The 72,089-nt window shown below is 34.4% G+C and overlaps 3 protein-coding genes across 10 annotated transcripts; 1 reads left to right on the top strand and 2 right to left on the bottom strand.

Annotated features, from left to right (window-relative positions):
- Positions 1–20,254: 20,254 nt before the first annotated feature.
- On the top strand, positions 20,255–22,956 carry LOC132154444 (Krueppel-like factor 2). Its single transcript, XM_059563001.1, has 3 exons — positions 20,255–20,589; positions 21,145–22,003; positions 22,087–22,956. Exons 1-3 carry the CDS (start codon positions 20,521–20,523, stop codon positions 22,260–22,262), a joined length of 1,104 nt encoding a protein of 367 aa, XP_059418984.1. The 5' UTR covers positions 20,255–20,520; the 3' UTR covers positions 22,263–22,956.
- A 3,951-nt stretch (positions 22,957–26,907) lies between these two features.
- On the bottom strand, positions 26,908–61,062 carry eps15l1b (epidermal growth factor receptor pathway substrate 15-like 1b). Of its 8 annotated transcripts, none has more exons than XM_059562993.1 (24): positions 60,955–61,062; positions 59,887–59,928; positions 59,627–59,716; positions 59,480–59,527; positions 58,203–58,304; positions 57,874–57,939; positions 57,633–57,758; positions 55,766–55,825; positions 54,861–55,121; positions 53,428–53,591; positions 53,121–53,277; positions 52,401–52,463; positions 51,386–51,471; positions 51,190–51,262; positions 50,799–50,960; positions 48,933–49,130; positions 46,306–46,455; positions 44,824–44,938; positions 43,103–43,203; positions 42,400–42,460; positions 40,220–40,302; positions 39,124–39,217; positions 31,341–31,477; positions 26,908–27,292 (listed from the first exon to the last, which is right to left on the bottom strand). In XM_059562993.1, the coding sequence occupies exons 1-24, from the start codon at positions 60,979–60,981 to the stop codon at positions 27,146–27,148; spliced, it is 2,613 nt and encodes an 870-aa protein (XP_059418976.1). In that variant the 5' UTR covers positions 60,982–61,062; the 3' UTR covers positions 26,908–27,145. The 8 variants fall into 8 exon arrangements, with proteins under 8 accessions (XP_059418976.1, XP_059418980.1, XP_059418977.1 ...); XM_059562997.1 differs by lacking the exon at positions 31,341–31,477 and adding an exon at positions 29,004–29,020; XM_059562994.1 differs by having other exon boundaries at positions 53,428–53,588.
- A 2,271-nt stretch (positions 61,063–63,333) lies between these two features.
- LOC132154441 (calreticulin-like) lies at positions 63,334–69,539 on the bottom strand. Its single transcript, XM_059562992.1, has 9 exons — positions 69,364–69,539; positions 67,765–67,866; positions 67,458–67,661; positions 67,267–67,361; positions 66,059–66,268; positions 65,865–65,978; positions 65,632–65,775; positions 64,115–64,207; positions 63,334–64,020 (listed from the first exon to the last, which is right to left on the bottom strand). Exons 1-9 carry the CDS (start codon positions 69,458–69,460, stop codon positions 63,814–63,816), a joined length of 1,266 nt encoding a protein of 421 aa, XP_059418975.1. The 5' UTR covers positions 69,461–69,539; the 3' UTR covers positions 63,334–63,813.
- Positions 69,540–72,089: the final 2,550 nt, after the last annotated feature.

The following is a 72,089-nucleotide window of genomic DNA, read 5'->3' as shown; positions in this document are numbered from 1 at the left end:
TGAAAGTAGGTTCAAGTTTGGACAGGAAATAGTTAAGGTATGAAACTCCAGCAAAACCCCCCATTCTTTCCTGTGATGCTATTCTCAGAGTCTAGTGACAATGCAAACGACAACTGACTCCTTCACGTTACCAGTATTACTACAACGAGAATAAACCTGGCAAACGTTCAGTCTGCCATCTGATTCTTGACACACAAACCTTGTTTATTTGATTTGATTGAATTAAGGTATGCAAGAACTTATGCTCTTTACAATAACCGGTCAAAAGTTTGGAAATTTTCAATTTTTTAATGTCTCACCAAGGGTGCATTTATTTTATTAAAAATACAGTAAAAAAAAAAACTGTAATAATGTTTCATATTATTTCAGTCCCAAATAACTGTGTTCCATTTTGATATAATATAAAATGCTATTTATTCCTGTGATGCGCAGCTGTATTTTCAGCATCATTACTCCAGTCTTCAGTGCCACATGATCCTTCGGAAATGAATACTTTTGTGAAAACTTAGATTTTTGTGCATTTATTTGACATGGAATTATTAATGACATTATAAATGTTATCACTGTTGCTTTTGATTAATTTAACGCATCCTTGCTGAAAAAAGTATTATTTTCTTTTTATTTAAGTGGTAGTGTATTAAAGTTTCCACAAAAGTATAAAGCAGCAAAAAAAATGTTTATATATTAATAACAAGAATTATTCCAAACTTTTGCCTGGTAGTATAGGAGAAATACCTGAGAGGGTTTCAGATTTTACAGCTGCTCTGTAACTGGAGGGGGCACATTACTCAGTTTAGGGATCAGACGCTCTTATCCATGGATTGCACAAAGACGGACAAAATCGCACCGTAAGCAGGAAGAAGTTGTCCAGACTTGCACCCTCACTCACTTAAACAACAACAACAAAAGAGCTGCTTAATGTCTGCAAGTGCCTGGTGCTTGAGATACACTCTGACCCAGGGCCGGGGTCACGCTTTAGCAGTCCTCGACAGCTCCACTGATTAGCACACAAGCCTGGAGGTGATGAAAGGTCACCTAGAGAAAGAGGAGGAGATGGACAGTCAAGGTGAAGGAGGACAGAGGCTATGACACAACCTCCTCCAGGCCTTATGTCCTTCTCACACTGACCAATAGCTCGCTTGACCTCTCACCTCAGGTTCACACTGCCTCTTTCACCACAAAATCATCCTATCACAATGACGAGGTACCAACATTCTCGAGTGGAAACATTCTTTTTCCCAAAGGCGTGATGCTGCTAGGCAACCGGCATTACAATGTATAACAAACAAAAACTGTGACTACTACTGAGAAGCAAGAGTGGGAGGGGCCAATCAAAACAGCAGAGTTACATCAGACACACCCCCTCACACTGACTGACATTAGTACTGTAATAACAATAATGTTTAGAATCATAATTTGTGCATTATGCAATGTATTCATATAAAAAAGAAGTTACATCAAGAACAAAAAGCTATGATAGAACAAAAGATAAAATGATCATAGATAGATAGAGAGAGAGAGAGAGAGAGAGAGAGAGAGAGAGAGAGAGAGAGAGAGAGAGAGAGAGAGAGAGAGAGATAGATAGATAGATAGATAGATAGATAGATAGATAGATAGATAGATAGACAGACAGACAGACAGACAGACAGACAGACAGACAGACAGACAGACAGACAGACAGACAGATAGATAGATAGATAGATAGATAGATAGATAGATAGATAGATAGATAGATAGATAGATAGATAGATAGATAGATAGATAGATAGACAGAAGGACTGATGGATGGATGGAACAATAGATGGAATGATAGAAAAAATAAAACAATGGATGGATGATGAAACAATAGACAGAACATTAGAATGATAAATAAATGGATGGATGGATGGATGGATGATAATGACAGAACAATAAAATGGGACGGACAGATGAAACAATAAATAGAATGATTGAACAATAAAACGATGGATCAATTTTAACAATACAAAGAATGCTAGAATGATGAATGGATGGAAGGATGGATGGATGGAACAATAGATAGAATGATAGAACAATAAACAATGGATTGATGGTGGATGGATGGATGAATGATGGAACAATAGACAGAACTATTGAACGATAGATGGATGGATGGATGAAACAACAGATAGAATGATAAAACGATGGATGGTTGGATGATGGAAGGAAGGATGGATGATGTAACGATAGAATGTCAGATGGATGGATGTAACGATAGATAGAATGAAGGATGGATGGAACGATAGAATGACAGATGGATGGATGGATGGATGGATGGATGGATGGACTGACTGAACGATGGATGGTTGGATGATGGAAGGAAGGATGGATGATGGAACGATAGAACGACAGATTGATGGATGGATGGATGGATGGATGGATGGATGGATGGATGGAATGATAGATAGAATGATGGCTGGATGGATGGAATGATAGATAGAGTGATGACTGGATGGATGGAACGATAGATAGAATGATGGCTGGATGAATGGAACGACTGAACGATGGATGGATGGATTGATGATAGAAGGAAGGATGCATGATGGAACAATAGAATGACAGATGGATGGATGGATTGATGGATGGATGGATGGAATGAGAGATAGAATGATGGCTGGATGGATGGAACGATAGATAGAATGATGGCTGGATGGATGGAACGATAGATAGAATGATGGCTGGATGGATTGATGATAGAAGGAAGGATGCATGATGGAACAATAGAATGACAGATGGATGGATGGATGGATGGATGATAGAAGGAAGGATGCATGATGGAACAATAGAATGACAGATGAACGATAGATAGAATGAAGTCTGGATGGATGGAACGACAGAACGATGGATGGATGGATAGGTGGATTGATGGCTGGAACGATAGACAGAATAAGAGAGCAAAAACGATGGATGTACAGAGAGATATTTGAATGAAACTTGAGTGTGAACTCTAATGTGGATCCAGCATAATATTTTCCTCTGTCACCCGTCAGTGCAGGAAACCCAAACCCAGCCGGTCTCAGCAGGATCTTAATCACTGCAGGTCACGCAGTTCAAACCCAGAGCAGCTGCACCGGATCAAACCCTGATCATTCTCTGTACCATCTACGATCAGCTCAGGCTAAACCTACACATGAATGCACTGTGACAGACTTGAGTCCCAAACTATGCACCTACTATTTCAAGGTGCGCTTGAAATGCAATACATCTTAATTACCTGCTTGCCTCAAACTCCTTCAGTTATGTTTAACGGCTATTATAGTCAGACTTTTGTGAGAAAAGACAGCTCTGAAAATACCACGAGGCAATTACAGCATTACCCAAAAGCTCACGAAACATCTCAGAAATGTATGTCAGGACAGGCTTTGAAGTTCTTTTCTTGTTTCTCAAAATAGCTGACCGTCCTTAAATCAATCTATTCCCAAACTGGAAATCTTCATAATCAACCAAATAGAAAACTTACAACCTCCTACCAGCCTTCAGCTGTTGTATGTTTTATATCTTTTTTTGACAGTTGCACACAGAAACCGCCCAACTGCCCTCCTATGCGCTCTCTACACTGCATGAATCATAGTTTCTATCTATAAAAACAATCGCTCAGAATGGCATTATGTTTTAAGGTCCTCTCACTATGTGCACTAGCTTTGAGGGAAAGCCAGCAAGCCTAAAACATTGTAATTTGCTTTACGTTCAGAACACACCTTTCAGACGGTTTTGGCAAATAAAAACAAAAAGAAAAGAAGGCCACTTTTAACTCTAAACTAATCAACTTTTCAATTCTGAATTGCACAATCATTCAAGGGGTTCATTGAACTGACTCTGCTACAGACAGATGACAGAACAGTCGACTGGATGGATGGATTTGCACTTCTGATTTGTACAGACTCATTTGTTCTAGTGAATCAGTTTCTTTCGGAAGGACTCTGTTCATAGTTATATACATTAGTCATTTTAGTTGTACTTTGTGCAACAGTTCAGTGCTGTCAGCATAACAGGGATCATTTGATTAAAACGAGTTTTTGTTCCAAAAATTGACTTTGAGTGATTCAATTGTATCATCAGATTAAAAAAAAAAATTGAGCTTCAATGTAGCTAGTAGAGACTGAAGCCACTTAGTAGCAACGTCCCGAAAGCAGCTTCCCCGAATGTTGTGACCGCATTCGGAAGCACGTTTTTTCTGACCGCGTAAACAGTGATTTAATCAATTCGGGCTCGGTGCTTAAAGTTGCACAGTTGTTAAGGCGTTAGTGTTGAATTATTCAGCACAGGGCGTGTCAGCTGAACCACAACCTGCATGAGCTTCCTGTTGTGTGAACCCAACACCAACGCTTTCTATCGTTACCTGCACTAATTACGAAAGTGAAAAACTACATCAAGAACAGCGAACACAAACCACACGACCACAGCAGCTCAGTACATGACCAATGAAAAGCACAGCTTTGTTAGAAGCGCTCGCATCGGCGCGTGTCAAGAGTCGATATCAAATGCTCACACCTATACGTGCATCTTCAGATCTCCGTTGAATTCAGCGACTTTGTGGCCATCGTTACAGCCAAGCCCAAACGTTGTAATTAGTCAGTGGGGGTAACACCCTAGAACAGGTTCACAAATTTACTCATGACTGTTGAACTGTTTAACAGCTGACCTGACAAGCGCTTCTACCTCTGCTGTCTCCAAGCTCAAAGAATCTGGATGCATGATCAGCACTGGAGCTGTGAATAACACAGTCATCAATACGAGGGTCGTTTGGCCTGACAGCTCCATGTGAACTCCCAAAGCTAGTTTGCTTGACCACATTCAGGGCGGATTGCTCCACTTTCCCATGATTCCTGATTACGATTAACTGGAAACGACCTGATGAGTCACATGACCTAAAAAACAGAAGTGGTAGCCCTTCTTCTTTACTAAATCTTGACTAATCTGCTCTTAGTTATCAATCACATATCAGATGCTTCAGACCCAAAAGAGTCAATTGGTGTCAAAATGTTTTTCCTATTTTACTTCATATTACCTTTATATGAAAAGTGTTTTAATTTATTTATTGAGAATTAACCGGATCATAAAAAAAAAATTAGAGTGGCAGAGCAAGTTATTACTTGACAATAAAACATTCAAATACATTTAAAATAACGTGCAACAATAATTCGTACCGAATAAGAGAACACTGTAAAAAATTGACTGTAAAATTTACAGTAACTTACTGGCAACTTTGGTTGCCAGTAAGATTGTAAAATTTCCAAGAGTACTGTAAATCATTAACTACAATTGTACTGTAAAAAACACAGCACACTGCCTTATATATGCTGTAGATTTTTTACAGCTGTAACTAAAATTAAAGTCAAAATGTTTATGAATGCAAGTGAAATTACAAGAGCAACAATGAACTTACATGTACTGCTATACATTTTACAGTAAATTAGAGCATTTGATGTGGAATTCAATTCACTATTTGTTTGCTGTAAGTTAAAGCATTTTTGTCAAATAAAACTCACAATAACAGGTTCATTAACAAAAAATTTATTGTAATGGCTATTTAACATAACCAGATTCCAAAATGTAGTTAGTGAAACAATAATAATAAAAAAGGAGATTGCACATTAAATGCAAGGCTTTAGCCTTTATTTATATAACAAATTTATTTTAATTAAAAGATAGTTCACCCAAATAGCAAAATTATGTCATTAATAACTCACCCTCATGTCGTTCCAAACCAGTAAGACCTCCGTTTATCTTCAGAACACAGTTTAAGATATTTTAGATTTAGTCCGAGAGCTCTCAGTCCCTCCATTGAAGCTGTGTGTACGGTCTACTGTCCATGTCCAGAAAGGTAAGAAAAACATCCTCAAAGTAGTCCATGTGACATTAGAGGGTCAGTTAGAATTTGTTGAAGCATCGAAAATACATTTTGGTCCAAAAATAGCAAAAACTACGACTTTATTCATCATTGTCTTCTCTTCCGTGTCTGTTGTGAGAGAGTTCAAAACACAGCAGTTTGTCATATCCGGTTTGCGAACGAATAACTGTAGATCCATCACTGAGTACACTGACTGAACTGCTGTGAAGAGAGAACTGAAGATGAACTCCGAGCCGAGCCAGATAACGAACAAAAGATTGACTCGTTCTCGAGTCAAGAACTGGTTGCATCGGTTTTCGGATCACCAGTAGTTCTTTCGGACAGTTTGATTCAATAAACCAGTTAAAAAAACTCCCACCGGTTCTTTTGCGCTCGACCTAATGACTTCATTTGCGATGATTGCCCTTGATTTGGTTTGATTAAACCTTTGGTTTACCGCGCTCATAACACTAGCACCGAATCAGTTCAGAATCAATCATCAAAAGAATCAGTTCGGTTCAGGCGCTCTGTGTGTCAGTCTGCTTCACACTGAATCACACATGCGCAAAATCATCAGCTCCTCGGTTCTCAAATCGGACGCGTCTGACAGAAACGGTTCTTTACTCGTGAACGAGTCAGTCTGTTGTTCGTTATCTGGCTCGGCTTGGTGTTCATCTTCAGTTCTCTCTTCACAGCAGTTCAGTCAGTGTACTGTTTGAGTAAATGAATTACTCCGGGATATTGGTTTGTTTTAACTCAGAGGGAGTGTCAGCCACATTAAACAAGTTAACAGCTTAAGTCATTTGTGGATTAATGTGTATTAGAGATGCGAACTGTTTAAAACGATTCAGTTCGATTTGGTGAACTGAATGATTCGTTCGTGAACCGGATATCCAGCTGCTTTGTTTTGAACTCTCTCACAACAGAAACTGAAGATAAGACAATGCTGAATAAAGTCGTAGTTTTTGCTATTTTTGAACCAAAATGTATTTTCGATGCTTCAACAAATTCTAACTGACCCTCTGATGTCACATGGACTACTTTGAGGATGTTTTTCTTACCTTTCTGGACATGGACAGTAGACCGTACACACAGCTTCAATGGAGGGACTGAGAGCTCTCGGACTAAATCTAAAATATCTTAAACTGTGTTTCAAAGAAAAAAAGGTCTTACGGGTTTGAAACAACATGAGGGTAAGTTATTAATGACATAATTTTGCTATTTGGTTGAACTATCCCTTTAACATAACCCGATTCAAAAATGTATTTGGAGAAACAATGAAAAAAAAAAAAAAAAAAGGATATTGCACATTAATTTTAAGGCTTTAGCCTTGGAAAAAACAGCAAAACTTTAACAGAGAACAGCAGCACTTTAATATTAACTATGCAGTGCACACATTGCTAAAGTGATTGTTCTCAAGTCATAAACTAAAGAAATGGTCTGAACTGTGCCTACCTTAAAGGCAAGAATACTGTATGAACTTGGAAATCAGGTCAGTCTCTGGTATCAATTCTATTGGAATACTTTAAATGACAAGCCATTCAAAGTCCATTAGTTTACACAACAGTATGCATACATGTGGGTTCATTCCATGCATTTTCTTGTCTCGCTTTCCAGCAGTAACTTTTGATCCAGTTTCCAGGTTGATGCCCACAAGTCCTCTGTGGGAAAAAACACACACACACACACACACACACACACACACACACACACACACCATCTAATTATCAAAAACATTATAAACTTAAAAATAAAATACAAAATTACTCTGACAATTCAAATTACATTTAATTTCAATAAAGAGTTAGGGTCATTTAATTTTATAGAAATTAATGTAAAAACATTTTGCGTTCCATGTTTACAATAAACAAAATGTATAGATTATATTATAATACAGATTTAAAATAGCATCTTTCATTGTTATTTTAGTCATTATAATAATTTTTTATTTTCTATATGGTTTTTGCATTGTTTGTAGCATTTGAATTATTTGCATATTTATAATAGATCATTTGCTACAGTTGTGCTATACGTAACTGCTATACTCTTGGCATTCTACTCTTGCTAATTGAATCCAGGTGATTATTCTTAAATAGTCTACAACACAAAAGAGTGAATGTTTGCTGGAATGGAAGTACTGAAGAAAAGCAACTTTAAGCATCTGCTTGTGCTTGTCAAGTTTTTAATCCAGATGCACCTTGCACTTTTTAGTAACATGCCGTGAATAAAATAATTCTCTATTCAGTATGTGGTTAGCAATTTTTTGTTGTTCATTTGAAAACTTTTCCATAAAAAAATCTAATTTAGATAAACTATCCTAAATTGAAAACCTAAAAAAAAAAAAAGTTCAAGTAACAAATACTAAGTAAGATTATATGCTCTGAAATACCTCTGAATAAATTCCAGCGTGCATGCAGCGTCATCCTGATAAGCAAGATTTAAGTTGTAATAGGTCGCAAACAATGCTGCCAGGCCCTCAACAAATGCCTCTGAAAATGGGCCCAGGACAACTTCCCTCTCGACGGACAACATCTACTTGCTTGGGGTCATGGATTCACCTACAAAAAATAAAATACGAATATGGCAGGGCAGGGCATAGATTAATAAGTGTTGTATAGCTCATGTTAAAGGGATAGTCTGAAAAGAATTAAATGAAGTGAAAATTACCATGATTTACTCATGCTATCCTAGGAGTAAATTACTTTCTTCTTTCAGACAAATAAAATCGGAGTTTCATAAAAAAAAAAAAAAAAAATGTCCTAGCTCTTCTCAGCTTTATTATTGTAGTGAATGACAGGCAAGATTTTGAAAGCCCCAAAAGTGCATCCATCGATCATAAAAGTACTCCACATGGCTCAGGCCTTCTGAAGTGAAGCGATGCATTTATTTAAGAAAAATATCCATGTTTAAAACCATATTAATTAATCCTTTCCTCTGGTAATTCAAGTAAAGCAAGCTTTTCTCTCAGTTTGCTAGAGAAAATATGACTGCCCAATGTCATGGATGTTTTGAAATTCTTCAACAATGCCTTGAATGGTAGACTCAGGCAATAGCAATTTAACTTGCAGTTTCAGATAGAAGAGGGTTACATTTCTTAGAAAAAGCGATTTATCCACAACTTCAGAAAGATTTTGATCTGCAACTTCTAATCTCTCACTCTGAGACACATCTGAAACTGGGGTTTCCATGGTCATAGAAGGATCTATCACAACATTTTATGTGTCCGTGATACATGTGATGCAAATGTAGATCTCACCTTAAATGTCCTGTTGCAACCAAATGGGCACCGGATCTCCAGACCTGACTGAATATGGCTCTTTAAATGAGACAAAAGCTGTGTTAGGGTCCCACACTGAACTTCACAAATGTCTTCATGGCATTTAAATGTTTTATCACACATCTGTACCTGATGCTCTTTAGCAGCAGACTGGTGATGGTAAACACTATTTAACTGCATAAAACCAACACAATCAAGTTAAAAGCTTAAAACGTTTAAAAGCTTACATGTCTACTACCAACAACAATGTAAAATAATTTTATACCGAGCAGTTTTCAAAAATTTTATAGTAAAATAACAGCCAGGCCACACTTTAATGGTGAAGAAAATATAGACAGCTGAGCTAATCGTTAATCTGTGACGACTCATCAAGCAAATTCATCATAAAATTAGACAAATAATATAGATTATCCATTTTGCAACGTGGATGTAAAAGGATTCCATATTGTAGATGTAACACACCTTGACTCGCTTTCATTAGAGATCCTCCTCCTCCGGTAACCGTAGAGCACGAGGTGAGCGCGAAAATTGAGTGCTGGTGATGATGACGCAAGCGCGTGGAAAGTCCCAGCTTCTTCTTTTTTGGTGTTTATTGGCGGTTGGCAACCTAGCTTATTGGTGCATTATCGCCACCAATTGGAATGGAATATGGCTCAAGTTGTTTGCTTTTATAATTTATACAAATTTAAATAAACATAAAAACCAAACAATGGAAAGTCCCAACTCCCAAGATGTCCACTGAAGATGACGAAAACTTCTTCAACTGTTTTTTTCTTTTTCTTAAAAAAGCATTTACTGCAGAAGTCATAGGAACATGCAATAACAGTGATCTACCTTAAAAAAACACACAGTATATTATTGGACCTCTAAAATTCACAGCAATTATGTATGCTCCTACATGGCAAAATACAGTAATGCTGTAAAATTAAAAACACAGTAGACTATTGTAAATATTTACTGTAAAAACTACAGCAATTTTTAACAGTGAGAAGGAAAGTGCATGAAGAAAGGAAAAAGCTATCATGCTGAATTTAAGAGCAGTCAAGATAATATAAAAGAAGAAAATGACATTTGATTTTCAGACATTCACTTATTCACTTGGACTCTGTAGTGAACTAAAGTTAACAAATGGAGCCTTATTGTAAAGTGTTACCTATAAAATTCAGATCATTTGAAATGTTGATCATGAAAAATGTTCTGACATTTTAGTTTTATCTTAAACAAATCTGATCACAGTTTGAGATCTCATGCATCTCTTCTGAAAAGCCTCCAACTAACTAGCTTAACCAGCAGGAACTATTCAGTCTGGGTTATCTAACCAGCAAACACATTTCTGGTTATTTCCAGTGCGCTGCGTCCTCTATGAAAAATGAAACATCCTTAAAATGACACACTCTTCTGCGCTGGAAAAGTCACATGGAACCGGTTCGAGCCGGTTTACCTCTATCAGCAGTTTTGAACCAGATGCAACCAAATTTTCCAGTCGTAATGACGGCATCCACCGCATGCTCAGGAAACCGTCTGAAGCGCAAAAGGCCCCGAGAGGCTTAATGACGATTGATAAGTGTCAGAGTACAGAGCGGCCTGATCCTGCTGCGTTTCCTCTGCAAATGAAGAAGAAATGAGGCAGGTGTCAGACCTTTGGCCTTTGCTCAGGTGGTTTTACTAGTTTGCAACCACAGATCTAGTCTTGTAACATAACAAGGAAAAACTATGGTAATGGAGACACCTGGTTCAAAATCTGCACATGTTTCGGTGTCTCTGAGGTTCGTACCTGTGGTTGGAAACTATTCCTGGACTGTCATCGTGTTTTTGAATCACAGGAACAAATGATTATGTGTAATTTACAAAAGAAACAGAGAAAAAGTCATGGTGGGGTTGCTTAAGAGGATGATATAATGTGTGAGAACTTCGGCAGTTCATGCAAAGGTCAAAAGGTCATGAACTGCATGAGAAGATTGAACAGGACCCGCTGGATTTATTTTAATATCATTAATATATATTCTAAATGTTATGTTTTTTTTTTTTCATTTTAATTTTAGTTAATGTTTTAGTCATTTTAAAATGAAACAAACCCAGCATTATTTTAGTATCAATAATATATTAATATAGTTTTTATTAATATTTTGATTTTAGTTTTAATAAATGAAGCTTTATGTGAACGGAAAACAATAACAAATCATTAGTACTGCTAATTAATATGCTGAATGAGTTTAATAGTTATTAGTTTTGAATTTCCATTTTCATTTGAAAGTTTTAGTAATTTTGTTGTGTTTTTGCCATTTTATTAGTTACTGTTTTCTTTGTCTACTTTATTATTTTTTATTTTAGTTTTAGTAAACTAAATGGAAATTCAAATTGTTAATATATATATATATATATATATATATATATATATATATATATATATATATATATATATATATATATATATATATATATATATATATATATATTAGTTAGCATTTTTTTTATTTCTAGTAATAAAAATGTTGTTCTAGTGGTTTTATAAATAAAATATATTTATTATTTTTAGTACTAGTAGAAGTAAAGTTCTACTACTGGCCTCCAATGACATAATATTTCAAAAACAAACCTCTTACCTTAAATATAATCAATAGTTAAAGTGATGCATGAATTAAACACATGATATTGGAATGAGATCCATATGTGCATCAGTTGGTTTCAGCACATTCTCTGAACACTGATATGCTTCCCCGCTGGGGTTTATAGGTAGATTCTGATGGAGATGTCTGTGCTGAAGTGTTTGAATGAAGAGACTGTCCGGGCTTGTTCTGTTGAAGTGTGCGATGTTTACTCAGCTGCTAGAGTTCGCTGCTGGAATGTCCAAATGCACTTGCTTCTGTATCTTTAGGTACCAGAGAAGAAACACAGACACAGGCGTCTGCGCTGACTGTCTGAAACATATCATACGATTGCAATTAAACAATGAGACTCGTTAAGTTTTCAATGCATGCAATGTCCATTTACTTCATTTTACCCATTTTAGTTTAATACTGTAACATTTTCAAGAGAAACCAGATACTGAATTTAAAAAATGTATCTGAATTCATCAATTGAGAAATAAATGGATTATAAAAATAAGTGGCAGAGCAAACTATAACTTCAATATAAAAAACTGATCACCACTTATAAGCTACTACTAAATATTGTAGTACTTAATTTTCTGTAAAGTTGCTTTGCAATGATTTGTATTGTAAAAAGCGCTATACAAATAAATTTGTAAACATGTAAAATAAATAATAAAAAATATATATTTATAATAAATGCATTTAAAATTAATTAAAAAATTAATGAATCAGAAAAGAGTGGCAGAGCATCTTGTTACTTCATGATAAAACATAAAAATAAATGTTAAATAAATTAATTAATTAAAAAATATTTTTTTAATTAATTGAAAATTAATCAATTAAAAAAGAGTGGCAGAGCATCTTGTTACTTCATGATAAAACAAAAATAAATGTTAAATAAATTAATTAATTTAAAAAAAATGTTTAATTAATTGAAAATTAATCAATTAAAAAAGAGTGGCAGAGCATCTTGTTACTTCATGATAAAACAAAAATAAATGTTAAATAAATTAATTAATTAAAAAAAAAATGTTTAATTAATCGAAAATTAATCAATTAAAAAAGAGTGGCAGAGCATCTTGTTACTTCATGATAAAACATTAAAAATAAATTTAAAATGCATACATTTAAAATAAATACATTTTAAAAATGAATTCCTTTGGAATAACGTATGAATCGTGCCGAATAAAAGCAGGAACATCCATTAAGAAAGCAAAACGGAACAATAATGATATCATGTTGAATTTAATAGCAGTTATTAAAGTGCAAAGAAAAAATGACATTTCTATATTGGACACTCTTTTATTTAGAATCTGCATATTAGGTTTAAATAACTAAATAAGCACTGCATCGGACACTGAAAGCATTATTAGTCAAAATATTTAATATAGAAATATACATGAATTGTATTCTATGGCCACAGCTTCGATGGCGACCTGCGAATCAGCCGTGATTTTAATGAAAGAGAGTCTGTTATACACTAAATTTCACATTTTGTTGCCTTTCAAATGTGATCCATAAGCACTCACATAAAAACTAACATCTGCCAGAAAGTATCAGCGAGTGTTGAAAAGAACAAAACAGAGTTATGAAGGACTGAAACCGATGTCTCTCTGCGTTACTGTTGACACAACCCACGCCACAACGCTAACTGTCACGCAACTACAGCGTTTGCTTCCGTTAATCACACAGAAAGCACCTTTCACGTCTCATTCTGACAATGAAAACACTTGAGGAGGCCGTGCTGGCGTGGTTTGGCAGTGTGGCCCGAACACAGCCGTGATTAGGTGCTAACAGCTAATAAATGAAAACCACACTTGCTGCTCGAGTCCCAATTAGATCCTTATGGACTCAATACGACGAGCCGAGGCCTTCCGCCAGCGCTCTGTCATAACAGAGCTCACAATCACTCGTGAAAAGGTGTTAACGTGACGCTCTGTTTGGAACAAATGCTGTATAGTTCTCTGCGTTTTAATAGAAAGCAGAAACTAATAAAAAAATGTTTTGATACGCTGCAGGTGTTGATGCCTTTGTGCATGCATTATTCTGTGCATATCTGAGCTCTGAAGTAACTTATTAATATAAGCTCTGATCAGGGTTAACTAAAACTAAAATTAAAACCATAAAATACATTAATTTAAATAAAATAAACTACAAAAGTAACTAAAATTAAAATGATTTAAAAAAATAAAAAAATTTGTAATAATAAAAATTACAAAACACACACACACACACACACACACACAAAATATTAAAACTTTAAAATCAAATTGGAAATTAAAAATCTATGAATACAAAATATTGACAAAAAAACGAATACAAAATACAACATTTTGAAATTAGAAAAATAAAAAGTAATTCAAAATATCTACAAAACTATCAGTATATCAGTGTTGCTACGGTCTTGTACTTGCACTTGTTAATCAAGTGATTGATTTGAAATACTTTAAATAGGCAAAAGTTTTGTGTGTCAAGCTTCCAAGCACAGAAATACATAAACACGATAGGTATGTAATCAAAAAAATACTAATAATTCAACAGGAAATAAAAGGGTTTTTACAATGCATCATGAGTTTATGTTTTTCATGAAGGATATATGCAGTGCTCAACAAAGGTTTGCGTCACAAGCACGACTATGACATCTTAACATGCTACCTAGGTTCTCTTCCTCATGTTTTGTGAGACACATGTTTCCTATAAAAATTTTTTTATGTAATTAGTAACACACAATCAAGACAAGGTGGAATTATGTAATTAGATACTATAAGAGTCTTATGTAACACATAAACAAATCCAGTCTTCTTCACTAGGCCTATGATGTACAGACAATAAGTAGTATATGTTTCGTTGTAATATGTGGATGTCTAGCGGTTCTCAGGTGCACGGAGAGGAAAAAGCCAAGCTCTTGTTCCAGAACTTTCCACAAATATTTCAAGCTGAAATTAGAGCTGGGGTCCATCCAGGACTTTGAATTCCAGTCGAGGCGGTCGCACGTGCCAGACCAGCTCTGTTTTTCATTTTTCACCCTTCTTGTGTTTTCCTTACAGAGGCCGCGCTCCTCAATGCAATCATTCTTTGATTTCTCGTGAATCTGTCCATGTGTGTGTGTGTATGTGCAGGAAATGGGCCCAAACAGGCTTCCTGAGCGGCTCAGGAGGAAACACGGAAATAAGGGGTGTGTGTTTAAAAATAACTTGGGTATAAAAGGTCCAGGCAGGATCCCACTCACACACTCGCTGGCGGGATGTTTCTCCAGTGGTGCTCACTAGAAAGGATCCTGGTTTCGGCGATACCAGTCACGATACGACGAGGATTTCACATGAACACATCACACCAGGGTTATTACAGTTAACTAAAACTAAAACCACATTTCCGCTACTTGAAATATAATCGAATATAAAAAAAGCTAATTTATTTAATATCATCTACTTGCCAAGGCGATATTTCTCATTTTAGTTTATTTAATCTTGGCGCACTAAATCGAAACAAAAAAAACACAAACTTAAACGAATAAGTACAAATTAATAAATATATATATATATATATATATATATATATATATATATATATATATATATATATATATATATATATATATATATATATACAAACTAGAAAAAATGCCAAAAACACACAAAACTACTCAAACTTGAACTAAAATTAACAAAAGAAAATATGAAATATAAATATCTAATCTAAACTGTTTATTTTAACTTGAAGTATTAAAATAATAAAACTAATAAATGAAAATCTATTAAAAAGCTATACGGACATTTAATAAAAACTAATAGAAATTAAAATATATATATATATATAGTTAAAAAAAATTAAGTTAAAAATATAGTTAAATATAGTTAAAACTTAGTGAAAACTGATTAAATGTGAAGTTTAGTTTACACAAACTTTAGTTTATATAATCTATTCACACTACTATAACAGTATTATGGTACTTATGTGTTATGGTGTCTCATTATACCTACTATACTAAAGAGAAGTGTTGCTTGTTCCAGAAAACACAGTTTTACCGTGGTAGATGTCTTAAAAACATGGTAATGCAAGACAGCTCTCTAGAGACACCGGTGTCTCAAAGGCCTAAAATGAAGAAAATGAAAACAAAACATTAATATGTCTTAATGGTTAAGAGTGTCTACATTGTTTTAGGTTGTAAATCATAGAAGCCAAGAATGTAGAATGGGTGTAATGCACATACTTCACACACAAATCAAGCGAAACTTGACGTGAGACTGACATGAGAATGATCCGCACTGTAAGCAATGATAAAACAATCCACTGTTAGTAAAATAGGGTATTGTAATGTAATGTTTATGTTGCATTCTTATCTAACGTGAATGCAGAAAGTCACATCAGGGGAACACAGCAATGTTCTTAATGACAGATCACAAATCCAGCACATTGTATCACATTTTCAGGAATGCATGGCTTATGTAAAAACACTACGACCATGTTTCGCAACTTTCACAAGTGTTACCCAATTGTTTCAATATTTTTAACCATTCTGAAAGATTGGGAAATAATTCTCAGAAATAATTGCTCGTTCTTAGAGGATGCCTGATTAACTCTTCATTAAAACAGCAATAATCTCCATTCGTATGAATCATTTGAACAGAATGAGACGATTTCCGTTTCAATCGTAATATGAGAAGAATGATGGATGGTGAAGAAGCCACTCTTGCTTTCAAATAAAAACATAATCACTATAAAGTAAATAAAATAAATAAATGCAATTCCAAAACATAATTCTTGTATCTAATTGTTTAAGACCACATAAGTCAAATAAGTTAGTTTTCTGCCAAGAGACATAAACATACAGACATGCACTCACATGCATGCTGGGATGGAAACTGCAATTCATTCAACAGGACAGCATGAACATACTTGCACATTGACACATCATTTAGCAATGATGCATGTAATGTGGGATGGGAGCGTGCTGGATCTCTGCCATGACAATCTGAACACATGTCAAACTCCTGTGCGCATGACGTCTGTAATTGCTTTCATTGAGTGCAATGGAAAAAATTACCTGAATGAATATGTAACGTTTGACTGATTAAACACAGCGACTGTTACCACAAACATGCGCCGTTATGTATTGTGTACATCACGAAGGGGATGACATAAGAGAACCAGCGCTGGGTTTTGAATCAATAAGGGCCGTTCACATCCACAGAGCCCATTATAGACAATTTGAGCTGACATTATGCAAATTTTGCAATGATTACCAGCTCAATGTAAAGCCCAAAACACACTTTAACTTTAGTGCAAATACTTCTAGCCACGCAAGCGCGATTTTGTGTGTTAATGTTCTGAAATATGTCAAAATGCAATTTATAACATGCCACTGTCTGTCAGTTTTTCGGTTTCAGGCCAAAAACTGAATACATTTAAAAAAAAAAAAAAAAAAAAGAAAATATATATATATATTTGTGTGTGTGTGTTTTAGTGTGTGTGCAATTATAATGATGAAACTTTTGAATAATTTATATTTTTCAATGTTTTTAAAATTTGTCTCTTTTTCTCACCAAGTCTTCATTTATTAATAATAAAAATACAGTAAAAACATGTAATATTGTTAAATATTACAATTAAAATGATTACAATTTAAAATAAGTATTTTTCGTAAGTCTGGGTAAAAGTAAGATTTAAAAAAAAATTATAATAATAATCATACTTTTATTCAGAAAGCATTTTAAATGTATATATAATATATAAATATATCCAAATAGAAAACAGTCATTTGGAATTGTAAAAATATTTCACAATATTACTCTCTTTACTGTATTTTTGATTCAATAAATGCAGCCTTGGTGAGCAAAAGCATTAAAAACTCTTAATAATTCCAAACTTTTAACTGGTAGTGTACAGTATGTATACTGAACCCCGGAGAAGGCTTCATTGCATCACAAAACATATCTGATTTCAGTCATTCACACACAAAGTTAATCTGTCACTGTGAGCAAGGGTCACCTGGACTAATGCGGGAGGAAACGTTTTATCATTATATTCCATCAATTAAACGTCACACGCCGGACACACTTCCTGTAGAGTTCTATGGAACTCCGAATGACGACATACTAGATCTCTAAAAATATCTCAATTCTGAAAGCAATGAAATAAGACTGAGAGCACATGGAGAAGTTTCTAGCATCTCAGATGTTCCCCCTGAGAAAGACGTCTCAAAGCATGCTCAGAAGAATCAGAGATGTCAATATGAGCTTTCTCAATAACATTTTCATAATCTAATGGGTACATATATAGATGACCATTTGCATTTGGCACTTACTTAATTCTGAATGAAACATTTTTTTAATATCAAACTAGAAGCACAGGAAACTCTCGTTTACATAATAGATTATGTGAAACCGGTGAGCCACCTTTAATTTCCATTGAGATTGCATGACTAAGGAGATTAGAAACATCCCAGACTCATTCTTATTCAACACAAAGTGCACGTAGAAAATGAGGGAACATATGCATATCTGAGCGCTTTATCAGACTCATGACTGTTATGAGCTACTAGAAACACTAGTGATGAAACTCTGAGGTCAAGAGGTCAACGCAATATCACTTTCTATTTCACACATTTTAATTCAGAAAGGTTTCTGGGTTTAAAGTGTTACAAAAAGGACCATGGTTTTACGTTTTTTCGGAAATTTACCATGGTACTCTTTTAAGTGCTGGTTTTTCGAGGCCTTATTGTGGTACTTTAATATAGGCATGGTACTCAAATTCATAAATGTACCACAATAAAGTACCTCTTACAACAAAAGATCTAAAAAGGCATGTCTCTGATGCTTTCTCAACACAATATACCATTAATGATTTATATAAATTAACCTCAGTAACATGTATTTTGTACCATAAAAAGAGCCACTGTATAACCATGTTTTTTGATGATGGATAACATTTAAATACCATATTGTTTTATCCAAATAATTTTGAGGTTGCAATAAAATATCATTAGTATGTAAATGTTTAGTCATCCAGCACTATGGTAAACATCTGTGTACTATAGTACTGCGGGACATGGGAAGCGAAGTGCAAAGTGCATGAACCAACTGTATTTTCAGATGTTAACCTAAGTAACCTGTCCAGATGTTCTTTCCCTGTCAGTTTTCTTTCATGATGGCTCCCGCGTGCTGCAAACACTCGGGACATCATTAACGAAACTAATGGCTGCTAAAGAAAGGCCGAGAATTCCCAGCCACCATCAGCATTCCAGCCATTCATCCCCCCTGCATTTACACCTGAATGAGGCGAAAAGGCAGGCGAAGATCTGAGAGGAGAGAGTCAGCAGCTCAGGTGAGACTGGCGCCTGCTGTCCGCGTTTAGACAAACCCGCTGCGCGCGCAATCATCATGAGAAAGCGCCTCTGAGCGCGCGCACTGCCTCGCGCATTCACATTAATCACTCAATGAAAGCCTTACTACAGTAAACACGGTCAAACTCCAGCTCTCATGCTGCGTTCGTGACAATACCTGAGATGAGACCTGAGGAGAAAAACATCTATATGTAGTTCTATTTTTTCTTTTTCTTACATATTTTGATCTCTGGTAAAATAACACACACACACGCGCGCGCGCGCGCACGCCTATAGGTGAGAAGTGATAAAAATGCATGGAAAAATATGACACACTGGGATATTTTTTATGATTTTCTTGTCATGTGATTTTTGATCTTTTTTTTACATACTGGTAAAAATAAAACATTTGAGTATATCCTGAATGCATTGTAAGTCCCTATGGATAAAAGCGTCTGGTAAATGCATAAATGTAAATGTAAACAGAATAGTTGTTTGCATGTGAGACTAGGTCTATTCAAGCATTGATTGACTGACAGTCAGATGTTTTAAGTATTCATTTCTAGATTGGCTTTAAAGCCCCGCAAACAATTATAAACTCTTTGCTCAGTGTGTTAGCATCAGCTGGTGCTTTAGAGGTTTTTAGTAGATGTATAAAGTAAAGCTCACACAAGGTGCAGAGAATCACATCAACTGTCACCATCATCCACTTACCACACACACAAAAAAACTATCATTTCAAACCATACACACTTGTTTTCTTCAAATGTTTTGCTTTCTTTACAATAAATGACACTTGTGTAATCTAGTGCACCTCATTTACCTTTTATAGTATCCCACCTAAGTCTATGTATATATAATGACAGGGATAGCTAGTTGACTTTTGGATCACCTACTAATCTATTGTACAGAAAATTACCAGATCAGCATGCAAAAACAACTTTATTTGACTTCTCTAAATGTAACCTCATTGTGCAGTCACTTGCTTTCATTGGAAAGCGCGTATATTTGGAGTCTAAATTACGCATGGGTGAATGACGGCTGTTGGGAGACTGGAATTACACTTGGATCATTTCGAGCTTTTGTTGAAACGCCTTGGTAACAGTTGTGTGTGTGTACTACACAGATGATTGTAGTGACCGCCTCCTCTCGGCCGCGCCCCCGAGAGGGGAGGGGAGCGCGCGTCATCACGCGCTTAAAAGCGCCGGAGCGCGCTGTCCGGCACTGAGAGACTGGAGACCTGTAGAGAGAGCGCACGGTGACTTATATACCGCCTAAATTTGGGGACCCTGAACGCAGTTTCCTCCGCTCACACAATTGGTCCAGGAGAAGTATTTATTAGGTAGGAGGCGCTCCTGCCAGACACACTCTGTTCATGACTCTGGAAGTTCACTCGAGGGAAAAGCGCAGCGAAGTTTGACATCTGCCCACGAGCAAGTGCAACAGTACAGAAGAAAATTACAACTCGATACGCGTCTCGGAAATGGCTTTACATTGCCTTTTGCCTTCGATTTCAACGTTTGCAAACCAGAAGGAGAAACTCTGGGAGGATGTAAGTATTTGACACTTTCGTGCACTTGTAACTGGTGAAACTAGGGTGAATTAAGGGGAATTTGGGTAACGCGGGACACCAGACCTCAGAGCGGTTAAAACCGCAGAAGCAATACAAAAAACCTAAACGAAAATATTTCTTTTTCACTTGTTTGCACTAGATAAAATATCGAAAATACACATCGGCAAATGAACACGTCTAGTTTTTTTATATGTCTTGTTATATATATATATATGTATATACACACACACACACACACACATATGTATAACGAGCATAGTTTACTTGTATATTTATGCGTGTATGCATATATGTGTGCGTACATATATATATATATATATATGTGTGTGTGTGTGTATATACACACATATACACACAGACACGCGCATATATATATATATATATATATATATATATATATATATATATGAATAAGAAAGTTCTTAAAAAGAGACGAAGATACAGAGTCATGTCAAATGTGAAGTGCTTTCAGATTGAGTCATGCAAAACCATATGACAGTGTTTGAATACTAAGCACCTTTGATTTTGTTGCAGAGGTGGAAGTGTGTGGAGGACAAACCTCTGAGCGGCAGCTGTCCTCCGCTCAACGTGGCACAGCACATGGACTCTTGTCGTGGCCACAAGGATGACGAGGATCTGAGTAATTATTTGGACCTGGAGTTTATCCTGGCCAACACAACAGGACCCCTAGAGGCGGGAGCCGAGTTCGTCTCACATGCAGAGCCCTGCGGCATGTACTCGACAGGAGCGTATGTGCCTCCAGAGCAATGCAGCGCTCCTCCTCCGCCGTACTCCAACAGCCTCATGGCCGAGCTTCTGAGATCCGACATGGACAACTCCTACGACGGTGCCATTCAGGGAAGATTCATCGTCAACTCGTTCCCTAGACAGGATTTTGTTGATATCAAAGTGGAGCCACCAATGGACGGTTACGGGCCGGTGATGGGCATGGTGCCGCAGAGCTGCCAAAAAATCAAACAAGAGGGCAACGTTTCATGCATGATGTCTTTCGAGCAACCCAGACTGGCTGTTTCTCCGCAGGCCATGGGGAATATGACGCCTCCGTTGAGTCCGGATGACTCCCATCTGCACTCAACTGCATTTCCGCAGGCTTTCCATCACTCGCCTCCGGCTTACACTCAAATGCAGATCCCATACACGACACAGCACCAGTTTGGCATGTTCGAGGACACCATGGGCATGCAACCCAACATGCAAAGAGCTCTTCTGACTCCTCCGTCCTCCCCGATGGATCTAATGGAGTCCAAACCCAAGCGGGGACGACGCACCTGGCCGAGGAAGCGCACGGCGACACACACCTGCACCTACGCCGGCTGCGGCAAGACATACACCAAGAGCTCACATTTGAAGGCACATCACCGAACCCACACCGGTAAGAACACGTTTGAGTTTGTCTTTAACATGCATTTGTGTTTTGCAACCAATAAAACTAATCCCATGGCTTTGCATCATCAGGTGAGAAACCGTACCACTGCAACTGGGAGGGATGCGGATGGAAATTCGCCCGCTCCGACGAGCTGACGCGTCATTTCCGTAAACACACGGGGATCCGGCCGTTCCAGTGCCACCTGTGTGAACGTGCATTCTCCCGCTCCGATCACCTGGCACTGCATATGAAGAGACACCTGTGAAGACTGGATCCACAACCACACAACTGCCTTATTTAATGACTTAAAACATAAAGAAATACATCATCATACACTCTTAAAAATAAAGGTTCCAAAAGAAATCTTTGCAACCTTTCAGTGATCAGTTCTTAATAGAAAGAAGAACTTTTTAATAATCTAAAGAACTTTTTCCACTATATATAGAATCTTGGAAAGGTTCCGTTAATGTAGAAGGTTCTTTATTGAACCATCGATGCCAAAAAAAAGAACCTTTATTTTTACGAGTGTACTTTTTTAAAACAAGTAGCTGGTACTACATAGATTAAGCAGAGCTCTTTTAAATGCCTTTTTTGGGGTAAAAAGCATCCTGAAGGGCTGGTCCTATGAATCTGTGTCCGATCGGGAGACAGCATGTATGTTTAACGGTTTCTTTCCGAAGCAACGAAGAGTGCAAAGCCTGATGACTAGCAAACCTCCAGTTTTCTAATGTAAATTGTAAAGTGCACAACGACAATGTTTTGCTCTTGAAACTGCCTTGCTACTATGCAACATACAGAGCTGTGGGTTCAAATGTGTTTGCATTTCTTTCAAACGTCTTGTATCTCGTTGCACCGTATGCTCTAGGGCTTGAGGTCCTGGGGTTTTATAAGATTGTGTACATGCATTTTATATTGTAAGTACTGTATTTATTGTAAATATTAAACTAAATTTGAATATATATATATATTCATCAGGTCTCTGTTGTCTTTGCCTGTCATGTACAGTCTGACCTATTGGATGTCGGCTGCTAGTCTTTTATTACGGGCTCCTTTGAAGCCACTGGAAAACGGAGACTCCAGAAAATGGAGACGTTTATGGCGAGCGAGGGACGTCTCACGAGTGCTATTCTTGAACCCCCACTCAAGCTGGTGGAGTCGGGTATTATAGTTTAGACCAAGATGCTTTCCAGCTGCGTCAGGTTGAGGCCAGCAGCCTGTGGCTTCTGCCTATAAATACAAACACTACATTTACATAATTACAGAGAGAGAATTTAGATCCGTCTGGACGGAGGGGCGCTCGGCTCACGGCTGAAGGTCCCAGACTCCAGAGACGCAGAGAAGACACGAACATCAAAGAGACTCCAGGGGCACTTTGATGTCCAACATGGAAGACAAAATCCCAAATCTGCATATTTTATTAAAATATTTGTTTAGCATCAGCTGGTTTTGCGTTGAGACAGAAAGACAAGAAAAATATTATAAGATTTAAAAAATACAAAAACAGGAAAAAAAATAGATACAGCTACACATGGTATATTATTACTATTTCTGTATTTTTTAGACTCAAGAGAAATTTACATTTAGATAAATGTTTTAGATATGGTCCAGTTAATCTATATAAAAATAAAAATTATATATAAATACACACACACACACACACACACATATATATCATTTGTAAACATGATGTGCATACTTAATATAAATCAGATAGCACATATATATACAAGTGTCAATTACATATTAGCATAAAAATATATTAAAATATAAAAGTCTATTTAATTCTTATTGAATGTGGTGTCTAAAGTGTCAAAAAGCGTTTAAAAGCATCAAAAATACAGTATAAAAATATAAAATGAAAATTCTATATAAATATTTATATATTATAAAATATATATATTATTCAAACATTAAAAAAGAAAAAATATATATAGATATAGATAGTACACATCATTCAAACATTCAAAAATATAAATGAAAATTCTAGATAAAAATTTAATATCATTTATGTATCAATTATGTGCATCCAAAGTATATGAAATTCCAATTGAATGTCTAAAGCATCCAACTCTGTGCTTGTTTTCCAGGAGCTGAATTTGTTCTGCCTTGGTGATTAATATGTGAAAACAGCACTAGAGTTCCCTTTTATGCAAATTCAACAAAAAGAAGAAATGTGATCCCGACTATTATTAGCAACTCGGTGAAGTGAAGCAGAAATCTCATTTCACTTTTGTGTGCTGATGATAGTAACTTTTACTACCAATCTGACATAAACAGAAAAAACAAGCTTCTCTTTTTCCCCTTCAATGCAAAGCTAATTTAAAGGGCTCCGTTTACTGTGATTACTGCAATTCAACAGAATTCAAAGTAGAAGGAAAGATCCCCTTCTATACAAAAACTAGTCTATTAGTTGTTTTTAAAACAATGAAACAATATGCAAGGACACTTTTTAAACAAAACACTGAATTTACGTCTAGTCATCATGCAGATTAATACAGTAATGTTGAATTTTAAATCCAATTTTGTGTAAAAATTAATTCACTTTCGCCAGTCTGATTATAAAAAAGTATGGAAGCTTGTTTCTACCATGGGATAAAAATTAGAAAAGTTCATTTTTATCTCACTATTATGAGCTTATATCTAGAATTGTGAGATCTAAACTCAGAACTGCATGAAGAGAAGCCAGAATTGCGAGAAATAAACTCAGGAATTGTGAAAGAAGTCAGAATTATGAGATACAAACTCAGAATTGTGAGAAAAAAAATTCAGAATTGTAAGATATAAATTTAGAACTGTGAGGAAAAAAGTCAGAATTGTGAGATGTTAAATCAGAATAATGAGAAAGTCAGAACTGTGAGTTATAAACCAAGAACTAGTTCTAAATTGTGAGATAAAAACAGAATGGTGAAACATAACTATAAATTAGATTTCAAACTGGAAAACAAAGGTCAAATTTTGTATTCAAACTCCAAACCGCTTTACAAGTTTATGAGTTTTACAAGTTCTGAACACATCCATGCTGCTCACGATTTAACCACTCATCACTTAACCACAACTAACTCCAAACTGGACCAGAATGTCTGGCAAGGCCTCTAAACGAAGCGCACGTGTGGACGGTTAAGTAGGTGAGCGATCGAGTGCAAGAAAAACACAAATGAGTTAAGAGCTCGGTCACCTGAGTCCTTCTCATTTGCCCATCTTAAAATCAGCTCTTTCAGCAGCCTTCAGTAAATAAAAGCTCGCAGAAGAATTTCCTGTTATTCCGAATGGGGGTAATTAACATACCGAAGCTAAAATTCACACAGCTGTCAAATTATTTTCACACTTAGATCTTAATCTTTCTAAGGACTACATTTCAGTCCGGCTTGAGCTTGGAGCTTCATTCTTTAAGCTTGTGTTACTCGAAAGATCCAGGAAAAACAGCAATTTGCTGAAGCCGTTCACAGAGCATTTGCAAAAGACAAACGTCTGATAGACCCTGCAAAAGTCTCTAATTGATGTCGAACATCTTGATGTACAGGGCGCTCATCCATCATTAGAGCCGCACAGCAGGACAAGTACAACACACGCTTGATTTTGCATGAATAGAAGTAGTTAGGCTCAGTTTTTAGATGCCTCGAACATGAAGATGAGTAGATATGAAGTGTAGCAGGTGCTCATAGATCTGATATGAACGGTAACCTATTAACTGGGCAATTTTAAAAGCAGATATTGAAGACTGCAGCTGCTTAATTTCACATGTCTTTCAATTCAAAGTTATAATCCAGATCATGTAGATCTTACAACACCGATGTCATGGGTTCAGTACCCAGTGAATGCATGAACTGATCAACTGTAAACCTTGAATGCAATAAGCTGCTTTGAGAACAAAAAAAAAGCGTAAATGCATGAATATCTAATGTCTAAATATCCAAAATTTAAAATAAAAATATTTGCCTTAATGGTATCAAAGGTTTATATTCTTTAAAATATACATTAATTAAAAATCTAATATGTATGAATATATAAATTATATATATATATATATATATATATACACACACACACACACACACACACAATTTAATAATATTTATAACATAATAAAATAATCCATTATAATAAAATGTAGATTTGTTTAAAGAAAAAAAAAACTCTCTACTGCATTCAGATAAATATGTTTGACATTTATTAAAACATTGAAAAGCAGCACACTAAAATCATTTTTAACCTTTTTTCCACGAAAGAACCAAATAACATAAAAACACAAGTTCAACAGAATCTTCAAAATGATAAAAGAGAAAATCAAACCCATATAAACACCAGAATTTCCTTCTCTAGCATATAAACAACCCATAACCTGCTAATTTTATGGTAAAGTATCACAGATACAATAAATATATGAATGCATAATAAGAACAAGCTCGATATACAGTATAAGGCTACACTTCAAGGCAACATGTGCTTCAAGAAAAGGCAGGGAAAGGGTTAAAACCACATGAAAGTGGGCAGTGCTGGTTTGTGTGATCCAGTGTCATCTAGAGGATCTGATCAAGCTTTAAAGGGTTACACTCTAAAAATACAGCTCACATCATCTCTCTCCCATGTGAACAGCACAAAACCCAAATAAAAACAGGTTCAAGAATAAAAGAATATGCTTCATTTGTTCTTCATGCATCGAACTCGTTATATTTAACAGTATCTGGAGGGCAAATGAGATTCGGGAATGCATTGATTATGCAGGTTCATATGTAAATACAGACATCATATATGATCATATAGTGGGCTGACGGTGACTAAATGTCATGCATTTAGTAATTAATCCCTCTTAATAAATCAAATGTCTGGTTGAGACTTGGATGAAGTTGATCAGTCAAACTAAGGTCCAAAAGACACTTAAATATGAAGCACTTTTCTGTGATTCAATAAGTCTGACTGGTCCTACAGTATTTGGTGAAGCTGTATATAATATTCATAAAGCATAACTCAGTGGTTAAGTATTTTGTGCATTTTATAAGTGGATCTGTAACTATAGCCTTTGGTTTTGTTGTACTTCATTGGTTCAGTGATCGTTACAGCAAACCTGAGAGAGATCTTCAGGAAGAGCGTGTGATTGGGGAAGAAGCTTCATCTGAAAGTTTGAAGGATTGAATCAAAAACCTAGCAGCTTCATGTTCTGGGCATTTCAGCTCGACTGAGAGCCAGAGCCAGTTCCAGGTCCAGCTGTTCTTGTAGGCGGAGCCTGCGGATTCGCTCCGCCTCCTCTCTCTGGCTCTCGCGTTTGGCCCACTCCAGTTGCTCCGTCTCACTTCCGAACTGAACCGGAAAATAAACGACATGACAGAAACTACAATTCATCACATGCACACAGCAGAATGCATCACTGTAGGGCTGGGCGATATATAACGGAAATATATATATTGACATATTTCAGCCGCAATGATCTTGATATTTATGCATTTGCTCGTATATATCTTTTTTTAAACAGACATTAATTCGTAGATTCAACATGTTTAATCTAAAAATAAACAACTATAGGAATAAGTAGGGCTGCATGATTTGAGGGGAAATTGGTCCTTTGTTCATCTGATTTCACTGTTGATTCGTTTATAAACGAGGCACAATTCGACAGGATTTTCAGAAAGATTGAAACTAAAAGAAGATGCTGTGAGACCATATTGGATCCGACGGTAATGTCGCAACACACGTGTGAGGAACTGTTTTAATTACGTGATCACAGATGCTTCTTTGTCTGTTATTACGGATATGTACTTAGTATTTATGCATTTTTAATCTAAATCACAGCAGAGTCCATCTTTCAACATTTTAAGTTGACCTCTGAGAACAGTGCAAAATAATAACAAATGGCAGTTCATGCCCCCTTTAATGCTTCTCTTTTGTTTATAAGTGCATGACTTTGATTTTATTTGGATTAATCCTGCAGCCCTATTTAATAGCCGAATAAAAACGTTGCTTAATTTTACACCACCAGTAAAAACATCATGAACACATTGTGACTTTTGAATACATATATATATATATATATATATAGGCCAGCCCTCATATCAAATCACATAACAGGGAGAATAAAATCACTCATTTCACATGCACATGTGTGTGCAAAATTATATAACATCCGATCTGATGTAATTTTCTATATTTTTTATTAATTGGTCAAAAACACACTGATTATCATTTATATCATCTGTAGTGCAAGCAGAGATCGACAGCCAAGAAAACAAGCAAACGCTGTGAAGCCTTTGGTTTCCATCAAACGTAAGTTACCAGTGACCGAACACACAGGGAATGAAAACAAATCATCATGAACTATTCGCTTTATGAGAGCCACAGACAATATATATATATAAGGAAATATAAAGATGACCTATAAAGCATTTGGTCACTTAAATCATGACAATGTACAGTATCTGGATGTGCTTTAATTATATAATATAATTAATAATGTAAAGGATGCAAAAACAATCAAAAGTTGTGAAAAAATTGAGAAAATAACAAAACGATTATAAAATAATAATGCATTTACTTAAAAACCTATTACCTTTCCACTACTTTTAAGGGTGCTATTTTACATTAAATGCATCTAATGTTCCTGTAGCTCAAGTGGTAGAGCATTGCGTTAGCATCACAAGGTTGTGGATTCGATTCCCAGGGAAAACATGTTAGGTAAAAAATGTTAGCATGAATGCACTGTAAGTCGCTTTGGATAAAAGTGTCTGCTAAATGCATTAATTAGTTAATGCAACTGCATTCAGACATTAAGTGCAATTTCTGTCTAAATTCTTCCTATTACACTCAATGCAAACTAAAACTTGAATCAATCACAAACTGTATGTTTGTTCTTTTCTCACTGCGGTTGGTCAGCTGGTCTTACATTTGCTGCTGCTCTATTAAAGAGCTTCAATATACAGGATTTGTGTGCACGCAGGGTGGAGCAGGTGTTTAATTGTTGACAAACACATGCAGCAGCGCAGATGTGGACATGTGACAGACTTGTGTTTCACCTTACCTTTGTGTGTTCAGTGCCTGGGAGAAAGACAAATTACAGCACAGCTCTGAAGACACAAGCAGCACGGCATACACAACACAAAGCCTCATGCAACATGCAAACTGCATCTGCACAGCACAGACGCCATGCAACACAGGGTGCATTCAGGTCAGCCGAGCCTCTTTTAGCCCAGTTGACCTGGATTTGACGTGTTTAACTATTAAAGTTCAATTCTACTAAACTGATTACTCCTGATTTGAAATAATAAGGTTGTGCACAACAATTAAGCAAGAATAATTTCGAAAGTTAACACTGTCTTCTGTAGCACTTAATTCCACTGATTTAATTCATTTATTAAAAAAATATAAATATAAATTATACACATATGCACAAACAATGTAAAGTAACCGTGACACTGTGGTGAAACCAGTTGCTACTACGTGTCAGAAAACAGGAAGTGCTTTTGTAAAAGCTTCTCACTTTTCTAGACCAAAGTGTCATTCTGAGGTCATATTGTCATGATGAGTTTTTGTAAGGTCACTTTAATGTACTTCAAGAATATGAAAGAGCATTTAAAATGATCCTAAAGTTTTATTCTCACCATGAGAGTCATGGGTATTCAAGCTTTTGTTGTCAAACATGCATAAGGAGTTTTCATATGCTGTTTTCTAAATTATGTAATCATTGATTGAGTCAAAGAAAATAATATTGCACAGGAAAGATGGTGCAGAAACCAGTGAAGAAACCTTTAGACATCCTAAAACAAATCAGACCTGCTTTTAGAGAATCTATCTGGAATACAATTGATTTTTGTGCCTTAGTTACAAATTGTGTTATTCAAAGCATAAATCAAATGCATGCATCAAATGTACTGTCTAAAACAATAAACAACTATTCGGGTAAGACAAATACACTTATTTTTAATATTCAAGTCTGTTATGGATGCCACGGTCTGAAGATGTGTGTAAATTACTATGATGCATGCTTAATAAACATCAAACAGCTCTTACTGATTCGAATCAGATTACTGAATACTAAATATAAACTATGTAAATGATGTTTCCTCTGCAGAATTTGTGCATCATTGGTCTTACTGTTTTTATGAAATTCAGAACTATTTTTGTTCCACAGACTTGAAAAGGTTATTACATTGTGTTGAACTAACGGTAATATTACCGGAGTCTGAGAATGACCCATGTGTGTTCTTGAGTCCAGTTCGCCTGAAATCAAAGGTTTGGCTGAAAACAAACAGGCACAAAGGATTGGTTCCACCACAGAACTTCCTCTTGCTGCATCATCAGTTTTAAAATCCTTCAACTACAGATTAATCATGTTTTCATGTCACTCCAAAAAAGCACCATTGAAGTGTGTTCTGAAAGCATTTCTTAGCAAAGACATTATAGTGCACAATTTGTATGAACTTCTGACTTGTACAAGTTTAGAACAACATGAGGGTGAAATAATTATAAACTATCACTTTAAAGGAATAGTTCACTTGCAATGAACATTTGATGAAAATGTCATCACCCTCAGTTCATCCAAGATGTAGATGAGTTTGTTTCTTCATCAGGTTTGGAGAAATGTAGCATTGCATCAGTGTCTCATCAATGGATGCTCTGCAGTGAATGGGTGCCGTCAGAATGAGAGTCTGATAAAAACATCACAATAATCCACAGCACTCCAGTCCATCAGTGAACATCTGGAGAAGATGAAAGCTGCGTGTTTGTAAGAAACAAATCCATCAAGACGTTTTAACTTTAAACAGTTGCTTCTGGAGTCCATCAATAATAACGCTTCCTCCAGTGTAGAAGTTCCTCTCCTGTTACTCTCATATCACAATGTTGTTTAAAGCTGTTTTGAACGTTGTAAATGGTGATCGATCTGTGCAGATTTCTCTCCTGATTCAGACCAGACCACTTGTTCACTGGAGGAAGCGTTAATATAGATTACGGACAGTTTAAAATTAAAAAACGCCTTAATGCAGTATTTGTTTCTTACAGACATTAACTGATGCCCTGGAGTGGTGTGGATTATTGTGATGTTTTTATCAGCTTTCATCCTGACGGCACCCATTCACTGCAGAGGATCCTTTGATGAGCAAGTGATGCAATGCTCCTTTTCTCCAAATCTGATGAAGAAACAAACTCGGATGGACTGAGGGTGAGCACATCGTAAGCAAATCTTACAGCGGTGTAAAGCGTGGCATGATTCTGGCATCAGCGAGCGCAGGACAACGGGCAAAACAGCAGCGCAGGAAGCAGCGATGGCACATGTTAGGATGAAGCGGATGCAACTACAAACTAAGACAACAGGAACTAGCTAGACAGAGATGATCAGACGACATCACACTGGACTTACAGCTCTAAACGCTGAGGACGGGTTAACCGCAGACGGTAACGTCGAGGACGAGGAGACGGGTCCTCTGTCCGTTTGTGTCTTTCGAACAGCTGGAGCACCAAACCCTTGACTATGAACCCCTGAACCGCTATTCTTCCCTGAAAGTGTCAAAGAAAACAAAGATGACCCCCAAACACCAACAGAGCAGTTCAGGAACTTGAAAAGATCATTAAATTCATGAAAAGTGTTGTAGAATTCAGTTAAAAGCAGCTGAAAGGTATTACTCTGATAACAGTGGATCTCATATGATGAGACCAAACATTTAATCAAATATAAGCACTAATGATCAGCTATTTATTATTTCTATGTAATATTATGGCTGTTTCACAGCATTACAGATGATTTCGATCAACTAACAAAGGCAAAACATTTATAATAAATGTAGTCCAGTTGCTTTTCTCCAAATTCTGTAATAATTTGGATGAACAAGACCTTCACAAAGTGATTCGAAGGTGACGACGACGAAGGACACCCTTGATTTGTGGAAGAAAGAAGTGACAGCAATCAAGAAAACAAAATATAAAAATCCACAAGAATTCAGCAGCACTTCAGACTCAAGCTATTTTCAATATATTAACATGCAAAACCCCAAATATTAAAGTAAAATAGTACATTATTGATTATTTACATTTTTATATTTGCTATTGCATGAAATAAATATATTTAAATATATAATAATAAACGGTATAAATCGCAAAATAATAATTTGATAATAAATATGTATTATTTATAATAAATTAATATGTATAGTAAATAATAATATTTCTATTACATACATTTTTTTTTTCAGAAAGTTCATAGCAATGCATTCTGGGATTGTTTTCTCCACAAAAAAAGTGAGGCATCTTAGAAGTCGCCATATTCTTGCTAGAGCTGAAGATCTTTGCCCGAACCTGATAGGATCCGACGGGTTCAGTCGGGTTCGGGCTTAATTTATATCATCTTACACGGGCTGGGGTCGGGCTCGGGCTCGCGCTCGGGTTTGCGAGGTAAACGAGCGGTCATGTGATGTGCTTTGATTAACGTGAGAAACATGTGAACATGGATGCTGAGTAGGTGAAACAGAGGATTGCCTCTGTGGTGATTACATTTTGGTTGCACCAGCAACTAAAGCAAAGTCTGAGGTGTGGAAAAGTTTTGACCATGTTTATAATGAGAATAATGATTGAATAATGACGCACCATCAGTGAGCGCAGGAACGTGCGGAAGACATCTACAGTGGATTCAATCATTTTCCAAAAACATGTAGGCTTAGCCTAATCGCTGTGAGTAAAGGTTTTTCAAATGATAACTAAATATTCATTGAGTCTTAAATGCATAATGTGGACAGAGTATTTACGCTGATGTTGGCATTATTCTTTTATTAAATATCATCTGCTAGTGCGAAGCAAATCCGGCGGAGCCTTTATCTTAATTTCGTTATTGCCAAATACCCATGTTCATTTAAAATTTATCTTAATTTAATTTGTTAAAAAAGACTCGTTTTTATTGGTGCGTTGGTCTATTTATATGCTTAAGGAGCCTATGTTTATTTAGAGTGCTGAGATGTTACGTTACAGAGGACTTATTTTATTTCTTTATTCCAACTTCCAAGTGGCCTAGTCTACGTTACTTATGAATAAATTATGTTAAAACATGAATTAATGACTCATTTTTTGACAAAGGCAAAAGAGCTGTGTGCGTGTGCACATTTAAATAATGTCGGGCTGTAGACGGGTTCGGGCTTTTAAAAAGCTGTCAATCAAAATGTACTCGTGGGGCTCGGGCTGAAACCTGCCGGGCTCGGGTCCTGTCGGGCCTAACTTTAAGGCCCGATTACAGCTCTAATTCTTGCCTTTTGGAGCAGACGTTTAATTATCTTTGATTAAACGAGGGCTTTAGATGGCCTGCAGCAGCTGACATCAATTAGATAAGATCAAAGATGTAAAAAACAAAAAAGGGCTCATATTCACAAGCGGTGCATCAAAACCACTGCATAAGTTTCATTTCTTCAAAATATGAGAAGTATTTACAAACCTTTAAAAACTGCCAACACCAACCACTACCCGCTACACAACAACTAACAAGAATTAAATGAGCTCGACACGAGGGGAATCTCACAAACCCTGGGAAGAACAAGCAGCAAAAACACATATGCAATTAAATGCATTATACTTTTATCAAGTATTTTTTTTTATTTAGATGATTAAACTATAATTTTGATTGTAAAAATAAATTTAAATGCAAAATTGTAATTGTAAATTGTATTATATAATTTCTCATTGCAAAATATCTGTTTTAATGTTTATTGTAATAAAAAAATGGTATTACTGTGATGTTCTAATGATAGTGACAATTAATAAAAATGCAATTAAACTCATTATTATGATGATATTATTTGTATTTTATATTATATACATTTTAATTGTAAAATAAATTAAAATGTAGGCCTAAAAAATGAAATGTAAATTGTATTATATAAATCTTAAATGCTACATACCAGTAGTAATGCTTTTTATGTTGCTGTGTTTTTACAAAATATAACTCATTATGTAAATAATTACTTTAATGCATTTTTTTTGTATGTATGCATGTATGTATATAATATACATAATTAGGTATATTTCAATTGTAAAATACTATTTTTGTTAATTTTATCACTTTAAAATTGTTGTATAATGGTATTTAAAGAAAATATGCAAAAATTACAGTAATGATCATCATTATTGAGAATAATAAACCCCTCAAATCAGCAAAAAATAAAAAAAACTAGCAGAATAACTAAAATAATTTCTAAAATAGCTTAAATCTCACAATGCAATTGGTCCTAAAATTATTTAACTCTGGGATAAAATGTGACCCATACATATTTTCATGAGATTCACCTGAAAAGGAAATGCATTAAAAGAAAAATAGAGAATTAAAGTGGCTTAGGAAAGAAATGATGGTAACATTTACATGTGAAGAGAAGTTTCAAAGGCTCACACAGATCAGAAACGTACAGTATTTACAGTTCCAGAGGCGTGTGAGAACCTGGCACAAACATATTTAGCCAGTCGTGGGAACACTGGTGCTCAGTGGAAGGGTGTGAACCATCAACTTTAGAGGAACTCACTTCTCTATATCTCTCGCACCACCACACAGGCCTCATGTGCCATGAGAGGAAGAGCTTTTTTCTGTCTTAACTCAGAGATAGTAGTGAAACTACCAGCGCCGCACCCATGCCCTTTCTGTGCCCCTTACAGTAATAAACACACCAGTAGTGTAAACACCTGCGCATCCGAACAGTCCTAATGTTAAGAGTGTGAACACATGTGGGAGCTAGAGGGGACTTCAGTGAGCTAATGACAAAGACTGGAGCTCAATGTGCAACACAAACTGAATTCAGATATTGATCTCAGACTGTATTTGAGCCTTTAATACTAGTACATCGAATCACGTAAAGTACTACTTAGTCTACAGCAAATCTATATATTTCTTTTAATTATTTATAATTAATCATTCATCTTGATTGTTTATATCGTCAGAAAACATATACTGTCTCACCCAGCTCTTTCTATATAGTTGGATATTTAGCATGTACATAAAATGTATTTTTGGGCTTATATGAACACTTAAACTTCAAAAAAAAATATATCACAAATTAATAAATTAGAAAGAATTAAATAATAAGTATTTCCACTTACATTATGTGCGAGTATATATATACTACATATTTACTATAAATCAAATCTAATCTTCTAATTTATCAATTTTAGTTATCCATACATACTGTTAAGTAAACTTATATATAATTATTTAATTAATTAATTTTGTTGATTTTTATATTTAAAAATACTGTATCAATGATTAATTAAATTAATGATTGGGATGAAATTATTTTTATTTTATATTACATACATTTTAATTTTAACAAAAATTTAAAATAAAAATATTTTTATTTTAATTATACATAAATATGAAGTATATATATATAATATATAATTATTATTTAATTTTTAAAGATGCATTAAACACGCACACACACACACACATATACATATATATACATAAATAATCGCAAAGCTCTATATCTGAAGTTTAATATATAGTGTTAAAATAAAATTGATAAAAAAAGTAAGATTATCAAATGCTTTAGAGGTGTTTTTTTATTGTTAGTTCATGCTAATGTAGTCAACTAATGTTAACTATTGCAACCTTATTGTAAAGTGTTTTATCCAACAACAACAACAAAAAATCTCTACTTTCACCATCTGAACAATTTGAGAACTTGCAGCACAAATCACTTTGTTTAACTCCTCGTGTCTGAATAAAATCCTCAGCTGAATGTATAAATGGTCACAGAGGTGTAAGGTCGGGGAACCTCTACACCGCTGATAATGCCACAGGAAACAGAGATTCACAGTGCGGACCAAAACAGAGGAAGAGAACAGACTTTGATGATGTGATTCTGGATTCACTCATTCTATATGTGGATGTGGTTCATCAAGGCCACACACACACACGTTGTGTACACATTTGCACATGTGAAAACGACCTGAATTTGTAGGACTACAGTACTTTTTATATAGTACAATTTTTACAAGTTTTTAATATGGTCTCTTTTGTTCACCAAGGCTGCATTGCATTTATGTGCTCAAAAATACATTAATATTGTGAAATATTATTTTAAATTAAAATAGCCGTTTTCTATGCGAATATCTGTTCAAATATAATTTATTCCATATATTTTCAGCATCATTACTCCAGTCTTCAGTATCACATGATTAATATCGGCGCTCAGTTATTAATTATGGTTCTTATTATTATCATCAATACTAATTCGTTTTTTGTGGCTTAATATTTTGTGGAAACATTTTGTTCAGGATTCTTTGATGAATAGAAAGTTCAAAACAACAGCATTTATTTAATTTTTTATAGAAATTGTTCATGGCATTATAAACCGGGTGCACATAAGTGGTCCGCAGGTCCGCATGTACGACCAAAATAAAAAATGCATTATATAAATATGTTCTGACAGCGCATTTGCGTACCGACTTAGTTCACAGCTGTTAATACACAATTACCATTTTAGATCACAAACTGTACTATATAAGTTTTATATTCAACCTTAAAGCATAAATCATGCTGTTTTCAAAGCACAATGCAAAACTGACATTCATCCACTGACGCTCTTTAATCAGCAGCGATAAATCCAGAAGCGTGTATACTTACTTACCGGCAACCCGCTAAAATAAAAGCCCTGCTGATTTTAAGTTTGAATATGATGAAAAGGCTTCTATTTATTTATTTTTAGACGCTTTTATCCAAAGCGACTTAAAATTGGGGAATACATAAAGCGATTCTTCTTAAAGAGGCAAACAAAGAAAGTAGTAGTAAATATTAGCATTTTATTTTTAAGTTTACTATAAAATAAATGTATTTAATACTAGGACTGCCTTTTATTTTTAATAATATTATCACACACTATTATTTAGTTTATTTAATATTATATTATTTAAAAACAAAACAAAAAAAGGGCAAAAATATTATAACTATTATTTCATTTTTTATAGTTATATTTAATGGGTCACGCTATATGCAGTGTGAGGACTTTTGATAAATTTAGTAGGAGTAAAAGCATTCATTTCTAAAAATGGTTTCATTTCTCGTGGTTTTCAACATTGATATTAATCAGAAATGTTTTTTGAGCGGCAAATTAGAATGATTTCTGAAGGAAATCCATTTTAAATCAAATCAATAAAATTACATTTTATTATTATTCACATTGAAAACAGCTTTTTTAAACTGTAAAAATGTTTTCATAATATTACTGTTTTTGTTTTTGTTTTTTTTGAGTTTGAGAAATATGTAATTTTCCATACTTTTAACAAGTACTGTATATGGTTTCATTGCATGCAAAAACAGTGTGAACACGGAGGAAAGCAAGTTATACAGGCTCAAAACAACAAGAATTTACATTTTTGGGTGAAGTATAGAGAAATAATCCGTTCTTCCCCTAAGCAGCGTCTGATTATCTCATACCAAGACGACTCTTATCTTTCCAGTCACAGCTGTCCGATGATGAGCTCAACATGCACTGATGCACTTCGATATCGTTAAAATGGGGAAGTGTTGGCCCTTCCATGATCAGAATCACTCTGCATGATCTGTCATTTTATTGAGCTTGTTTACGTGTGGTGAAATCTGCTACAAGTCTGAAGGGTTTTATAATTAAAACTTCAATTATTACTTATTTGAATACTCCAGTATTAATATAAATCAGTATTAAGCACAGAGTAATTCATCAATAACATACTTGCAATGGAGGTCTGTTGCATTTTACTAGAAATAAACAGACAGAGGCAAAGAGGAGACTTGTGACATAACTATAAGAAATACCTGCCAGTGCTGTTATTATTATATTATATATTTTATAACTAATAATTATAATTAAATCAAATTTTGTAATAATATTATATATTTTATAACAAACTTTTAAACAACAATTTCAGTAAGCAAAATCGAATAAAAAATGCAAATATTAAATGAAAAACGTACTTTTTTTAAGTTACTTACAAAAAAAAATTAAGTACTAAAATTATATATATATAAAAAAAGTAAACTTAAAAATATAATATATACACTAAAAATGCTGGGTTAAAAACAGCCATTTCTGGGGCTATTTTGTAGAAGGCTAGCTTTTCAAGCAGACTTACATTTATCCTAAAAAGGAAGAATTTGAGATTCCAAATGTAGGAATAGGAATACAGTGTAATACAAACCTCAGTTTCATTCAGGAAGTTTCCCATCAGTCAAGTTTTCTCTCAGGACAGAACATAAAATGACTGCTAACTAACTAATAAAAATGACAAAAGCCCAAGACTAAATTACTAAAACTTAAAAAAGTTGTCAAATTAAAACTGAGAATAAAAGAAAAAGAAAAAAAAACATAGCAAATTTTGCATTGGCAGCTAACTGAAATCGTTAATTAAACTGCAAATATAAATGTATGTATGTATATATATATATATATATATATATATATATATATATATATATATATATATATATATATATATATATATATAAAACAAATTGATATATTAAATCTATAAACATAAAACTAATAAAAATGATAAAGCACAAAACAAAATTACTAAAACAAAAAACAAAATGAAAACTGCAAATATAAAAAAATAAATGTTGCAATGGCAGCTAACTGATAGAATTAATACAATTCCGTTCTAAAAGTTAATTTCTTTTTTTTACTAATTAATATTAGAGTATAAAAACAATTTAAAATAACATTTAATAATGTTTACGTGGATTGAAATCAATTCATTTGAATTACATTGGCAAAGTATAACCAGACGCTCATCCAAAGAGTATTCAAAGATGATTTATACAATTTTACGGCTCAAATAACACAACTTTGCTCAAGGATGAGCTGAATAAAGTGTTCTAGTCTGACAACTCCCAGACATTTCCGCTCTAATGAAACACATCTAGAAATAAAAATAAATCAAGCATACATCATAAAAGTCATTCTAAAGCTTTCATTTAAAATAAAGATTTTGCTCCAGACATCACGGTTCCCAAATTCATAATTATAATAATATTACTGCACCAGATAAACATTTCATTTCACTCTTCCTCACCGCATAATTAAACAGACAAGATAAATGCATTTTAACACAATTAAAACTCACACGCACACACACCCTGATGCTTATCAGATGAATGTGGTATTGAATCAGTAAATCACACAGGGTTAGTTTCTCACCGTAAGGCGGCGGCGCTGGTCTCTGCGGTCCGGGTTTTTTGGGAGGAGGCAGCGGATACGTCGGCTTTCGGCTCTGAGGCTCTAAGCTCGAGCTCTGAGAACAGAAACCAATCACAACACTGCATCTACACGAGCTACTGATCAATAATCACACAAAAAACAACCGCTTGCTGCATACTGCAACGTGTATACCGCATACTGTAAAAAATAAAACAGTATGCAGTAATGAACCCTATTGACATTTTCAGTTTGGGTTTCTGAAGATTTTACAAAGATTAATTAAGGAGCACAATTTGTTTTATAAGCAACACCTCAAAAGTTTTTAATTCATTTTGCAAAAAAAAAAAAAACTAGAATGTGGAAATAACTTTTTTTTAATGTACCTTCTGATCAGATTGGAGAACCTTTTTTTTCGAGTGCAAATATCTTATAAGTATAAATGCATGTTGATTTATGTATGTTTAGATATTTGTATTACAAAACAAGAGGAAGATATTAAGTTTTAGCACTGCATGCAACATTTGATGCCATGAGAGTTTCTGCTCTGATTTAATTAAAAAAATTCTTTTTAAGAGCCGCAGAAACCCTGTTACATGGAAACTACAATAACCATAATGAATACTATGAACACTTCAAACTGAATTATTATTATTATTATTATTATTATTATACATTTTAAATCCAATTAAAATTTTTGCTTTTATTGTTACATTTTTGTTTTTTTTATACCTCTGTTGTGATCATTTTATGATTATTTAAATCCTTTTTATGTAATGCACTTTGAATTATCATTGTGCATGAAATGTCCTATATAAATAAATGTGCTTGCTTGCTAAAAATGTCTTACAAATAATTTCATATTCAATCTGTCGCTTGCGATGGAAGGTGAGGTCGGGTTCATTGCATTGTGGGATACGGTGATCCACGCAGTGTGCTCTGGTTGCATAACTTACATTTGACAAATGTTGCAGATCATCCAGATATTCCATGAATACAAACAAGTTCACATTCTATTCAGAGTGTGCATAATGCATACTACAAAACAGGACAAGCAGTATGCGATTTACGCAGTAATTTCGTTATCTTTTGAACATACCTTTGACATTTGAGAGAAATCAGCAAAACCACCTTTCCCTCCAAAAGAGCCGCTACCGAATGGGTCTGATGCAGCAAACGGGTCTGTTTGTGAACGAGAGGAAGCACAAGCAAATGATTTGATGGAAACATCTAGTAACACGGCTCAGTTATGTGTGGCACAAACACAGGTGCTATTTTAAGAGAGCTGCTTGTATGTGGCCAGTGTTTCTCATTTTCCATGACTTTAAGCTCCTGAAAAAGCACACGTTTTGTTTTCCATCTGTGACGTATGTTTCTGATGAACTAATGATGACATTATGAGAGAGTCATACAGCTGAGCCATTTCTACTAACTACCCAGTACATTTTTGTGCCCTCATCTTAATATAATTAATAAATGAGTTTTTTGTCATTTTTATTTTTGTGAATGTATATTTTGCATTTCCATTTTATTTTGTAGTTATGTAATTATTTGTGTTACATATTTTATTTCAGTTAACAATTTTAGTTAATTTTTTTTTGTTTAAGTTCACTATAATAACTGGTGCAACTTGTAAAAATGAAGAATCTTAATCATAAATATTGTATTAAATATTACTCATATTTCTTCTTTTTTTACTTTTGCAAATTTTTCAAACTTAACATGTTTTCTTGTGAATATTGTTCCTTTTTTAAGCTTGTAGGTAATCAATTTATACTAATAAATCAAAAAATATTCACTACCAAATATTTCAAATGTCTGGGGTCATTATTTTAATGGTTTTCAAAGAAGACTCTTATGCTCATCAAGACTGCATTTATTAATACAGTAAAATCAGTAATATTGTGAAAAAATATTACAATTCAAAATAATTATTTTCTATTTGAATATATTGTAAAATGTAATTTATTTCTGAGATCAAAGCTGTATTTTCAGCATCATTACTCCAGTCTTCAGTGTCACATGATCTTCAGAAATCATTTTAATATTTAATAAAAATTGCTAATTAAATCATACGTTTTTTCTGAAATTAAAATGGGAGATACTCTCACGAATGGCGGTGGAGACCGACTTGGAAGAGAAGAAATGGTTGAATAAGTCGTTATTTGTGTTTTCTTTGCACACAAAAAGTATTGTCATTGCTTCATAGGTCTTAAGGGTTTGGAACGACATGGAGGTGAGAACTTCATGACAGAGCTTTCACTTTTGGGTAAACTATCCCTTTAACCATTGACTATAGCCATTTAATACTGCAGTATCATTGAGCGATATCAATTGTAAAAAGTTTTAGACTTTACATTTTTTAATGTATTTAAACATATATTTGAAAGGAAACGTAAGCGTTTTAAACTGTAAACATTTTTACAGTGTCCAATCAGAACGTGGCTTTGTGTTATTGAAGATATTAAGGTAAAATTATTCTCCGGTCTTCATGAACTTCACTATTAAAGTGTTTGTGTGACCCCTGGCTCTTACGACTCTATCTTTGATCTATTCTCTGAATCATGCATCACTGTGGTACTAAGAAGACCAGCTAGCTTCCTCTAACAGACAACGAGACGAAACGATAAGAAGAGATGATGAACAACAAACAAAGAGACGTGGCGCAACATCACTTACAATATTCTATCTCTAAAACAAAAGTTTTTGACGTGTCAAATGATTACACACTACTGGGTAAAAGTGTTATATCCTTAATGTTTTAGAATGAAGTCTCTTCTGCTCAATAAGGCTGCATTCATTTGATCAAAAATACTGTAAAATCAGTAATATTCTGAAAAAATATTACAATTTAAAATAAATGTTTTCTATGTGGATATCTGTTTAACTGGATTTTATTTCTGTGTTCAAAGCTGAATTTCCATCATCATTACTCCGGTCTTCAGTGTCACATGATCCTTAAGAAATCATTCTAATATGCTGATTTGCAAGAAACAATATTATTATTTTCAATGCTTCATTGCAGAGAGAAATCATTCAAAAGTTTGGGTTCAGTAAGTTTGAAAAAAAAAAACAAACAAAGACAGACAATCTATTTTGCAATGATGCATTAAATGGATCAAAAGTGACAGTAAAGACATTTATAATGTTACTCTATTTGAATACTAGCCTAGTTTAATAAGTGAAATCTACTACTAATCTGACTTCCTGAACATTTTGAACTGTTTGATGAACAATAATGAAGACGGGGACTGAACAGCAACCGAATAAACACCATACCCGAGTCTTTAGGTTTGGGACTCATCGATGTCTGGGTCACTCTTCTGCTGAAGGGACTGGCCTGAGAGACAGAGAGAGAGAGAGAGACAGAGAGAGAGAGAGAGAGAGAGAGAGAGGGAATGACAGAGCACCAACCGTACATTATGACATGTTTCTCACCACATTCCCCAAAATATCAGCTCACATGCTGCCACACGCAAGCTCTCCAGAAGAAGAATTTACTTGAGTTTGATTTAATGTTTCAAATGCAAAAAAAGCCCCAAAACCAAACTGTGATCTAAAAAAAAAAAAAAAAAAGATTTTTCCCCACAGAGACAGACTTTATTAAAACTAACAATTTCAACATTTTTTTAAGCATGCTTTCATTTATTTTAACTGTTTTTAAAATGCCTTTTATATGTTTAGAGTTTATCCTAGATGCAGACGTTCAATAGTAAAACACAAAATCAATTTAAAGCTACAATAATAAATAAACATAATGAAAAAATAATCATTTCCACCCACATATTGTGTGAGAATGACAGAAGCATGAAAATACACTGACATTTCATAAAACTGAAGTACAATTGGATCCTGCTCTGATTTTCCACTGATGGAACTAATTTAAAAGCAATCATTTGTTATGGTTGATTTGTATAAATGTGCAAAAACATGTTCTTTCTAGTACAGCATGGCTTCAGATTCCCAGTATTAGTTATTTTACCTTGAACTGACTTGAGGAAGTCTCACCGAAGGGATCAGAATTAGCGAAGGGGTCTTTGAACGGGTCGCTCCGCTGGAACGGATCTCCTCCAAATGGATCAGCTGGAGAACAGTCATTCATGGGTTAATATTTCTGATTTATGGTTTGCTCAAATCTAGAAACAGACATACTTGCCTTGGCAAATACAACTAATTAAGACAAAATAAAATACCATTCAATATTCTACAGTATAATATTATCAAAAACATAACATTTTTAAACAGCAGGATTGAACCAAACATGTTTTGTGTCAGAAAAACTGAAAAATACAAATGAGCGATGTCATTTTTCAGATAGTTCAGTAAAATGTACACTCTGAATGAACTGGTTTCCAAAAACAAAACCGACGGGAAAAAAAGTGCCAGGAAGCTTAATCCATGGGACTGAAATGTGGATTTGAAAAGGGATTAAAAAAAAGGTCAATTTTAAGTTTTTCTCTAACAATTTGGACTGATTTTTTATTTTGCGACTGATTTATTTATTTTCAGAATTTATAAGAAATAAAATGAAAATTGGAAAACAGAAACTCTGATATAAAAATATGGGGTGGTGTTGGCGCAGTGGATAAGACACACGTCTTTGGTGTGAGAGACCCGGGTTTGAATCCACTGTGAGACACCAATGTGTCCCTGAGCAAGACACTTAACCCCTAGTTGCTCCAGAGGCGTGCGACCTCTCACATATATAGCAATTGTAAGTCAGCTAAATGAATAAATGTAATGTAATGTAAATGTAAAAATATAAATATAAATCTCAATATTTTTTTTTCTGAATTCTGAGTCTACATCGCGAAATGCAGGTTTTTTTTTTTTATTTCCACCAATAAAAAAAAACACTTTCTCAATAATTTTTTTCTTGCAAATGCGAGTTTATATCTAGACTCTTGACTTCATATTGCGTAACTTTGACTTTTTCTCAGAATGGTTCTCTGTTTAACGGTTAAATTACATTTTTGTAATCAAAAAGTATTTCTAACTAATTAAAGTCATAAAACATACAATTAAACAACAATTTATTAAAAGTTTAAAAAGTAAATTTATAGGGCCCTGTGAAATTATTATTATTATTTTTCTTAAAGTCTGTTTTATTTTTAACAAACTGTGTTTTCTATTTACATTTTTCTGGATTATATTTTAATGATTTAATCCATTAATAATCAAAATGAATTGAATTATCTTTTAATTTTGACTTTTTTTCTGAGAATTGTGAGATATAAACTGAATTGTGAAGAGTCAGGAGATAAAACCTACAATTAACTTCTCTTTTTTCTTTTGTTAAATCCCGTGACAGAACCAGCTTCCCTCCAGTTGTACTGAATATAACACACAAAAGCTACGTTTCCATCCCACTTTGTGCATTTAACGTATGCAGAATATTGGAATAATGCATAAAATATTTGCAGATAAAGTGTTCAAGAGAACAAAATCATCAGTTGGGCAAATTATCAATAATAAAAATTCAAGCTGGTGCAACTGAGCAAGTTTGTGGCTCTTTTTTTTCTACAAAATAAATGACTTGTGCCTCACAGCACACAGACAAAAAAAAAAAACAATCATGGTATCTTGCATTTGGATGCCTGATGTTTGCACTTATTTTTATGCAATATCCCAAAATTCACATAAGAAGGGAGGATGGAAACATAACTACTGAGTGTGAACTGAATGTGCTTGTCAAAATCCCACCTTTATTGAAGGGGTCACCTTTGAAGGGGTCTTCGCTCTGGAAGGGATCTGCATTCAGGCCTTGAGAACTGCTACTGTTAAACATGGCCATCCTGGACTTAACCAACGAATCCTCCTGAAACACACACAGCTTTCAGCACGAGTATGAAGAAGGCATCGTTCAGCTCTCTTCATTTCCTGCGCTGGATCTTCTGATGTCAGACGTCACAGACGAGGAAAAAGTGAGCCGTTTGACAGTGGGCCAGTGTGTGGCGTAATAACATTAACAATAACAAGAGTAAAGGCACACTGACGGACACGTGTGTGTGTGTGTGTGTGTGTGTGTGTAGTGTTGTGGTTTTCTTTAACCTTTGCATGGAAGGCCAAGCTGAAGTTAACTTAAATGAGAACAAACATGAGGACTGAAACATAATAAGACCAAACATTCAAACCATATTTCCTTCATAATTTGACAGATTCTTCGAAACTCAAGGAGGTGCATTACTGTAGAGGTGATTTCTAAAGTTAAAATATTCACCCTTTTGTTTAAACTAAAGGCACTTAGTAAATTACTCCTCAATTACTCAAAACAAACAGTAAACATGTTTACAGTAAATACACTGATAACCAGTTCCCAAACCTTTTGACTGCGACTTTTCCATCATTCATTATTACTGGTTGAGGTAATAACTGGAAAAAAATATTTTTAGCCAAATAAATGTGTTATAGTTTGCATGATTACATTTCAACGCTTTTTTTTTCGAGGACTGAAAATTACAATGTATTTATTCCAGGTTTTCTATGACCTTTGAGTCGCCTGTATAACAGAAAAAGTGTTACATTTAAATTTACTTTAATCAAAGTTTATTACTTTAGACAAATGGTTTTTTTTTGTCACTATTTTATCATATTCTATAATATTGTCAAAAATGGCATACAAGTCAATTTAGTATTAAAAAGTATAATTCAAAATATTAATCAATACTCTAATAGTGTGTAAATAATAATAAAAATAACACTGGCCAATGGACATTACTAAAACATGGCACTAAACAGGAATTAAAACTTAATGTATCAATATAAGAGACAAAATATTAATAATAAAAAAAAAAGTTAAACATTTATTAATTTAAACAAAAATTAAAATTAATGTTAAAAACTAAAAGCTTTGTTATCACAATTTCAAAAGCAGACCTTTCGAACGATATATAGTTTGTCATGATTAGATTAGGATTTAATTGTAATATATTGAAGTAAACGTAGGCGGCTCACCGAGGGAGCGGGTGGCAGTTAACAGGTTAAACTCATTTCTCAACCAGTTAAACAGGTAAACCTGGTTACTTTTTGCATGGTTTCACTCCATTCAACAGGAAGAGACAATCAAACTTAAAACAACCTGGAAAATCTCCTTAAAGTTCAACACACACGTACACCCGTGTCTCTCAAAATGAGGTACAGCTCAAACCCCATGAGCACATGATGGAGAGTTTTGTGATTCCTGACCTTGGTGTCAGCGGTGGAGCTCTCCTCAGCGATGAGCTGGTCCAGATCGGCCAGACTAGTCACACTGTCGTTCAGAGCTTTACTGAAGCGTTCGATGGTTTGATTGAGCTCCCGCTGGGCGTCCTGTATCTCACTGAGCTCACTGCGCGTCTGAGGAAACAAGTTCACAACCCAAACCTCACTTTGCATGACTTTACTGCAGGTACTTCAAGTTTAGAAGGTGTTTCATATACTGATATTGCAGTTTCTTTATTTATTTGTTCTACTTTTGAAATGGTGTTATTCCTATTTAACTGATGGTAATATGTAATTTGGAAAAATTTGATGCTAAAAGCATTAAAAATCACAGCTTTTGTGTATTTAGGAACAAGACGTTGCTCAATATTCTCAATTCAACATCACCTGTAGTGCCACATTGCATTTATAAAAAAGATTCAGGACACAAACGTCATTTTTTAATATATTTTTTGTAATTTTATCACTTTGTATTTAAATATTAATGCATATGCATCGGTCTCTAAAAGGCCAATTGAAATGTATTATGGATATCAAATGTGTGGTGGATTTATATTTATTTATCATTTTTAGCAAGACTAAATTGGCAAGAGCAAATATTAACAAAGGTAAAAAAAAATTATAATAAAAACTATATTTTAAAACTACTTTTCACATTATTACAAGATAAAGATTCTAAAATATATTCAGGTGATATTATAAGATATATACATAAGATATAAATATATATATTTTTTGTTATTATATTTTCTATTTTAATTTTAATTCAAGTTTTAGTACTTATTTTTATAAGGACTATTTTTAGTACTATTTTATTATGTTTATTTTTTTCAGTATAAGTTTGTTATTTTAGTACATTAAGTTAAACTAAATAAAACAAAACATATTGCCATGCCTATATATATATATATATATATATATATATATATATATATATATATATATATATATTAGTGTTGTCACGGTACCAAAATTTCAGTATTCGGTACCGATACCAGAGAAAATCCACGGTTCTCGGTACCAATTTCGGTACCAAATCAAAACACAAAAATATGCGAATTAAAAAAAAAATTTTTTTTAGCTTTATACTTATTTACAATTGTGTTTACATTTTTTCTACAAGTTATATAATTATGAAAAACAGTAAACAAGTTTCACCCAAATTTAATTTGTCTTTTAATTTATGAAATTTAAACACATTTTATTTTTGGTAAATAAAGGGGATTTTCTATTAAAATTAAAACATGGAAGAAATATTGTGATTTATTTCTTTAAAAAATTTCATAAAAGTTTCATAAATTTTTTCAACTGTAGTAGCAGTATCACATACATTTTACTAAATAATAGTAATATTTCTAGCACAATGCCTTTATGTAAAAATTAACTTTTAGGCCTAAAGAATGCATATTTGTCATTTTAACTGAACTTAAGACTGGTGGTGATGCTTAAGATATTTTTGGTCATTGAGGGTTTCTGTAAAAAAAATAGTAATAGATAATATTAATGATCATTAAAAGATAATACTACTACTAATTCTACTATAATACTAATGTATATACAATGCACTATGAATTGATGAGCTGCTGGGCTCATGAATATTAATCACGTTGTCTGCGTTCGGTCAAAATGATTTGCTGAAATCAAAACAGGGACGGTAAGAGATCAGCGCCAGCCAATGAAATTGCCATTTGCGCATTAGCTCCGCCCACTACCGGAGAAACCGGTAATATTAATAATTCTAAATGAACTCCATTATTTTGACAGGAGAAGACAACAAAGAATAGTTTACATATAGCGTGTCGATTCAGCGTGGTAAGACTCTCGCTCGCTCTCTCTTTGCATGTGTGAGAAACAGCGCGATCAGTAAAGCGATGGTGAGTCGTGCGCCTTCACAAAGAGATTTAAGAGCATCAAATACAGGTGCGCTGTGCGTCCATTGAGATGAACTGAAAAGTTCAGATCGCTTGATGGAGAGAGAACTCTGAAGCTCAGATGCAGAAATGAATGCAAGCGTCATGTGCTTCAGTCTATGTAGTAAACAAACCCGCACGTCTCTGTCATTCATTAATTCACACAGAGACGCGCAGAACACGGATTCATATTTCAAACAACTTTTGCGGCTTAACATTTACAGATACTGGTCCATATGGAGATTTGATTTGATTAATTTATGCTAACTTTGACAAATTCCATGACTGTCCATATTAAAATGTAAGTTTCATTTTCATGACTGGATTTTGAGATTCCATCCTCGTTTTCTGCTTCGCGGAAATCATAGCGCTGAACCGGGTTTGAACGGGACCTCGGTTCTACCGGTACTTAAAGAAACCTGGTACCGTCACATTTACATTTTTTTAGTACCGACTTGGTACCGAAGTACCGGGTCTTTTGACAACACTAATATATATATATACATACACACACATACAGAAAACTGTATTTTTATTTTACTATCATTTCATTCAGCTAATGTCTATTTTATTGCAACTAAACATTTTTTTTTTACTTAACTATAATAACCTGGTACAGTCCATAAATCGTGAATGATCTAAATGGCACCTAGCAAAAACAGCTTGATAAATGTGTGTGTGATACGTGCTGGTGTGTGTGACCTGGTCCATCTCGTCCTGTGATGTCTTCAGCAGTTTGAGGATGCTGTCCAGCTTGGCTTTCCCGGCATGCAGACTCTCCTCCAAACGCTGCTCCTCTTGCTCCATACAGTACAGGTCCGTCTTCGTTCTGCTCACCTCCTTCTCCTGCATCTGTACGTCTGACTCCTGAGACAAGATCTGCGTCTGCAGCGATGTGATCTACACACACACACACACACACACACACAAAATCAAACGCTGTGAATGCTTCGGTCAATAATATACAACAATAATCATTCTTCTTTGAGACACACAGACATTTGATTCCCAGCATTTCAAGTCATTGAAAACAAATTTCCTTCAGAATTTAAGGGTTATTCCAGGTTCAATAAAATTTGCATTGGAGATTTACTTTACTATAATCACTCACAGGCCACTGCACTTATTTGCATTAATAAAAGTACATTATTTGCATGTGCTTTAATGCCTTGCTGGTTAAACATTTCATTCACGTGCGGTTCTGACATGCGCTTTTTCTGAGCACGTAAAACCTGTCAAACAGCGCCTGATTACTAGACTAAGTTATCTTTTGCATCCGATTGTGCTAAAACGGTCAAAAAAACAACCAAGGTTTACATATAAACACGGTAATCAAAGTAAACAGTCAGGAGAAGAAAGGATTGCGTGCAGGTCTTAAAGAGACAGTAGAATAATAGTTCTTTACATGCTGCCGCTTGTCATTAAAGGGAAAGTTCAGCCAAAAATGTCAATTCTGTTATTATGTAATCACTGTCCATGTTGTCCCAAACCTGCATTAATTTCTTTCTTGTGCTGAACACAAAATAATATGTTGTGTAACCAAACGGTTGCTGGTTCACATTGACTTTTATAGTTGGAAAATGTGTTAAATGTAATTTGACTTTTTTTTTTAATTTGGCTTTTGTCTTTTTACAAATATAGTTACTATTTCATTATATTTTGAAAAATGTACCATTTAATATAGCCAACTAACTGATATAAAAGTTGAAATACCAAACTTACTAAAACTAAAACCAAAGCGAAGTAGAAAAAAAAGGAGCAGAAAACCTTGAATGAAAAACCTAAGTGTAAATTAGACATTGTCTTGGCAAGTAACTAAACTAAAATAAGTAAAAAAAAAAAAAGTTACTAAAACTGTAATAAAAAATAAGAGCTAGTGTTGTCAAAAGACTAGGGATGCACGATCATGATTTTTCATGGCCGGTTACGATATACCAATTTTTTTTACAAGCAAACTGGCCGATTCCGATACTGATTTCCGATTTTTTTTTAATCTTTAAGCAACAAATAAGAAAGAAGGAAAGTGTGCATAAACAAGATGTTTATTTGGTATTTAATAGGCCAAACTGGCTTTTGGCTATTGAAAACAATAACCGTAACCATCTGAAATTAATGGCAGTTAACTGCACAGTAAGTAGACTACATTCAATACAAACATAGATGGTACAGACATCAGCTTTTAGCTTTTGTTTTTGAATTGGGTTGAAACTACATAGAACTGGCCTTAAATTAAAAGATTAACTATAATCATGTGAAATTAAAGGCACATGGCAAATCCAGTGTTTTGCTTTGCTACCGAAATTGGTACCGAGAACCGTGGATTTTCACTGGTATCGGTACCGAATACTGAAATTTTGGTACCGTGACGACACTAATAAGAGCAGAAATAAACTAAAATAATACATATTATCTGAAAAACAAAAGTAAAAATTGAGTTAAAGTGAACTAAAAGGAGTTCAAAGATTACTAAAAGTAAATTCAAAAATGATTAATGCTACAAACGACTGATTTTAATACAGTTAAATTCTTTCCCGTCTTCAATGCAAACTCAAATCGATCGTGTCTCACTTTGGCGTTCTCCTCCTGCCACTTGCTCTTGGTCTCGTCCAGTGTGCTCTCCAGTTTGGCTCTCTGCTGCTCCATCTCACCGAGTCGCTCCTGAGAGTCCCTTTTCTGGTGCTCCAAATCCTGAAGACCTACATTTTCACGCTCCAGGTGTCTCTGCACCTCCTGCACACAATCACTATTTCAGTTAAATACATTTGGACTTTTAAAAGACACTTTTACAGAGCCTCCGTTTACTTTAATTGCATGGAAAAGAGCAGCATGAACAGTTCATGTTGTGCATCTCATGCTACATGCTCTCTATCTTCTCGGATAATTTAATAACTTAAGTGTTTGATTTCAATGTATATGTTTGGCTCTTTAACAAGTGGGACAAAGTACAGAGGAGCCTCACCTGAACCTCACTGTTCCTCTGTCGCAGCGCTTCCTCTTTCTGCCGGATTTCGGTCTCCAATATGCGTTTCTCACTATGCACAAAAAAAGTAAAATGAGTAAAAAGCAAAAAGTAAAAGAGCAAAATAAGTAACTAGAGAAATGCCAAATGGATGGTTATGTGTAGCGTATAATTCTCTGTGCATGAACTCTCTGACCTCTGCAGCTGGGAGATTTCCTGGTTGATGTCATCGAGATCCTTGATTCCCGTCGGCTCAACCAACCCAACTGAACTGCTGCTGTCCTGGAAAAATCATGTTATGTAAGAGACAGCCATTCTCTGTCATCTCCAGTAGAGTATATAATTATGCAGTACACAGAGATGATCACTAGGTGGCGTTCTCATCGGCTGAACATAAAGACACAGACTTCAGGCAACATCATATCAGAACAGACTATTTACATTACATTCTTATTGTAAATAATTTCTAAAGAGAATAAATATTTATTCACCTTCAGATTCAGAAACACAGCAAAAAAACACCCCGATACACATTCTTTATTTATCATTTAAAAGATGCAGAGTTTAAAATATTGTGAATTTTATGCAGAAATGGTGTATGCAGAAATTATTCAGAGAAGTTATTTCAGTATTTTTTTTTTTACAAATTAGTTTAGATTTTATTAATATTTTGAATTAGACAAATTAATTTATTTCATACTTTGCGTTTAAATTTTAGCTACATTTGTAGTGATTTTGTCATTATTATTATTTACGTTTAATACATTTTAATTTTAGTTTTCATTATATTTCCAGTTAGTAATTTTCATGTAATACTCTCTCATCACCTGAACATAAAGAGACTTTAAACTTTTTTTGTGGATACTTTTCTAAACTCATATTTCAGACTTCTCTGTAAATTTTTCAGACCATGCACTTTGTAACATCTGATAAATGGTTTTAAAAACCAACTGTTAACATGCATGCAAATAATTACTGGAATATTGTAGCTATGTATTGTGGTTTATTTATATCAATTAACCCAAGCTCAACCCAGACACAAGTTCAATGTGCAGCCATTCATTAAAATGGCAATGCAGTGTTGATATTCTTTCCCGTTTTCAATGATTACACCCATTTTAAATATTTTCAATGCATAGTACACGTTTGTCACTGATTTCATGCATTTAGAAAATCTTATTTCCTCTCAATGAAGTGTGAGAAGCACTTACCCTGCTCAGACTGGTCAACGGGGTCAATTCAGACACGACTGATGGCGTGAATCCAGAGAGAATCTGGAGAAGAAAAAACAGAGAACGGAGACTGACTAATCAGAAATATCAGACATGTTCATGTGCGTTCAACTATAAATACAAACGAAATGCACATGACTTCTGTAACACTGTATTTTACAGTGTCCTTGTCTCACAGTACGATCATTCATTACAGTAATACCAGTTAATTAAGCATCGTTACATGTGACTAACCCTAAACTAAACCATTATCCTAACTTAAAAAATAAAGTGTAAGTACATAAGAATAACTTAAAATAAAGATTAATAAACACTGTAACTCTAGTTGGTAACCTAACAGTTAACGGTAGCCATTGACTTCCATAGTATGAAAAAAAAAAATCTAAGGGAGTCAATGGGTACCGTCAACTGTTTGGTTACCCACTTTCTTCAAAATAACCGGATATGACAAACTGCTTTGTTTTGAACTCTCTTTCACAACAGACATGGAAGAGAAGACAATGATGAATAAAGTCGTAGTTTTTGCTATTTTTGGACCAAAATGTATTTCCGATGCTTACGGGTTTGGAACGACATGAGGGTAAGTTATTAATGACATAATTTTGCAAATTGGGCGAACTAACCCTTTAAGGCTAAAGGGAGCCTGCTTTTGATCGTGACAGGATGCATGAAATGCATGTGTGTGTTTTATCTCCTCACCTGCGTGCTGACAGCTCCTCTCTCTGATGGTGGTATCATGTCAGAGGTCAGACTCTGAGGAGGATCCACTCCTTTCACCTTCTCCTGAATCAGGTGCATCGCAAGACAGAACTGCTCTTTGGTGAGTTTACCGGTACGCTGAGTGTCAGCCAGCGACCTGCAGACACAAAACAACAGAAAATAATAACTCTAAGAACACGAGTGTGAAAGAACAATTATGTGTAGCATAATCATAAACCCTAAGGCTGTGGGTGACTTTAGAAATAAGATTGCATTTTACTCTTTAATCCAAACTTGACTGCCTCACCATATGTGTGCCAGGACGCTCTGAGGCAGCCGGGAGTTCATGAAGATATCCTTCACTTCACCTCCTCCAACCATCCCATCAAAATCAGAGTCAGCCAGTTCAAAGATCTCCTCGTACTGCTCTCTGTCTTCTGCTGGCACCACCCAGAGATCAGAGAATGGCTGCTAGGATAAATATAGGGTACGTCTGGAATAGCATACAACTCGTATGTGCATACTATGTATATTTTCTTTATGCATCAACCAAAATCTGCAGAGCACACTGTCTGACATACTTTATCCCACAAAGTCAGAAAGATCACATTTATGCACATAACCACATTTAAGCCATGAGTTGGGGTCGTGTCAGTGAGAAAACATGTCGGATGCGATGGATACAGCATCTGTGTTTTAATGGTAAATTTGTTCAAATTAATGAAATTGTTTGTTTTTTGTATTTACAATAAAACTAAATCTAAGTTGCATGTACAAAATAGCATAGTTTTGTACAATAGCAAGAGAACAAAACAATTCGATTTACAGCACCTTCATAAATGGAATAAAAACAAAAAAACAGATGCATATTATTAATTTGCAGATCTAGTTTTGTTGAATTGTATGCAAAAATGGCATCTGCAGAAATAATTCTGAGCAGTTTAATTCTAGTATTATTTATATATTACTACATTTTTCTATTCATATTTTGAATTAAATAGGTTTTTAGTAAGTAGTGACTTTATATTTTATTTATAAATGAATATATAGATAAAATAAGCTTTTATTTATTTCCAATTAGTAATTTTGCTGCTTGAAGTTTTATCTAAACTAGAAACTTTTTTCAACTAATATTTATATTTGATTTTAGCTTTATTTTTTAGTTTTTTGATAATTACTCTGATATTTAGTATCATAATCATAATTCCTCCGATTGCTTTTTATGTGTAAAATACACATCACTTGTTACAATAAATATGCAAAATAGCTACACCATGTGACATCAGTGAAGTTTGCATGATACTTCACCTACTATGAATTTAATAGTAAATAAAGCACACTAATATTCCTTTCAGAATGCATGCTCACTTTTTCATAAATGCCAAAAACTTAATCGTTCATAAACCTCAAATGGTTCAATCTCTTTTGCTCTCTGGATGCTCATGTAGTTAACGAAGTGAAAGATATTTTAAATGAGAATAGTTCTGTATATGTTAGGGACTGAGTAACTAATAATGAACTGCATTACTTGGTCAAAGAACTGTAGGTTGTTTTTGGCTTCCAAACAATGTAGAAAATCAAGCAGAAACAAACGTTCCCTTTCAAAAGCTATTTTGCAGTAACTCTGTAAGCATGAAGAGTAGAGCTCCAGGAGCTGATAGGAATGTGGCTGGACTGGTTTCATGAGTGTTCGAGCGAGACAGACAGGTTTACATGCAGGACGACTGCTGTTGTGTTCACCTGTGTGTGTGTTTGAGGCTGCGCTGGGGTAGGGCTGGAGCGCTTGAATGAGCTCGAAGGAGACAAATTTGTGCTGCTTCCCAAAAGCGCTGGTGTTGGCCGCAGGTTCTCCTTCAGGAGGAACGGACTAGAGGGAAGAACAGGAACTGATCCCGGAAGATCGCTTGCGATCTTCTTCCGCTTGAGTGGAGGGATGAGAGCAGTAGGGAGGGTGGATGGCACAGACTCCTTCTCTCGGGCTGCATAAACCAAGTGCATCGCCTGCAAAAAGATGTGACAATTAATAAAATGAGTGAGATTTCTCAACAAATGGCTTGTTTCCTTAGACTTTTTCTCAATAGTAAGAAATTGAGATGTGTATATCATCTGCAGGCTGAATAAAGAAGCTTTCCATTGATGCATGGTTTGTTAGGGTCGGACAACATTTGTCTGAGATACAACTATTTGAAAATCTGGAATCTGAGGGTGCAAAAAAAAAATCTTAAATATTGAGAAAAATCGCTTTTACAGTTCTCCAAATGAAGTCTTTAGCAAGGCATATTACTAATCATAACAAATGTTTTGATATATTTACAGTAGGAAATTTACAAAACATCTCAATTCAACATGTTCTTTACTTAACATCCTAATGATTTTTGGCATAAAAGTAAAATCGATAATTCTGACCCATACAATGTATTTTTGACTATTGCTACAAATATACCCCAGAGACTTCAGACTGGGTTTGTGCTCCAGGGTCACAAATATAACACATTGAACAGTGTCAATAACATTAAACATTAAAAGTAATGAGCACAAACGCTGTTAGGAGAACACACACTACTTTAATACTTAGTGTTTGAGGTTTGATCAAATCAACCATTAACTTCTACTAATAAAAGCACATGCTATTTTGTTTGACTCACCACTGAAAACTCATCTTTATCCAAGTGTCCATCTTTGTCAATGTCACTGAGATCCCAAATCTACAAAACAGAGAGAGAGAAGTCGATAAAAAATACTGCTCATCAAGGCTGCATTTATTTGATCACAAATACAGTAAAAATACAGTAAAATAACTGTTTTCTGTGTGAATATCTGTTAAAACGTAATTTATTTCTTTGATGCACAGCTGTATTTTCAGCATCATTACTCATCATCACATGATCTTCAAAAATCATTCTAATATACAGATTAGAGCTGCAACTAACGATTATTTTTTCTGTCGACTAGTCTAACAATTATTTTTATTACAATAAATAATTAATCTAGCGTTCTTTTTTTGATTAGCTAATGAATCCTTCGGATAACTTTACAAAAAAAATATAAGTACAACTTCTAATATAATATTTCAAACTTTATTCATTTTCAACCAATCTGGTTGAAGTTTTTACAGTATACAAAAATAAAGAGGCAAAGAAAATTATTTTACTATGGTAAATATGAGTTTACGATAGCGCTTATAATTAAACCACAGTAGCCACAAATTTACAGTTGTCTGAGACGTCATGAAATGTTCTTTAGCATCACAAACCATGAAATGTAGTCAGGGTTTTGCTATGGTTTAGCATGGTTTCCAGAGATCTGGAGCTGATTCTGGGTAGCTCGGTGGTTTGTGACTGTTGTCTCACGGCGCGCTGTCTTTTAAGGGGCCGTTCACATATCGCGTCTTTTGCGCACTCAAGTTCGTTATTTCCAATTCAGGCGCGCGACATGCGCGCTCATAATGGAAGCGACACGGCCGGTCGCGACACACACGCGAAAACAGGCGCGTCCGCACCGCATCGAGTTAGAGTTAAAAACATCTCAACTTTTCAGAATGCCGCAAGCGCACCGCGGGTCATGTGACAAGAACTAACCAATCAGCTTCATCCTTTCCCGAAACAACATTGAAAGCTCAGCTAAGAGGAGGGAACAGCTGATCATAGCTGTATATGGACTGCCATTTTGAAATAAATTTAGTAGCAGAGCTACTGCAAGCGATTTTTAGAGCTGCAAATCCATTTTTCCTTTGGTGAAATTTCCGTGTCTTCATGGAGAGAGCGCGTCATGGTTGCTTAGCAACGGCAGACACCCCAGGGGCGTTTTTATTTTATCCTTACATCAGCCGCTACGGGTGATCATACCAATAACTTGTAATCTTTACAAGAATATCAGAATCATGCAATGAGCAAGTCTGCGTTTATTAGACACTTAATAATATCACATCAGTTTATTTCATCACATCTGCAGCAGAGACCTAAAACCAGGGAGTTGGTCGCCAGAACACACGGTAACCAGTTAAACCATTACACCGGAGGTGCTCGTGCATCGCAGTTGTGCTGCCGTGGTACACCATATCGGTTTTACAAAGGGCCATTTTATTTGGCCTCTGTTTAAAGTATTCCGATACTTTTGATAACAGTGGTCTCTGTTTTTTGCAACTTTCTCCATTCCCAGTATGCCATTAAGCGAGATGTAAACAGTGTGACGCGTCGACGCATTTCACGCACGTCAACGTATTTTTGTAGTCGACGTAATCGGTGACGCCGACGCGTCGTTGCAGCACTAATACAGATTTACTGCTCAAGAAACATTTTTCATTATTAATGCTGTTAAAAAAACTGTTGTGCTGCTTCATATTTTTGTTCAAATTGACATGCATTTTATTTTTCAGGATTTTTTAATTTATTGTTTTAAAAAAATTCTGAGTAACAATTTCTTAGAATATCAGGCAAATATAAGTAAAACTTAAGGGGCCTATTGGACTAAAGTGTCAGTGCTAGCCTACTATACAGTAAAACAGATATTCACCTTTCCGAGCACATCGAGAGGCAGGTTTGAGTTCATTAGGACTGGTTTCACTTTATCACCTGACAGCAGCCCACCAATCGGAGACAGACTCTCAAATATCCCATCATACTTTGCTTTATCCTCTGGCTGGAGAAGCCAAGCACAATAGAAAAGAGACAATGTGTGGTGAGAAAAATCTGAGAATATTTAAACATGTTTTTTTTTTTATTACAAATCAGATTTTACTGCAGTAATTCTGTACCTTTATTGTCCAGCTGGAATCAGAAGCTGAGGTTGTGATGTTCAGGGACGGGCTAACGGCGTCTCTCTGGAAAACACACGGACATTTACATGTATTTGCTTTAACAGATGCTTTTAACCCAAACAACTTACAAATCATCATGCAAACACAAGTGATTAACTGTTAATATCAGCTATCGTATTCAACGGGTTGACAGTGATTGGAGCACATAAGTGTTATTTACAAAGCATCATCTTTATTTATACACATGCTATTTGGCTAAAATCTACAGATAAACATATGTGGATCAATGAATTTTCAGCTCAGATATATAAAGTGGCAATACTCACAAATTTAGGGATGGGTGCAGAGATGTTCTGGCTTGGATTGTTTAGACTGACGTCACTTCCTCCTTGAGCAGAAGCCACCAGCCTCAGAGCAGAGAAGAAACCCTTAATAGAGAATGCAGTTAAACCAAGGTTATTACAGTTCATTAAAACTAGGGGGGGAGATTATAAAATGAAAATAGAGTTTTGTTACTTGAAAAAAATAAAATTTCTCTAATTTTTAATAAAAACAAACATTAAACCCATTTTATTTCAGCTAGCTGCCAAAGCAACATTTTTATTTAGTTTAACTTGATGTGCAAAAATAACTACAAATAAAAATGAAGTAAAAAAATACAGAAATTAACAAAAACTAAATTACTTAAACTTTAAAATATCAGAAAATATATATATAAAATAAATATATATATATATATATATATATATATATATATATATATATATATATATATAAAAAATATAGTATCTCAGTTACAATAACATAACCCTGAACTCAAAATGCAACATCAACTGCATGTTCATATAAACCCTACAGAGCACATTATCTTCAACTAGAAGACAATTTAGGCTATTGATTATTATATTTCTTTCTTACACATTACAGTGCTTGGCAAGCTTTTTAATTTAGCTAACGTTTCCATTTCTATAGTTTGAACATTACAATTTTCCCATTTAGGAGCGAGTGGGCCAATTACTTTTTTTTTTCCCTAAATTCAGTGTCTGCAGTGTTCAACGTTTACATTTATAAAAAATTTTACAATAATAGGGCTCTATAAAATGCTTTTTTTTCCTGAAATTCTATGTTGTCTGTTTTAATTGGATTCCGTGTTTTATGACTGAATACAAATGTATATAAAAAAGATTGTAATCAAATGATCACATAAAACAAATTAACTAATCTTTAAAATGTAAATCAAATTAACATGTAACAATTCCTTTTATTTTTAGCAGACTAAGCGCTGCACAATCAAGGTTTACAAAAAATTTGTGATATTCCTTAAAATTATATTTTAAGACATTTTATCATTATTTCTTTGAGTAGTACACACTATTTTTCAAAGTAAACTGCACTTTTATTTTGGTGCCGTAACTTTTTAGACCAAAATCTGGCTCAGAGTCTGACTAATAAATGTAGTACTTTCCATCACACACAATAGTGAAACTGTACAGACAAGATTTAGCACTTCAGATAAATGAAGAGCTGATATAAATGAAATCAAGACGTCAAAGATTATCTACTTGTTTAAAGGCCTATTCTGACATGAAACAATGGTATTTACCTTTTTATCCAAGTAACCTTTTCTCTCAGGGTCTGACAGCTCCCAGATCTGTAAAGAGAGGCAAACACACAGTCATTTTATGCCAAGAGCTCCAGCGCTGTGTCTCCAGGCTTTCAGATGTTCAGACATGGGATAATTCGCTCTCACCTGACCCAGTGTGCTGTCTGAAAGCCCTGATTTCTTCAAGAACTGAGCAGCTTCTGCAGCGCCCACTTTCCCAGTGTTTCCCGGATCCACCTGCAACAAAAACAAAAGGCCATCAGCGTCACTTATAATGACAAGAAGAAACTAAAGATGAAAAACACATCATCAGTATCAGCCAATATCATGATACTATACTTGATGACTGACATTGGGAGCGCATAATATCAGAGATATTTCCATTTTAAACCGCTTTGGTAATTTACCTGTCTGTAGAAGCTCTCATATGCAGGGTTTCCGCTTGATAACTGCATAAATAGAAGAGAAAATGAATATTGTTAGTTAATGCATTAACGTATATTCAACTAATGGGACTTTACTGTAAAGTGTTAGCAGTATAATAAAAAACAAGTAGCAGTTAAATATCAAAAATACGACGGCGTTTTAGTGCCACATTGAAATTTTTTTTTTTCGAGAATAAAGTCGAAATGTTTCAAGTAAAGTGGTAATACTACGAGAATATAGTCAAAATATCACGAGAATAAAGTCAAAATATTTCGATAATAAAGTCGAAAAATTAGGAGAATAAAGTCGAAATATTAGGAGAATAAAGTCGAAATATTACGAGAATAAAGTCGAAATATTACGAGAATAAAATCGTAATACTACAAGATTAAAATCGTAAATAAAATAAAAATCATAAATAAAATTAAAAAAAAACTTTATTCTTGTAATTTCAGATAATTTTTATTCAACGTGGCAATAAAACCCCGTAGTAAAAAAACATATCTTGGACACGGGTGAAAAACACTTATTTCTTGTAGTATCAAAAATCGATGACGTCACATCGATGACGACATGTGATTAAAACGTTGGTTTCTCTCGTTAAAGACAGTATAGATAAACGGTTTGCTGACATAATACATCGAACAAAATCTGAATAATGTTTCTGAACAAAATTCTGAACAATTCAGTGCCAGAAATCACATAAAAAACACTGATTAGTTCCGTCATGGTGCTACACAAACAGCTGTCACGACACAGAAACAGTCGAAAAGTTGTAAAACAGCGACCTTGAAGAAGAAAATCAGTCAGAAATCAATTATTATACATCATTACGATACATAACGTGGGAAAAACTGAAAAAATAACTATGACATAATCGCTAACAACAACCGATAACTGCGCCCGTTTCACCGGAGAGCCCAATCTCCGCGCGTTTACACTTAAACACGACATAACCACTTTTTCTACAACCAGGGAACAAGATTTACATAAATCCTCTCAAAATGTACTTTACAGTTCAGTTTTAATCAAACTTTTAAAGTCTTTACCTGACTGAGTGGCGTGAGCGCCGCCATATTTCCTGATTCAAGAGCACGCGCACAGTCAGGAGTCTGTCTCGTGAACGCGCAATGTCAAATGTAAAAGCCTGAGTTACGAATTCATTAAAGATCGTATTTTTGGTGTTCATGACAGAGGCGGTTTATTTCACTAAAGTAATTTTAATTAAGTTATTAACGTATTCTTAACGCATTGGCCCTACTAAGCTATTCTGAAACAAACGTACGCCTGTGGACAAATAGTTAATAATTATTTATATTATTAATCTAAAATTTAAAATCTGTTAAAAAGCATGTAAAACATAACAAAGAACAGAAAATATCTAGAAAATATTAAATTATATAATATATTTAATCATATATAATTATAATAAATTGTATATGTTAAACTGTTATGGGAGAATGTGTGAGAATTTACTGTAGTTCAATGTAGTAAAATAAAGAAAAGGAAAACAGAAAAGACAAATATCAGTTCATGTATCTAAATTTCCTCTGATTACATAGTCTAAAGAAATACAGCTTCAACCTTTCACATATTATCAGAGTTTATTTGTGATATTGTGAGTTAAATTATTCAGAACAAATTCATCTAGATAATGTCAGATAACACATGATCAGGTCAAAGTGTCTGAATAATTTTTGGTACCAATTATGGGTATAATTTGTCACGGTTCACTCTTTTTAGCTATCTTTGTCTACATAAATGAACCATAGTTTCCTGTAACCACTAGTAAAACAAATATCAAAAATGACATCTGGTGTCTGAATCATTTTTGGTTTGACTGTACATAGCCTGTACTGTAAACTGTAAAATGTCTCCATCTTGTGTACCAAATTTGTAAATGCATGACATCTAGAAACAAATAATGTAATATAAATCAGCTTTTTTATTACAGAAAACATATGTGGTGAAAATAATGCAAGCAACTCCCATAAACAACCTAACAATGCATTCGCCTTTTTTTTTTTTTTTTTTGGAACAGCTTCCATGTTGCAAACACAAACTTATCAACCAAACCAAACAAAAGTGAGTAAAAGTCCAAATATTTATTCAGATGCATGTGACTAAAGCTGATGATGAGCAAACCTTATGGAGAAATTATGAATTTATGAAAATGTCTAACGTGTAAACATCTTCGTCTGTTCTTTTGGTGTAATAATAACCAACCTGAATCATATTAGTATAAAAAAGTAATAGTAAAATGTTCTGATTATGAAACCATGATGTGCTTAAACTCACAAATTATCACAACTGCATGTACAATAAAGTTATTTATTAAAACTTTGGCAACTCTCTCAACGTGTAAAAAGGTGTTTTAATGTCACTAAACAGGATTTTCAGTACTAATCCAATTTGAACATCTGGGTTTTAGTTCACAGTGTTTATTTTAATGCAGCCTTGAAACCTCTGCAAATATCCCCACATCCCTTAATTTAGCTCATTTATTTTCAAGTAAAAAAAAAAAAAAAAAAAACATATCAATTACATACTGAACATCAAACTCTGAAACTCAAACTGCAAGACTTTGTAATAAATAGAGCTGGAAAATAAAAAGGAATTTTACTGAATATCTTGTTTGGGAGATTTATATGATAACAGAACAAAACTAAATCATCAGTGCCAAAGGAACATTGTCATTGTATATTTCTTTTGCACTACAGTACAAACATTCATCAGTCCTCATTGATGAAATACAAGCAGAATGAATTTGCGTAAATCCTTGTATGTTTTCTTGCAATAATTTTCACAAAAAAAACTGCTCACTGCTCGTGTTTCAGAAATGAGGACTCCAGTTTGAAACCCAGCCTGTGATCTGATTAATCTCTTATTAATAACAATAGGGCAAAAATCACCATCCTCCATTCTTCCGTTTCAGTGCACTTTGCGCTCATCACATTTCTGCATCGCAGAGAAACAACTGCTCAAGCGGTGTAACATCCCAGTAACATTCTTTACCTGCTATGGAAGTCCGTTTCCACTATGGGAAAAGACAAAACATTTATTATGTATTAAAACTTATATGCACACATATACATGTATATACATATATATATATATATATATATATAAATATATATAATTGCGACTTTTTGTCACAGTTCAGACTTCATTTATCACAAACAAAGTCAGAATTGCGAGATATAAACCAGTTTTGAATTTTTTGCCTGTAATTCTGAATAGTGTTTTTTTTCCACCACAGAATAAAAACATTCCAATAAATACGACTGATCACAATTTATACTTTTATCTCAAAGCTATGAGCTCATATCTCACAATTTTAAGTTTAAATCTTAAAATTCAGACATTTTCCTCATTATTTCGAGCTTATATCTCACAATTCACATTATTTTTCTTAGTATTATGAGATGAAATCTCACAATTCTTACTTTTTTCCCCTCGGACAAAAAGTCCCAATTGTGAGATATAAACTGATAATTACTTTTTTATTTTTTGTATTCCGTGGTGAAAACAGGCTTCCATAATTATAACTGTAAATCAAATAAACTTCATGAATTTAGTCTAGTTCCTTCAAACTAACACCAACATCTCGTACTAATATGGGCATCGATTTTACAAACATGAAAAGGCACAAATAACCTGGTAATAGATTTCAAACAGATCAGACTCCTGCAGCTGTACAGAAAACTCTTCAATAACAAAAAAACTGGCTCGTTAAGGGTCAATGGTCGCAAATTAAATGTATAGGTTAAGAACTTCCGGTTGCCCTTTTGCCCTCTATGACATCATCACGACATCATCGCCGTCTCTAAGGGCGCTGAGTTTAGAATGAATGCACTGCAGTCGTTTCCTGGCAACCACGGAATGTGGACGGTAATCTACATCCTGCGTTACAGTTCGTCTTTGGGAAGCGCATCATTGTCTCCCTCCTCCTCTGGAGACTCGTCCGTCTCGTCCTCGTCCTCCTCTTCCTCCTCCTCGCCTTCATCCTCCTCCTCCTCGCCTTCATCTGCTTCTGTGCTCTGCTCCTTGTTCTTCTCCTCCTCCTCTTTGCGTTTCTTCTCATCCTGTTCCTCTTTCATTTTCTTCTCGGGACCCTGCGGCGAGATTTGTTTTTTGTTTTGTTTTGTAATAAATGCATTTTTATTGCATATTCACTAGCTCAGCAGGACGCTCAAATCCAGCTCTTACCTTTGTAGCACCCCACGTTTCATTTCCGAAATCTTCAGCTTCCTTCACGTCGTCTGTGATGAAGAAGTTGTCAAATATAGTGCCGGATTTCACCTGGAGTGATGAAACAGAAACATGGTTTCATGTGCAAACACTGCATTGAGTGTGAGGAGAAACCTCACATACTTTGACAAGTTGACATGTTCTGACAAACAGCCATGTTACAAGTTCTAAAATAGATTTCCTCTTTCCAAACTTGCTATTGAGTTTACAAGCACACACCAGGGTTATTATAGCTCAAACTAAAGTATTAGTGACTCAAACTAAACCATTAAAAAAATGTTATTTGAAATAAAATAAATGATAACTGAAATAAAATAAAATATTGAAAATACTTTAACTTGATGTACTAAAATAGCAAACTAAAATGAATTAAAATGAATAGAAACTACATAGACATATAAACAAAAACACAAAAAAATTATTAAAACTAACTTTTTTTAACTGAAAAACATGAAAATAAAAAGTTATTCAAAGTATGAATAAAAAAAAGCTTAAAAATACTTAAATAACACTGCAACGTACAGATATAATTCAGACTGGATGATCTAGTTTAATAATAATGATAATAATATTAAAATAATACAGATTATAAAATTTATGAAAATGTCAAAATCAAATAAATAAACTAATATTTTATATTTAAATAATTTTAAGTCTAAGTAATATGTTGTGTTTTTATAATTTTTTACATAGATTTTAATTACATTTATTTAATTTCAGTTAACATTTATTTTATTTCCAGTAACAAATTTCATTTAACTAATCCTGATATTTAGTAATTCTTCTGAAATGGCTTAAAGTTGTAAAAGAGGAACCATCATTTCAATCAAATAAATAAACGAAAAAAAATTAAACCAAGGGCTAAAATTCAATAAAAATCTAATTAACATCAACTGGTGGCCTCATTAAAAGCACATTACAATCAACACAATATTCACAATACGCTTCTCAAAATCTCATGGACATGTATTCCTGAATTGCATTATTTTTTAAAGTTATATAATGCTTCCTGAGGTTCACTTATATAGTTAGTAGGGTTTTCATAATTATGAAATACAAGGCTATTTTACGGTAATCTTGATAATAAAAAGAATAAAACAAATAATAAATAAATAAGTAAATGAGTAAATAATTTATTTACTTATTTACTGTTTTCTTATTATTTACTTATTTATAATTTTTATCAATATAAGCATAAAATAGCCTTGTATTTCATTATTATGAAAACCCTACTAAACCATAAGAAAATGTGTATCAGGATCAGGAATATAAACACACAAACACTTCCTCAAGTGCAATTTTCATAATTCAAAATAGAAGGCTATTTTATGTTAAATAATAAACAATTAAATAAATAAATATTTTAAAAATATTTGCTATATGCTAATACTTCCAGATGTCTACTAATACATTTAGTAGGGTTTTTATAATTAAGAAATGAAAGGTTGTTTTTTGGCAACACTAAGGCGTCTCACCTGCCAGAGATCCAGCCCAATGACTCCAATGTTGTCGAATTTGTAGATCTCGGCATCAGGAGAGTATTCAGGGTTGTCGATTTCAGGATGCACCCAGATGCCCTTGTAGTTAGGGTTGTCAATCTGTTTGGGTTTCCACTCGCCCTGCACCAAAGCACAACAGTAAATGACTATCAGAGGCCTGAAGCGCTGTGGAAGCGTCTTGAGGCATCTTCAAGCATGTAAGTCTGTACCTTATACTCCGGGTTTGGGATCACGGCAGGTTCCCACTCTCCATCCATATCCTCATCCCAGTCGTCTGGCTTCTTGGCATCAGGATCGGGAATATTCTCCGGCTTATCCCAGTCCTGACAACATCAGACAGTCAGTGTTAAAAGATGAAACCGAGCCAGCTGTGCCTCACAGGTGATGGGAAACAGAATCGAACCTCAGGTTTGGTGTCCGACTCGTCGTCGATCTTGGCGCGGTCGTCCCAGTCCTCAGGTTTCTTGGCTTCGGGGTCCTTGATCTTCTTTGGGGGCAGAAAGTCCCAGTCCTCCTCCAGAGAGCCAGACTCCACCTTCTCATTGTCGATCTTCACCTCGTACGTCTGATCCGGATTCAGGATCAATGTGTACAAGTGAGTCAATTCATCATCCTGAGGAGAAAGAGAGAGTTCAGTTAGAGCGGATTTGAACATTTTAATTTCATTCCATGACATTTTTGTATTACTGATGCTCTCAACTCGTAGGGCTATTTTTTTTAAAGTTTTTTTTGTAAAGTTCAATTTTTTTTACTTTCAAACTTCATACATCAAAATAAATTTTAAAATACATTACAGGGGCTACAATATCAATTAATTTATTTATTACTTCGTTTGATTTATTTATATTTTCACATTTAAACAACAAAACATTTTTCTTCAAATGTGACACTGTATGTGAATGGATTTTCTTGGACTGAAATGTATGTAGAGTACAGTTGCATATATAATAATTATTATAATAATTTTTTATTCATTTATTTTTTGCAGCATAGGAATCATCCCAGCATCATTTTTTTAAGCAGTCTTACAGTCATTATTGACATCACAGGTATTCTGCTAGTAATGATGAGTAGATGATAAGATGACACAATTTCTATTTTTGTCTAAACTTTTTATTTTTTGTACTTTATAAAGTTCTATTTACTGTATATATACAGATTATTTCAAATTAGAATCTAAATTTAAAATCATAATAAAAAAAAAAATGTTACTCTAAACAAAAGAAATGTTAACTACCTAGTTGCCAAGGCAACATTTCAATGTTCAATTTCAATTTCGATGTACTAAAAGAAGTACAATTACAATGGAAAAAAATTATAAAAACTATATGCGAGCATTTAAAAAGAAAATTACAAATATTAAATACAAAAATTAAACAATGATTCACAATATTGATAAAATAATAATGTCAAAGTGAAACCAAAATAACACTGAAATAAATAAAAAAAAATGTATGTAAAGTCCACAGAAGTGAATTAAGTCATGATTCAGTTCAGTTCAATAACAGTGCTAAAAATCAGAGTCATTTTCCCATCAAACTTTGTTCTTGTCTGACAGTGTCAGTCAATTACAATGATATTACTGAATTTGAACCAACCCTTGGACCTCACCTTGCATTTGATATCTTTCTTGATGAGGTGGTTCTTGCCTTTGTAGTTGAAGATGACGTGAACCTTCTTGGTGCTGTAGCCGCAGATATCCGGCCCTGTTGAGGTGATTTAGACATGAAAACATAAATAAATAACCCGTTTCCTATAATAACTCCAGGTGTTCACACACGAATGAGTATTGGTTGACGTACCGAACATGATGTAATACTGGGAGTCTCCGTGCATGTCCGCCTGGTTGAGATCAGCCGGGAAGACTTTAACGTATCCGCCTCCGCAGTCGATCTTCTGCTCGTGTTTGATGGTGAACTGGATCACCAGAGGTTTGCCCTCGTTGCTGAAGGGCTCGAAGCGGGCGGAGGTGGCGTAGAAATGGGCATCCTGACTGCTCTGCAGACCTGTCGGTGGATAAAGAGATCGCAAAAGTCGAGCAAACTCAGCTTCTTTGCTGAACCAAAGGCGTTTACTGAACCAAAGGTTTTTAGGGATGCAAACGCCTACCCTTGTCTTTCTCAGCGTCTCCGTAGAAGTTTCCAGCAGTCAGTTTGAACTGGCCATAGTCAGACTTGTGCTCGGAGTTCAGCCATCGAGTCTTCCAGGCATCTGTGAATGTGGATAAAAAAGTTAGAAGCAAAGAAATAATTCTAAAACTATAAAGTGAATGCAACTTGCAAAAATGTATCATGAATAGCATCCTAAAAAGGGAAATTGCATTAAAATATATAGACTGTTTCAAAGCAGCTGCACATAAAACAAACAAACAAGAAAAATAACTGCAGCTCTACAGAAGACAACAGTGTCATTATTCCGTTCAATTTAGATTCAATTCAGTTCAATAAATGTGTCAGTGTTGTAAATTTCATCTTTAATGAAACAAACCAAAGTTATTACAGTTAACTAAATCTAAAACTAGAATTATTTAAAAACATTTCCATTACTTGAAATAAAATAAATGTTAACTGAAATATGATTAACTTCCTAAAAAGGAAATTGCATGCACATCAATTTTTACTAATAATTTTTTGACATGATTGTGTTTATATAAAGTATTGCCAAAGCTTTAAAACAAAACATAGAAATATACAATAAAATAATAATAACAAATGACAATAAAAAAATTATTTATTTTATTATTAATAAAAAATTATTATTTTTATTTAAAAAGACATATACAACATAAACATATTTATTTATTTAAAATGTATATTTATCTCATTGTCAAAAAAACTAACTAACACAAATTGTACGATAAAGCCTTTATCTATAAACTTGAAGAGGAAACAAGATGAATTTATGAGGGTTGCAGGTCCAATCACATTCCACACACGTTTAAAGATTGATATTTAAGGAAGTTTGTGGAATAACTTAAGAAACTTCCTGTTCTTCTTGATAGACACATGCATGTGATAATGCACCTTTTGCTTTCATTTGCACTAGCATAATTAAAAGATTTAATGCATATACATAAACACATCTTGTGCATTAACAAACCAATTAGACAAGGCCTGAAATAATGCAGTGGGCACATGAAATTTAAGCAGCATCCTGAGGTGTGTGATGTGACATGCCATAAAACTACTTCAACTGGTAATGAGATTTAGTTTGCATCACTGCTGCGGGGGTCTCGGTGGGCGTGGCTTCTCATTCAACACGCCCCTGAGTGAAAGACAGTCATCAGAACCTCTGGTTCATTGTCCCAAAATATACATTTTAACTTCTAATTCTTTATTTGGCTACTTTAAGGAGTACGCAAACATACAGAAGCTAAAATTTAACCTATTTTTTTACGTTAATAAATATCCGACATGTGCCATAATGCACTTCTTTAGTACTGTAACATACATTGTGCAATGGAAAGAAAGAAAGAAAGAAAGAAAGAAAGAAAAACATAATTTTTGATGGTTTCATTTTTGCTCTGTCAAACTAATATGCATAAACCAATACTGCTAAGTAATCAGATGCATTTTCCAAATATAACAAAATTATAATTAAACATCACAGCGCCTATTAATTATTCATTCGATAACCCATTTTAATATAACTTTTAATGTTGTGACCTACAAATCAACCATGACATGCAAGTTCAAATGAAACACTCACCTCCATCCAGAAACTGCTCTTTAAAGTACACCTCTGCATTGGCAGCCAGTGCTAATAATAAAGCAGAAACGATCGGGAATAATGTAATTATTTGCATATTTGTTAATTTCAGGAATGAACCCGCACACTCCCTCTCTGCGTCTCACGCTCGCGCTCTGCTGAGCTCGGTTTCCGTGGCTCCTAGAGAAGCGCGTGGCTGCACAGATGTCTGCCGCTGATTGGTCCACAGCTGACGCTCTCGACCAATCACAAGAGACCACGAAGTGCCTGGCTGGCCTCTAGCCCGGATACTGTATCCGCCTCTTGTGCTGCTCTCAGATCAGCCGTTACTGTACGCAATGACCCGCGGTCGCGTCACTTGATAGTGCAGAACTGACTCAGGATCAGTTTACAGGACAACAGCGGATAGAAGGCCGTTTGAGGGAGAACGCGGAAAACAATTCTTATACAAATAAGGGGTGTTGTTTCCTCTGAATTCAGCCTGCTCTGCTTCACCTGTTGACTTTGATGTGGTTAACCATCAAAGACAATAAACTGCGTATTGTGTTTGAAGACTACTTGTGGAAAAGACAATGAAAACCTTAAGTAATTGCATAAAACAACGTGCTGGATCTATAAATAATATAATAAATAATCTATAAAATGAATCAGAATGAGAGTAAAATTTCGTAATGCCAAATTTAGGTTAATCCAAGGCTTTTCTGTAAACTAATTCTAATAGCTAACTTTATGGGCCTGTATAAAATGTAATACTGTATATTCAGTCTTATATACAGGTCATATTTTTTGTTATGGTTTGATGGCCATTAGTTTCAAAGCCTTAATCCAGATGGAATCAAGATCTTGTGGATTCTCGAAAACTAGAAATCTAGGTTTGAGGTCTAAAAGTCAGTTTGACCAGTTCTGCATACTCATATCTGGATTGGGAGTTTCCTATAATTTCTACAGTAAAAGTCGTTGCAGGACTGTCATGCATTAGATTTGTTTTCAGAGCTGATATGACAAGGAAATAAACATAATGAATGGAGAAACGGTAAAAAAAGAAAATCATGCATGCTTCCGAGGGAGTTGACGGTTAAATAAATGATTTTTTTATAATAACACTATTAAATTAATTATTACTTGTCGGATCATACTTGTGGCAGCTTCAGTCTCACATTCATGTGAAAAAATGTATGCAAACAGTCACAAAATCGTCCTGCATAGCAATTATTAGCCCATAAAGCATGCACCTACAGTCTGCACACTGCAAAAATATAAATAATAGTAATACAATTTAGACTTGCAATAAATCCAGTGAATAAAATCAAGTCCCAGACTACATTTTCTTACAATGAATATCCTGTATCACTCTTAAATAATGTAACATTACAAAAGTAAAATGATTTCTGAATGTTGTTAGAGTTGATATGCTGGGGGTTCATTTGAGAGGTTCACAGTTCCGTTGTTTAGTTGTAGATGGCGCTGTGACTCTGTGATCAGGTGTTAGAAGCTGCTTCATTCATGATACACAATGATGATGTATTTCAATTCACTTTAAATTGCAGTCTTTTTTTAGAAAGATCAATTACAAATAACAGAGTTTATGTTGTAAAATTCAACTTTTATGAAATAAATTAAATTTTAGATGTAAAGTTGTATGTTGCATGTTTAATCCAATAAATATTAAATACAGTTGTTTTGCATTTTAAATCCAATTTAAAGTCTGAGGTTAGAAGGAAACTGCATTTTCTTTTAGTTTCTGGTTCACATTGGAACTGAAATGTCAAGTACAGAAGACAACTGTGTCATTATTACGTTAAATTTAGATTCAGTTCAGTTCGATAAATGTGTCAGTGTTGCAAAGTTCATCAGAAACAAACCAGAGTTAGTCCAGTTTACTAAAAATACTTGAAATAAAATAAATCTTAACTGAAATATGATTACCTTCCTAAAAAGTAAATTGCATTAAAAATACATTTTTACTAATAATTTATTGACATGATTGTGTTATTGGCAAAGCTTTAAAAGAAGACAAGAACTATACAATATAATAATAATAGCAAATGACAATAAAAAAATATTAAAATGAGGTGCTAAATAATCAGTAAAAATAATAGTTAATTTTTTAGATATACAAAATATTTAAAAATACTTTATTTAATAAAAAAAACATATGTACAATAAAGCTTTTATCTATAAACTTGAAGAGGAAAAAGATGAATTTATGAGGGTTGCAGGTCCAATCACATTCCACACACGTTTAAAGATTGATATTTAAGGAAGTTTGTGGAATAACTTAAGAAACTTCCTGTTCTTCTTGATAGACACATGCATGTGATAATGCACCTTTTGCTTTCATTTGCACTAGCATAATTAAAAGATTTAATGCATATACATAAACACATCTTGTGCATTAACAAACCAATTAGACAAGGCCTGAAATAATGCAGTGGGCACATGAAATTTAAGCAGCATCCTGAGGTGTGTGATGTGACATGCCATAAAACTACTTCAACAGGTAATAAGATTTAGTTTGCATCACTGCTGCGGGGGTCTCGGTGGGCGTGGCTTCTCATTCAGCAGATCACTTTATTGGACAAACATTTGGACACGCCCCTCAGTGCAAGACAGTCATCAGAACCTCTGGTTCATTGTCACCAGAATAGAAATTTTAACCTCTAATTCTTTATTTTATCTACTTTTAGGAGTACACAAATATACAGAAGCTAAAATCTAACCTAAAA

This window comes from Carassius carassius, chromosome 12 (genome assembly GCF_963082965.1).
Source record: "Carassius carassius chromosome 12, fCarCar2.1, whole genome shotgun sequence".
In the NCBI taxonomy this organism is placed as follows: Eukaryota; Metazoa; Chordata; class Actinopteri; order Cypriniformes; family Cyprinidae; genus Carassius; species Carassius carassius.
This window is presented reverse-complemented; position numbering and strand designations above follow the sequence as displayed.

Bases quoted from the DNA above. Each gene is read 5' to 3' on its own strand.
- LOC132154444 (XM_059563001.1), top strand. From the start codon at position 20,521: ATGGCTTTACATTGCCTTTTGCCTTCGATTTCAACGTTTGCAAACCAG. The intron at 20,590-21,144 runs GTAAGTATTTGA...ATTTTGTTGCAG, and splicing joins AGGAGAAACTCTGGGAGGAT to AGGTGGAAGTGTGTGGAGGA. The intron at 22,004-22,086 runs GTAAGAACACGT...TTGCATCATCAG, and splicing joins ACATCACCGAACCCACACCG to GTGAGAAACCGTACCACTGC.
- eps15l1b (XM_059562993.1), bottom strand. From the start codon at position 60,981: ATGGCGGCGCTCACGCCACTCAGTCAG. The intron at 57,940-58,202 runs GTGAGTATTGCC...TGTGTTTTCCAG, and splicing joins CTGCACCCATCCCTAAATTT to AGAGACGCCGTTAGCCCGTC. The intron at 51,472-52,400 runs GTAAGTGCTTCT...TGATTTTTCCAG, and splicing joins CGTTGACCAGTCTGAGCAGG to GACAGCAGCAGTTCAGTTGG.
- LOC132154441 (XM_059562992.1), bottom strand. From the start codon at position 69,460: ATGCAAATAATTACATTATTCCCGATCGTTTCTGCTTTATTATTAGCA. The intron at 65,979-66,058 runs GTTCGATTCTGT...TGATGTTGTCAG, and splicing joins AGTCGGACACCAAACCTGAG to GACTGGGATAAGCCGGAGAA. The intron at 64,021-64,114 runs GTAAGAGCTGGA...ATCTCGCCGCAG, and splicing joins AAACGTGGGGTGCTACAAAG to GGTCCCGAGAAGAAAATGAA.